Source organism: Lactuca serriola, chromosome 5 (genome assembly GCF_051521515.1).
Source record: "Lactuca serriola cultivar US96UC23 chromosome 5, Lser_US96UC23_V15, whole genome shotgun sequence".
NCBI lineage: Eukaryota > Viridiplantae > Streptophyta > Magnoliopsida > Asterales > Asteraceae > Lactuca > Lactuca serriola.
The window spans coordinates 223,557,988-223,630,076 of NC_136412.1; the positions used below are offsets into that span (position 1 = coordinate 223,557,988).

Consider the following 72,089-nt stretch of genomic DNA (forward strand, 5'->3'; position numbering starts at 1 on the left):
TCAGGTCTTAAGGGGAAGTCGGTTGCTATCACTCCTACTCAAAACTCTACTCCGGTTTTGGCAATCGGGAAAAGTCGAGGGAGGAAGAGAAAGAGCTCTTCTAAGGGTACCAAGGTTCGGACCCTTGATGGCTCTTCTTCAAGTGGAACCAAGAAAGGTTTCATTACTCCTTCTTCTGATCCAAAAGAGGCTGAATGCTTCTATTGCCATGAAAAATCTCATTGGAAGCGGAACTGCCCAAAATACCAGCAAGCTGTGAAGGATGGGAAAGTTAAACCCAACCATGCAGGTATTTACACTATCATTTCTAATAACTCACCCAATTCTAATTCTTGGGTCCTTGATACCGGTTGTGGTATTCATATTTGTTGTGACTTGCAGGGACTAAAAAGAAGTGAGGATGTGGAGCAAGGAAGAATAAACTTGATCATGTGGAATAGGAAAGCTTCACCTGTTACCAAGATTGGAGTTTATACTTTATCGCTAAGTAGTGGGTTTAATTTAGATTTGAATAAATGTTGTTACTCGCCAGGAATGGCAAGAAATATTATTTCCTTTCATGCTTTGTACAAACAAGGGTTTACCTTTTCATTTAATAATGAAGTTGGTTCTATAGATGTTTTCTATAATAATGTTTTTTATTTTAAAGCATTACCTTGTGATGGTGTGTATGAAGCTGTATCTGTTGTAGATAACTTAGGAAATAATGTTTTGTGTATTGATTCTACTAATCATAATAACTTGGATAAAGCATCATTATGGCATTGTTGTCTTGGACATATAAGCAAGAAACGCATAGGCCAACTCCAAAAGGATGGAGTCTTGGAGTCGTTTGACCTAAAGTCAGATGATAGTTGCGAATCATGCTTACTTGGAAAAATGACAAAGTCACCCTTCACAGGCTCGTGTGAGAGGGGTGAAGGTTTGTTGGACCTTGTACACACGGATGTGTGTGGACCATTCAAACATGCCACAAGAGATGCTAATCGTTATTATTTGACTTTTACTGATGATTACAGTAGATATGGATATGTCTACTTAATCAAGCATAAGTCAGAGACTTTCGAGGGGTTTAAGGAATTTAAACAGGAAGTCGAGAATCAATTGGGCGGGAACATTAAGATGCTTCGATCCGATCGAGGAGGTGAGTATCTTAGTTCAGAGTTCCTCGACTATCTTAGGGAATGTGGGATTGTCTCACAATTGACACCTCCCAGGACACCACAGTTGAATGGTGTGGCTGAGAGGCGTAATCGAACCTTGTTGGATATGGTTCGTTCCATGATGAGTCGAGCTACGCTACCAATCTCATTCTGGGGGTATGCCTTAGAGACTGCCGCCCATATTCTTAATCTTGTCCCTACAAAGAAAGTTGCCAAAACTCCTCACGAGATGTGGACTGGCAAAGTACCTAAGCTAGACCACATCAAGATTTGGGGTTGTGAGGCTTTCGTGAGACGCGAGACTCATGATAAGCTCGAACCTCGAAGCGAGAGGTGTATTTTCATCGGTTACCCACAGCGATCCTTTGGTTACCTCTTCTACAGACCTAGTGACAATGTGGTCTTTGTAGCAAGAAGAGGAGTCTTTCGAGAAAGAGAGTTTATAAGCCAAGGAGACAGTGGGAGGCAAATTGATCTTGAAGAAATTCAAGAATCAAGCGGTGAAGGAACTTCAAACTCTAGCCCTCAACTTGAGGAGGAAACTCCTGTTGAGTCAATTGACAAATCTGTACCTCTGAGACGTTCCACGAGAGTTAGGAGTACGCCTGAGCATTACTATGGATTCCATATTACTGCAGAAGGTGAGACACTTATTAGTGATGAAACACTAGTAAGTCAAGATGACCCTAACAGCTACGAGGAAGCCATGGCAGGCCCCGAGTCTGCTAAATGGAAAGAGGCTAGGGATAGCGAGATACAATCCATGTATGATAATCAAGTTTGGAACTTGGTTGAAAATGTACCAGGTCGTAAGACAGTAGGGTGAAAATGGGTCTTCAAGAAGAAGACCGACATGGATGGTAAAGTACACACTTATAAGGCTAGACTGGTTGCGAAGGGCTTCTCTCAAATTCCTGGAGTGGATTATGATGAGACCTTTTCTCCGGTAGCCAAGATTAAGTCTATTCGGGTTCTGTTAGCCATAGCTGCATTTCATGACTATGAAATATGGCAGATGGATGTCAAAACCGCTTTCCTTAATGGAAAGTTGGCTGAAGATGTCTACATGAGTCAGCCATAAGGTTTTGTCAGCAGCAAGTACCCTAATAGAGTGTGTAAGCTTGAGAAATCCATTTATGGATTGAAGCAAGCACCTCGCAGATGGAATCTTTGCTTTGATGAAAAGGTCAAGGAATTTGGCTTTTCTAGAAGTGAAGATGAATCTTGTGTGTATGTCAAGGCTAGTGGGAGTATAGTTAGCTTTTTGGTATTGTATGTGGATGACATACTACTCATAGGAAACGACATTCCAACCCTGCAGGAAGTAAAGTCCTGGCTTGGGAAGTGTTTCGCTATGAAGGACCTTGGTGAAGCTGCCTATATTTTAGGGATAAGGATCTTGAGAGATCGGAGTAAAAGACTAATTGGACTTAGTCAGAGTACCTACTTGGATAAGGTGCTGAAGAGATTCAGCATGCAGGATTCCAAGAAAGGAGAGTTACCCATCCAGAGTAACACCAGATTGAGTAAGACACAAAGCCCTAGCACTGAGGCTGAGATAGCAGAAATGAGTCGAACACCTTATGCTTCGGCCGTAGGATCGATCATGTATGCTATGACGTGTACTCGACCCGATGTAGCTTTTGCCTTGAGCATGGTTAGCAGGTATCAGGCGAACCCTGGCAAGGCACACTGGACTGCAGTAAAGAATATCCTCAAGTACCTACGGAGGACTAAGGACTGGGTTCTTACCCTCGGTGGGAGTGATGACTTGAGGTTGTAGGGTATAGTGATGCTAGCTTCCAGACTGATAGGGATAATATCCGCTCTCAGTCGGGCTGGGTCTTTACCCTAAACGGAGGAGCAATTTCTTGGAAGAGTTCCAAGCAAGAGACAGTGGCAGATTCTACTTGTGAATCAGAGTATATTGCAGCTAGCGAAGCGGCAAAGGAGGCGATATGGCTGAAGAACTTCATTGGAGACCTTGGAGTTGTACCAGCTATTAAAGAGCCAATGGAAATTTTCTGTGATAGTGAAAGTGCTGTTGCCTTAGCCAAGGAACCAAGGGATCATGGGAGATCCAGACACATCGACAGAAAATACCATTTCATTAGACATCGGATCGAAGAAGGACACCTCGTGGCAAAGAGGGTATCATCAGATGAGAATCCGGCAGATCCCCTCACAAAGGGACTGACTCGGGTTAAGCATCTTCAGCATGCTCGGAGCATAGGGCTGAAGGATGATATTAGATTTAGTAGTTAGATAACCTCGAAATTTGTAAAGTGTAATTGACATTAGATGATGAATAAAAGATGTTTTATTTATGAGTAAAAGTGTTGCTATCTCTTGTCGATCGTTTACTATATTTCTTTTGCATGTTTTTGACTTCCAGAATAATTTTGTTTGGTATAACATATTATTCAAACCTCCACAGTCGGTCATATGTTGGAAGTAGATATGAATCAAGACTGTCATGTTTGGTTGTAGAGGTCTTGGACAAGGCTACAACAATCATGAGTGCTCATAAGTTCTGAGTATTGGACTCAACCCACGCTCACTGGAATCACTTCATGGAATTCTATCTCGAGTGATCGTGAGACGGTAATATCATATGATTTGTTACTTACAAGTTGGTTATGCATTGACTGTACGAAACCGCATTGGTAACTCGATGTTATAAAACGTACTTTTGTGTGTAATTCAATGAGTGGTAGAACAAACATATGAGTCGAAGTTTATCTGTTCCTTCTTGGATTAGAAGCTGATATCTGGGCCCCTCGATGATTTTGTTTTGACCCATGTACCGGGCCTGGTCAGAACTAAGTTGATGTGTTCAATTAAGTTCTATGTCAAACAAATCGGAAATCGGGAAACAAATGCTAGACAATAAGCAAGACAATGTTCCATGTATTTGTCCGGTTGATATCTAGAACAGAGGATTATATGATTACTTATCTTAAATGGCGTATCATCATTTTCTCAGTTCCGAGAGACCTTGAAAGAGCTACGATTGCCGGTCGGTTCCTGAAGTACTAGAGATATAGTTATTAGACTTATCCAAGTGGGAGATTGTTGGATAAGGTGTCTAAGTCCATAACTATTTCGGGCTTGTACTTGACCCGACCCGGCATGGTCCATTTGGGTTGCATCGCACCATGCAATTGGATAGACTAAATGAGAGAAATAACACTTGGAGATTATTAATATATTATAAGTTCTAATATATTAATAATATTATTTAATTAGTTGATCAAAGAATTAATTTGGAATTAATTAAGTGATCAAAGGATAACTAATTAAATATATGGGTTGGTTATGTAAATCATCCATATCTTGTATAGTGGGCTAAGAGGCTCCATGGATTATCAAGTTGGGTTCTACCCATAGGATGCTCCATGGATGCTCCATGGGAGTTACAAACCCATGGGTCATGGAAATGAAGAGTCATGACACATTAGGGTTTACATGGTGTAACCCTAGATGTGCCAACACTATATAAGAGTCCCATTCTCCACAAAATTGGTGACACAAGTTGAACACTAATAAACTAGAGGGCTTGGCCGATTTTGAGAAGTGTGTGTTATCTCAAGAGTCTTTCCAAGAAGCATGGTGTTGTATGAAGCATTTGAGGCATCACAGTTGGGGTGCTAGGCTCACAAGGTTTCAAGGAACACAAGCAACAACAAGGTAAGTTATTCTATCTATGATTCAAGTTAAAATTGTTCCCCATGTATGCTAGATAGGAATATAACCTTGGAATTCAACTTTGCATGATAATTAGACAAACATAGATCCAAGGTTATTAGGGTTGCATGTACACTTAGGAAGTGTTAGAATGCTCAAAACCCATCAGAATGATGCTACAAAAGATTTCCACGCCTCCACTCCTACCTCAGATGATCCAAATCTTTATGAAGAAAAGGATCACTTTGAATAGATCATATTTGAAGAAGATAAAACAACTCTTGGTGTCATCCCAATTCCTTCTACCTTCAACATGCTGCAAAAGCCCTCCTCTTCCAAAGCTCTCATTTTGACTTAGGTCTCTCTTCGTCCTCGGAAGAAATGGAAGGAGAAGAAGATTCAGACAAAAACAAAGACACATCTCCGAGACAGAAACAAAAATAGGTGGTGATCAAGAAGATCCAGTTCAAGGTGATCAAAACGATGATACCAAGGGTCCTAAAGACTCTGGTGATTGATGAAGACAATGAAAAGAGATCCAAAAGCTCCACTTCGGAGACCTGATCCTCAGATAAAAACATAGTTGATCCATTTGCTCTCCTAGAACTCCAAGATAATGATTCCAAAGGTAATTCTAAAGTCGACACGGTCACTGAAAATGTTGCATCACTTGATTCAAAGCTCGATTTAGTGATCAAATTTCTCTCCGAGATCAAGGCTGCTGCTCCATCGGAACTTGACCGGGCCAAACATTTGGATCAACTGATATCTCTCCATCGGAAGCGCACCTTAGAAGAAGCCGAGGAACGTTACAAAGAAAATCTTAACCATCACCTCTCCACCACTTCTACAATATTACAGATCCATGACGACCTGATTTCTACTACCAATGATCTCATCAAGCAGACCCATGTTCTTCATGAGAAACAAATCTAACGATCGGAGAATAAGATCAATCACAAAGATAGCATGAATATGATTATGCAGGAAGTTCTTATCAAGGTCATCCGATCAACTCTATACTTTATGGATACTCCGAACCACAAGTTTTATGAATTTCTGTTAATCATGGAGGAAAACTTCGACTGTCTCAAAGCCCAAGCTCCAACTACAAATGCATATGATAATCTTTCAAATTAAATAAACATGAGCTTCCAACGAGTGTTTGAACGATTAGAAGACTTGAAAACATATGCTTTTCTTGCATCGGAGGTTGGGTCTTCCCATGCAAAATGGGGGGGGGGGGGGGAAGGAAAAGGCTAATTTAATGGAATTCAATCTTGGACTTTTAGCTTCGATATGAAACAACTAATGAATCAATTTTTGAAGCTAAAACCTTTGAAACCAAAGATAAATTTGACGAAAATGACCTTGTGAGCAATGAAATTATACGTCTTTAAGCCATCAAGGAACAACCTTCCATCACCAAAATCCTCTTAGAAGAAGAAAAGAAGAAATGGTCTTATGTCTGTTGGCCATCTAATCTAGCAGAAACTTTTAAACGGAGTCGAGAAATGGCTAAGATAAAGACTAAGCTGACAGTTGATGCTTTTCGAGCCACCCAATCTATGCCTCCTTCAATTCCTGGTCCGAGGATTGTTCCAATTGATGAAGGTTCTCCCATCAAGAAATCTGATGAGCTACCTGAAGAGCCTTTGATTCCTCCTATTTTGGAGTTGATCATCACTCAATGCGATCAACAAATCATCTCCTGCATCTATACTCCAATTGATCCTATTAAAGAAAAAGGCAAAGGAATCTCCTTAGGACAAGTCAGTCCGATGAAGAAGTTGAGCAAGAAATAAGGATGGACTTTGGACAAAATGAACTAAGCAATAGAGGAAAGCCTTGGAATTCATGAATTGAAGGATAATCCAAATCCCTTCACAGGCATTTCTTCATACTATCCTCAAGGGATGATTTACGATGATCACTTTGTACCTCATCAAAGCTATGCTCTTACTTCAAATGATTTTGAGCAAATATATCTTCCAATATCTCTTCATGGAAGATTCTATGTCAATTTTTCTCCTTTTCACCCCTCGGATGACAAGGAGACTCTAGTTCGAACTGAGAGAGAAAGACTCGACACGTTCTACACCACTAATGCTCTTCCACAAGACAAAACTTGGTCAAAGTTCAGAATCACCAAGTTTAGTGGCTTCGGAACAAAAATCCTTGGATATTTTGTCAAGATTACATTCTCTAATTCTACTATGTCTTTCGTAACTCTCAAGTGAAGATCAAGATCTCGAATGTTGATTTCACATCGATAAATCCCAATGACATTCTTGTCATTGCAACACATCTCAAAGAAAGACAACCCTCTTAGTTTAGCAATAGAGCATACAACTCGGCTCTCAATTATTTGAAAGATTATGTGGCTAAAATCAGAAGATCAGATATAGAGTTTGCTCACTTATTCAAAATAGAGAAGATTCTCGCATCTGTCTCTACTAATCTTGAAAAAGTTGATCTCCTTGATGAAGGCCCCATCAAAGAACATGAACTCAAATTTGTTTACCTAAAGAAAAGTGAAGGCAAGAAATAATTCTTCAAAGTCTAAGACAAACATCTGGTTCCTACAACGATTCTTCAAAAATTCATTTCTAAAACAAACTGGACTAAAGCTTCTAAAGAAATCAAGAAGGAGTTTGTTGAAAAAGTCATGTGGTACATTGAAGTTCGAAGTTGGATGCAAAAACTCTTATATGTTTGCTTTTGAAGAATCGAAGTAGTTTTGCTTAGAATTGCTAAGGACACGTAGGGGGAGATTGTTGGTACATGAAGTGCCCCTCAGTCAATTCGAGATTCTATTTCAATTTTAGATGTTATGTCAATCTGAGATCATGTGCAATTCTGAGATGTTCTGGAGTCCGAGATCGAATGAGTTTCGGAAGTAAAGACATACCAAAGAGAAGTCATTTCCGAGATCTTTTTGTATTTGGAAGTATTTAAGTTTGTAATGCATTTAAGGTATCAAGTACTATTTTGTATTCTTTAATGTGTCTTGTAGTATAGTACAAGAGACAAGATCAACAGTAAATGTTGTGTTAGACTGTTGATCTTCAGTCCTCTATCAGTGCATATGCACCTTTTATGTATTTTCCTTTTAGTAACTCCTTGACTATATAAGGAGTTATCAACCACTGTAATGAAAACAGGTGGTGCACCTTTTTATCATATGATCAAGTCAAAGAATCATTTAGTCCATCATTCTCTCTTATATTCTTCTTGTTCTTAGTTTCTTCACATTGTTCATACTTCATATTATTATATATTGAGCACTTTGTTGAGTTAATCATTGAGACTTAACTCGTTTACTAGACTTCACTAGAACTTTATTACAAGAAATCATTCATATTAAGCTAATTCAAGGTTTGATTTTTCAAACCTTGTTGGCACAAATCAGTTAACTCACATATTAAATTTTGTGAGGAAGTTTATATGTAAGCTATATGCTTATTGCTTAGATTACATATTAGAAATGTATTTGAGGATATACGATATGCAAACCAGATGTGATTCTATATATATATATATATATATATATATATATATATATACTATTAAATGATAATAATAATAGCAGTATTATTTGAGAGAAGAATAAAAGTATATTACTACCTAAACACTCTATGCTAAATATATACATTGTGACAGCATAATGGTATCTACACAAAGTTCGTATTGGGAGCATAGTAGTTATGCCCGTTAACGGGATAAGACTTATTGTAGATCCCTAGTACAACTAAGTATGATATTGGGTAGTCTCATTCGGAGTATGTGTATGTAAGTTAGGAACGGAGAGTAGAATTCTATTATGTGGAACTTTTAGGTGTCGATGATACAAAATACATACCAGAGTACAAATCGTATTCCTTCTTGGATGACCAGAAATGTTGGGTCTTGATCAGGTAACTGTAATGGTATTTCTGGTCATCTCCCAGATTAAGATGACAACACTTAATCATTCTAGATGGTCTTGTGAATTACGTTGCTAGTGTGGGTTCATAACCCACAGACGTAGATGGAACGGGATACCATATTCATCAGATACTTTGATGGCCCGGGTGCCTTTATGACTTTCACCAGCCAAGTAAGCCCTTAGCGGTGTAGTCAAGGCCTTTCCTTTAAATGATTGATCTTCTTAATAATCATGGAGTAGGATCTATGATGATCGATTTGGGTGGGTATAGGTATGTGCTTATATATATATATATATATATATCCAAGTCGGAAATATATCTATATATTGTTTGGTAACAGTTGGTTTTGTAGGATTAAGATATATATATATATATATATATATATATATATATATATATATATATATATAAAATAACATTGTGGGATTGAAATCCCTATGTACTCACCGGGTTTCCGAACCTGACCCACTGAGTTTATATGCATCACAGGTATTAAGACTTAAGCTATGGGAACTTGATTAGGATGTTGAGTTATTAAGAGAGAGAATGCAATGGTGTTCAAGACCATTAGCTCTTTACGCTGTAACTTATGTATTTTTATTAATTATGACATCCTTAGGATTTTTATTTAATGCAATCCTCTACTCAAAAGATTGTTATTTACTGGGATTTTCCAAAAATGAGGTATCATGATTTTTAAAGTGTAAAGAAAGTTCTTGTTGGTTCTGAAAATTTGAGGATTTCACGGTTGGTATCAGAGCATTGTTTTAAGCGAAATAGGAATTGTGAGGATTTCTAGACTTAAACTTAAAGCTTATGTGAGAATGTTGAGAGTTATGTCTAGAATATTTTAGCTAATATACCTAAATTGATAATAAAGACACAAGCACTAGAATATTTTTTGGGGGTACAAGCCTTAAATAAAAATTTTGTGCTAAATAAGAATTATCATATAGCATAACTTAGGTTAAATACCTTACTTTCTATGTAAAGCACTAGCTTAATTTAAGAAGATACCTAATCTGTTAATATGTGATAAATGATTTATAGCATGTCTTAGATTACCTACCCAAATTGCTACTATTAGAAAGGGTCTGAGGTCAGTTAGCAACCTTGATCTGGAAATTTATGTGCCAAGGATTCTAAACATTTAATTAATGTATTAGTATTGGCATGTAATTTTTTGGAGTGATAAGGAGAGTAATGTGTCTAAACATAACTAAAAAACCCTTTCTATCATACTATACTCGAGATTTTGGTACCCTAAACGATTGTTCTAGTGTATAGAACATCATGGTAAGATCTCATTGCGGGCGAGGAAATGGTAACGAGAAATGACATACTGAGCATGTTATTGTTCATGCACCGATTGTCGCACATGCACCTGAACCTATCATAATGATAGGAGTGTAAGCAATGATGTAAGCAACGCTAGCTGAACATATGGAGGAGGCCGAACAACTGCTCCAAGTGAGAAAGAGAAAATTCATGACACCGATTGTTGAACTAGTGTTGAATGAAGTTCAACCCGAAGAAGGAAGTTGTAGTAAAGCTATAAATCAAACTGAACCATGAAGGATTTGGAGAAACAACATAAAAGAGGAGGTTGACAGAAATGGATGCAAGTATGAGGACTTCATGGCATCCCAACCACCAAATCTTTATGGAGAATCAACATTATCGACAGTTATGGATTGGATCTATGAAATGAAAATGGTTTTTGAAAGTTGTGACTGTAGCAACAAATGAAAAACAATCTTCACAACCAGGCAACTAAAGATGGAGTATTGAGTTGGTGGAAACATATGGATAATAATATGCCAAAAAGAGAAGTAGGAAGATTTCATGTGAAGACGTCCTTGTACAGTTGAAAAGAGAATAATGCTTGAAGAGAGACCTTCTAGAGATAAGCAATGAATTCTAGAACCTGACCAAAGGAGAAATAAGCGTCATCCAGTATGCTACAACTTTTACTGGGAAGATGGAATAGTTCCTTACTTGGTTCCTACTGAACTCTACAAGATACAAAGATTTGCTAATGGATTATCAGCGAGTTTCGGACCAATGGTGAAATTAGCAACTACTTTGGAAGCAGTCATCCAAGTTCCCAAATCCCTTGAAGACATAGCCAAAAGGAAATTCATCGATCAAGTTGAAGTGGAAAAGAAGATGAAGAATGAAGAAACCTCAAAATCCAATAAAAAGAGTAGATTTTCAATTCCTAGACTCAATGACGCGAAGCCTAGGAGGAATAAGGAAGCAATGTGGTGTGAAAAATGCAGAAAGAAGCATTTTATACATTGCAATGAAGTGGTGACTTGCTACAAATATGGAAGGAATGGTCACTATTCCAAAGATTGTATGTTCAATAACAAGATATGTTATGAATGTGGAGGTAGTGGGCATATTTCAAATGATTACCCAAGGAAGGAAGAAGTTACACGAGCCTTGCAGGAAACCCTCAGGGCTGTAAAGGAGGAAACAATGTCGCTTTATGGAGTCAGTAAAAGGAAGTTACTTATCTAAGGGAGTTCAAGACATGAAGTGGTCACCCCATATAGATTGTCGTGTGGTATGTAGCCTAATATAAGAGGCGTAGAGTATAATAGACTTTGAATATGATTGTAATCATTTTCAGAAGTTACAAAATCTCAAATTATGTTATATGTGTTAAGTTGCTATGTGATTTTCTTGTATGGTGACTTGGGGACTGCGAGACAATTCATGGGACGAATATGAGCAGGTGTGAAAGGTAGTAAAGGCATATACTACCTGAAGCACATGACTCACACTTGGATTAAGGAAAGTCACAGGTTACTAAGGCACTAGTAATCGAGTTTGTTTTGTTTGTTTCCGTTATTACCTTTGTTCGGCGATGAAAAAGAAGACGAATGTGATTCTTACCATAGTGGTCATTGAGTCTGATTTGAGAATAAATCTACAAAGTAAGTTACTTCATTCTGAGAACCTTATTCGTTGTAGTGTCTGACCTTAGTCAAGAGATTGAAGGAAAAGATAACCAAAGTGATCAATAGAAATATCACGGACGTCGTTAAGACTAAGCAGCCTGTAGCTAGAAATGTTACCTGTTATGATGTGGTTGTACAACATTAGAACATGAAGCAAGGAATATTTTGTGCTACGTCTGACTCAAAGACACCTGAGTCTAGCCATTGCATCATGCAATAAAATATCATTAGAGTATGATCATTCGGTCTGTTACAATAGCCAAAGTAAAGACTCGAAGGTTATGACTGAAAGTCTGAAATAAAATGATGAGAAAAAGCGAGGTTGAGCGCCGCTAGCAGTTAAGAAATAAAAGAGTTTGATACTCATTGGGAAACACATAAGAGTTATGGTTATACCTTAGGATGAAAAAGTCACTCGCGGGATCATTACCTAGCCTTGTTTTGCTGGTGATTCCGGGACATAATCATCCTAAGGGAGGATAATTATAAAGCCTACAAATTCGGGCTAGGCAATTAAAATATAATAAGCAATAAAAATGAATTTTTGATTGAAGGTTATTTAGGATAAATAATCTTAGCCAAAGTTATAGTATATGTGACAAGAATTTCATACATACAAAATAATCTGAAATCTGACTTCGCATGAAGAAATTATGTTTCTTCAAATTTTCACAATTAAACCGAAACGGTTGTGCGCATCATAAAACGTGAATTTTAGATAGGTGGCTTCTTAGCCTAAGTAATCTAAACGAAAGTCGTTGTAATCATAAAACAGAGAGTGTGCATATAGAAAACATCCAAATTTGACTTCATATGAGGAAATTATGATTTTTTTAAAGTTTTAGTGCAGTAGTGCACGTCACGGAAACCAAAATAGAAATTCGTTGATTGTTAGCCAAAACAAGCTAAACGAGAATTGAAGATCTCATAGATACAATTTTGTCATTTTAAAGACATTCGAGAATGGATCGTATAGAAGAGTTATGATTTTTATACGGACTTTAACAGTCTAAGCCTATAAAAAATATAACTTTAAAAATAAAGTGAGAAGTAGCCGATGGATTATAAATAAAATTTGTAGGTCTCTCCGATAGCTACACATGGATATAAAGCATGGAAAAAACGGGACCCGTATGAAGAAGTAACGAAATTTACAAAATCTATATTTTTGCGCAGCGCACGCTTCTAGAAGGTAACAACGCAGACCAGGAGAAACGTAAGCCAAAGTGCACAGCGTAGATATCAAAAATTGCCTATAAAAGGGCAAAAGCCCCTCATTCATTCCTAACACCTCTGACTCTTTCTCTCTGAACTCTCTACAGCCAAAATATTGAAATTTCTTTAGATTTCAGGTTATTTAGCTAGGCTCTGAAGCATCTGAAATCCCGGAAATTAGAAGCTCCTTGGGTTGGAGCTCTGCCAATGCAATTTCCAGACTTTTGTCAGGAAAATCTCTATAAGTTAAGCTACATTTATTTTATTTCAAGTGTCAGTTATATTTATGTTCATAGTCGTTATTATGAACCTATAAATAAGATTTATCAGTGATTCTAAGTCATTATATTGATTGATCTACTTACGAGAATGATGTCTAGGTTGGATTTAGTAAGGTTTTTAAAGTGGGATTTCCAAAAAGAATAATTTGTATACCAAAAGGACCCTACCACCGATATGATTCTACCTAGTTGTTCCTTACTTGATAGATCTTAATGTAGACATTAGGATTAGCGAGGAATCTAGACTATCATTAGTCACCAATAATATTAGACTAAGACCCAATATAAATCGTGCTTAGCTTATGTCGAAGGCAAAGTCAAGGTATTAAGTGAAGCGCTACCCAACGTTCCAGTCATCCACTTTTAACAAGTGAGTGCATAGTCCCTTTCATGAACATGAATTTAATACAAGTATTAAATATCTGTGAGGAAGTTTATACGTAAGTTATATGCTTATTGCATGGATTACATGTTAGAAATGTATTTGAGGATATACGATATATTAACCATATATGATTCTATATATGTTAAAAGATATATATCTATTATTACATGATAATAATAATAATAATAGAATTATTATTATTAGAGAGAAGAATAAAAGTATATTAATACCTAAATACTCTGTACTATATATATATATATATATATATATATATATATATATATATATATATATACATTGAGATAGGATAGTGTTGTCTAAACATAGTTGGTATTGGGAACATAGTAGTTTTGTCCGTTAATGGGAAAAGGCTTATTATAGAGTCTAGTTCAATTAAGTTTGATATCGGGTAGTCTCATTCAGAGTATGTATAGGTAAATTAAGAAAGGAAAGTAGAATTTTTTATGTGGCACTTTCAGGTTCTGATGGTATGAAATACGTACTAGAGTACAAATCATATTCCTTCTTGGATGACCAGAAATGATGGCTCCAGATCAGGAAACTGTAATGGTATGTCTGGTCATCTCCCTAAGTAAGATAACAACACTTGATCATTCTAGACGGTCTTGTGAATTATGATGCTAGAGTGGGTTCATAACCCATAGACGTAAATGAAATGGGATACCATATTCATCAAATACTCTGATGGCTCGGCTGCCTTTATGACTTTCACCAGCCAAGGAGGCGCCTTGCTGTGTAATCAAGCCCGTTCCTTTAAAAGATTTATTTTCCTGATAATCGTGGACTAGGATCTGTGAGGATCGATTTGGGTGGGTATAGGTATGTGGGTTTATAGATATCTAAGTCGAAAATATATCTATACATTGTTTGGTAATAGTTGGTTTTGATTAAGATATATATATATATATATATATATATATATATATATATATATATATATATATATATATATAATAAGATTGTGGGAGTGAAATCCCTAAGTATTCACTAGGTTTCCCAACCTGATCTGTAGCATTCGTCTCTCGAGGTATTATTTAAATTATGAAAATTAATATTAGCTTTGGGCTATCACTTGGACAATGCACCATTTGGGGTGGACCTTAGCTATATGGGCCAAGAAGTTGGGCTCCCCATAAGCCGTATGTTGGGCGTAACCTGGGGTACGCGGGGCGTAGTGGCACATTGGATTCGAGGGACTCGGGGGCGTACATGCAACGTAACAAGAGGTACGCCCAGCGTACGCGGGCAAATGCCAAAACCTAATTTTTCGGGCTTAATACATATAAATACCCTATTATAGCCTCCCCTCTGACCTCCTCACCAATCCTCACCCTCAAAAAAACCCTAGTTCACCTCATACTCCATTGTTGTTTGTGCTTGACCTTTTTGAGCTCATTTTTGGTGAAGAAAGGGTTGGAAAAAGTAAAGAGAAGTTGGAGGAGAAGCACTTGAGTATCTTGAGCTATGGATCTGGAACTAGTTCATCTTTTGGCACTTAAAGGAAGTATAAAGCTCCTATATTTCCTCGTAGAAGCTTAGATCTAGGGTTTTAAAGCTTTGGACCTTTTTAGGTCCAAAGAATGCATCTTGTTCATGCAGCTTCGTTTTTCAGCTTAGGGTTGCCACCCTTGAAGCTCAAAGTGTTCCTTTAGCAGTAAAGTTACAAGCTTTGAGGCCTTTAGGTAGCCATGCATAAGATCTACCCATTTCCATGGAATTTTATTGTTATTTTTAGAGTTGGGTTCATTTGGTGGGTTCCAAGCCACCAAGTGATCGACTTTATGGGTTACGACGAGGTATTGGACTCAGATCTGTAGTTTGGACGTAGTGTCTTAAAGGATTAAGCAGTTTTGGAGAAAATGGCTTAACGGGAGAGTGTGTTGGGCATACACACCAGTACGCGCAATGTACAAACCAATCAAGCAGAACGTGCAGCGTACATAAGGGTACACTTAACGTATGCTCAGACAGTAGGCTTTATGTTATTGGGCCTCGGTTTGGGCCAAGCTTTGGACATAGCAGTAGTTGGGCCGTGATGGGCCTTCAGAAGTCAATCAAGGGCCCAAGGACTAGTTAGGCTTGAGAGGAAAGCCCATTTGAGGAGTTGGGTCTACTTTAGAAAATTGGGCCATTTGGGGACTTTCATGCGCTTTAATGAGTTTGGAATTACTAGAAAGGATTGGGACTAGGTCATGGCCCAAATTAGATCAAAAGGGGTAAACAGTCATTTTACCCATAGAAGGATTCTTAGTTTTTGACTAAGTGTTTATTTGGTCATAATAGTCAGATAGTAGTTAGAGCAGCGGACAGAGTTACCTTGCACGAGTTTTCAGCAGCCAGATTGAGAGGTGAGTTTTCCTCCAGTAGGAACGAGTCTAAGGCACCACTATTGGCCCGTTTATGTAGTTACAGTATGCCGGAATCCGATCCGATGTCGGGGTTAGCCCGATGCAGATTACATGTTTCTAGACTTCGGTCCGATACCGGGGTTAGCCTGATGTAGATTACATGTTTCTGAACTTCGGTCCTATGTCGGGGCGATCTTGAGAAGCAGTTATGTATGCTTGATGTCTTTGTGATTCATGCATGTTATTTGTTATTTGTTATGTCTTCCAGGCTTCGATCCGATGCTGGGGCAAGCCCGATGTATACTAGTTTATATGTTATATGTTATATGTTCCGGGCTCCGGTCTGATGTCGGGGTAAGCCTGATGCAGGTTATGTGATTATGTTATGTGTTATGATATATTTTATGTTGTGTATGTGTCGGGGTAAGCCCAATGCCAGATGTAGTCTGATGCCGGGGCGAGCCCGATGCCGGGTAGGAGTCTGATGTTGGATAAGCCGATGTCGAGTTCGTCCCGATGCAGTTGGGAGTAGTCCCAGAGTTATGCCATTTCTTATATGTTATGTGTATGATATGTGGTAGTTTGGGTGGGGGGAGCTCACTAAGCTTCGTGCTTACAGTTTTCGGTTTTGGTTAAAGGTACTTCAGCTAGCAAAGGGAAGGGCTCTGGTTGATAGCATGACACACACCACAATCTTTCTGCCTGGGAGATTACTCTAAAAATTTTATCATATGCTTTTGTCACAGTATTTGATATGATGTTTTCTGATACATGATACATGGTTTTCTTTATGATTATGGATGGTTTATGGTTTTATAATAATTTTTAAAACAAAGTTTTTAGACTGTATTTTCGGGATGTTTCAAGTTGGTATCAGTTCCTTTGTTTGAGGGATTTGGGCACACTTTCGGGGGTGTCTGACCTCAAACTAAGGAAATGGTATGAAATTTTCAAAAGAAAATCATTTTCACTAAAAGGATTTTGAAAATAGAAAAGAATTTTGAAAAGAGAAAAGGGTGTGGTGCATGCAATCAGTCGTGCCCAAGTAAGTACTCCCAAATTACCCATACAAGTTTATGTTATGATATGTTTTTTTTCCTGCTTATGAGAACAGCATGCTAGATTAGGACTAAGTATCTTGAACCGATGCCTTATATGCCTGTTATATGTGTATCAACTTTATGAACTGCATGCTTTTACAAATTAGACAGTATGATAGTTGAGTAGTATATGCTTGATTATGTGTCCTCAATGTCCGAATGCTTCTTGCTTTGTGCTTTTCAGGAGTTGTAGTTGTCTTTCACTAACTAGTAAATGAAAATGTTAAGTTACATATTGCAAGGACTAAATAGTTTTAGAAGGTTAGGTCTAGCTCTATTTTGCAGCTCTTGTTTGAGTCTAACCGTTGTAGGGTAGGATCTCTCATTCGAAGAATTATCTAGTCTGAGTAATATGTAATAGTATTCGCGAGCTACTTAGGGGAAGAAAGCAGGGACTTCTTGTGCAGCTGATGGCAAAGAGTGGGATGGTGATTACCCTAGGGCAAGCCTAGGATGAGAGTAGTAGAGAGCAGTAGCAGTAGAAGGGACTTGGTGGAGTCAAAGCAGTTCTTGAGGAAAGTACGGATAGATGTGGAAGGTAGTATGGGCACGTACTACTGAAAGCAGAGGATCCATACTCGAATCAAGGAAGGCTAAGATAAGACCAGGGAACTTGTAGTATATGTGATCCCTCGAGTTATGTTAGTATTCTGACGTTTGTTATGATGTGTTTTTCAAAATGGTGATTTTGCAACCTAGACCAACAGTTGGCAGTTCAGGTGCTGGAGAAGGATCGGGCTCAGGCTCTGCAGCCGAGCAATTAGATGAGCAGAACAGGGAGTTCATCTCCTCGGAGATTACACGTGGCATACTAGACTAGACTCCTGTGATCTTTTCACGATCAAGGAGGGCATTCTTGAGCTTTTGGATGAGAGGTTGAGTGCTTTTCGCACAGAGGTGGCAGCCATGATGGGGTCACGCACGCTGACTTTCACGGAGTTCAGGGCTTGTGGAGCTCCCGACTACCATGAGGCTCGGGACCCCATTGGGAGTACCAAATGGTTGGCAGATTTCTCTAACGCATTCCACACAAGTAGATGTCCCAAGGGGGACAAGGTTAGGCTTGTGTCCTGTCTTCTAAAGGACAGGTCACGTGACTAGTGGGAGGAGGTTGGGAGAGCCATTGGTGATGACACAGTGTTGGATGCGATGACCTGGGGTGATTTCACGACCAGGTTTAGGGCCGAGTTCGCACCTATTATTGAGGTGCATCAGCTTGATAGGGAGTTCCAGGATCTCCAACAGACGACGGAGACAGTGGCGGAGATTACCGCCAAGTTTAGAGAGAAAGCCCTACTTGTTCTGCAGTATGTGGTAGACGAGGAGATGAAGAAGGCCAGATACCATGAGATGCTGAGGAGTGACATTAGACAGTTTGTGAGTCGCTCCATCTCCAAGATGTTGGAGGACATGATTGATAGGGCTCGAGAGAAGGAGTTGGATTTAGAGATGGAGAGGAAGAGGAAACCAGAGGGGGTTCGGGCAAGAAACCCAAGGTATCATATCATAGATCTCGAAGCCAACAGAGCCACAACCATTGTGGCAAATGCGGCAGGATGCACGAGGGGACATGCAAGGCGAGGAGTTCGGGCTGTTACAAGTGCGACCGAACTAGTCATATGAGTCGGGATTGCATAGCCACTACCACCACCACGATAGCATTAGATCTGATTTGCTTTCATTGCAATTAGAGGGGACACAAGCGGTCCCAATGCCCAAGTTTAGCAGCAGCAGGGAAGGTGGCAGCACCTTCTCCTGCCACGTTAAAGATTACAGATGGCCGTCAGGGCCAGGCTGAGGCGCCTATGGCGCGGAGCAGGGCTTTTCAGCTTACTGCAGAGGAGGCACGAGCAGCTCCTGACGTGGTGATGGGTATGTATCTTTCTCTCATCTCTTTATTGTTATTGTTTGTTGCTTATGTTTGCATGTTTTATTATAAGATCGTTCCTAGTGAACGATATATCAACTTTAGTACTATTCGATTCGGGTGCCACCCGATCTTTTGTGTCGCTCGCGCTCAGCAGGCGGCTTGTAAGAGCTCCGGGGGAGCTGGGTTGTCCATTGGATGTAGAGACAGCATATGACAGGGCCGTAAGGGTCACGGGGGTTCACAGAGGATGTACACTTCAGTTATTTGATCAGCAGTTTTCAGTGGATTTGGTTCCTATTCCCCTGCATGGGAAAAAGGTTATAATGTGTATGGATTGGTTGAGCCCTAATGGGGCAATGATAGACTGTGAGCAACAGTTGGTGAGGGTTCGCACTCCTAGTGGGGGAGAGTTAGTGATCCAGGGCGAGAGGTCACAGTGCATACCGACTTTCTGTTCAGCAGCGAGGGCGAGGCGCCACATTCAGTAGGGTTGTGCAGGATACGTCACTTATGTCATGGATACCCGGGATAAGGGTAAGGCGAAGGTTGATGATGTACCGGTAGTGCGAGAGTACCCAGATGTATTCCCGGAGGATTTACCTGGGATACCTCCGGAGAGACAGGTTGAGTTCCGGATTGACCTGGTCCCTGGTGCGGCTCCGATAGCAAAGGCACCATATCGGTTGGCTCCTCCCGAGATGCAGGAGTTGTCTATGCAGCTGCAAGAGCTGCTAGACAAGGGTTTTATCAGGCCGAGTAGTTTACCATGGGAAGCCCCGATCCTATTTGTGAAGAAAAAGGACGGGTCACATCACATGTGCATAGATTACCGGGAGCTGGACAAGGTAATGGTGAAGAACCATTACCCACTCCCGAGGATAGATGATTTGTTTGACCAGCTTCAGGGAGCATCTTGGTTCTCCAAGATTGATCTACAGTCTGGATATGTAACAGTTGGTAAAAATCGGTCAAGGATCATTGGTCGAATGTTGTGAAATCCACTGTAAATAAATCGGTTAAAAGTTACAACTGTAAATTTTAATAAGAAAATGAGGTTGTGATATGCTTAATTGCTCGTGAATATATACATTCAGAACTCAGACTTATGTCTACGATCAATTTCATTTTAACTACATTTATATCCCGAAGTTAAACCGGTTTTGTGAAACCTATTGACTTGTAACCAATTGAACACGAAACACTTATTGTTGTTTAAAAATGAATTCGGTTATCGGAATTTCATCCCGGATACAACTTATACATGTTTGAAATATTTTGGAAAATCAAAATTGTTATTGTGAATTGAGACGACAAAAATAACATAGTCAATATAAAATATATGCATGTACATGTGTGTATAGGTATACGTCATACGTCATGTATATTATAAAATGGCTAAATACATGGCATATATTTTACAAATACCTAATATATACATATATAATATCAAGTATCTTACAAAGGACGTATGCATGTGTGAGTATCCAGCAAAATATCATCCACAGTAATTGCCCATGCGTATAACTTATGATATGCGTATAACTTATGATATCTTCCTATATCTTTCAATTATATCTCCTAAATCTACATAAGATTCATGCAAGTACTTTGAAATCGTGATTTAGATCAGCCATAGGTACTCCCAAAGTCTTCACCAACATTCATTCATTTTTCTACCTCACTCTCCTCTTGTACTCTCCCTCTTCTCTCTTGCTTCACCGGAAAAACCATGGCAGAAAAAGAGGGGCTACGACCCTCCGTTCCAGCCACCTTTGGCAGCCCCCTCCGCCTCTTTCTTTCTTCTTTGATTGTAGCTGTACAATGAATCATCAAAAACACAGCACCCATTTCCTTCATTATTCTTCTTGATTCCGGTCAAGAACATGGTGTTGTTCTTGACAAATCAGTCAAGCCAATGGGACATAAAACCTTCATTGCTTCTCCTTCATTTTCCCTGTCAAAACACCAAAGCTCAAACACCCATTTTAGCCTTCAAATTTTGCCAAACAACAAACCCAAACACCATCTAAACCTATTATTTCAAATTTGTGAATTTACAGTAAAAGAATAAGAAGAAAACATGCTATCAATCGGAGCAACACTCCTCTTCATCTTCGTGGGTTGTCCAGCACCACCGCAGGAGGGCTTTCCGATCAGCCAAGAGGCGGCCGGAAACAACTCATCGCCACCGACTGTCTTCACTCCATTCCTCGACTCCCTTCTTCGTGTTTTCTGTCAGATGGGAGAAAGACAACCAAAGGACCATCAGAGCCGCTCTGTTGCCTTCAATTTCCTCCATTCTTTTCTTGATCAAACACCCACGAGCATTCCCTGTCGCTTCCTCGTTCCCGATTCACTTTTGCGATCCACTTCCAGGGCAGCCCTCGTTGCCGAAAGCAATCAGCGACATCACTGATGTCGCTTCGTCCTCTTCTCATCTGAAATCGAAGCAGGAACCGGTGGTGCCCTCCTTGAGCATCGATTGATGATGTTGCTGCTTTGTTCCCTCTGTTCGAGGCTCTTAACGACGAGGGTGGAACCACACGCCATCGCCGGAGACCGGTGGCTACCTTCCTCATTGATTTAGGTCTTCTGCTGCTCTGATTCACCCGTTCCTGCTACCGATCTATTGAAGAAGACGCATCCCCTTTGTATACTTGATGAAGTTGTCGAAATTAGTCCCTGCAATTGTAGCCAAAAATTAAAATCAGCCATTTGATAAAAACCCTTACAAACCTAGTCCCATGTGATTTAGTCTTTTCAAAACATGGTCCCTTTGTGTAAAACAAATTACAAAACAACCTTTCCTTTTAAATATAAGATATTTGAAATGCAAGTCTCTTTAGTTTAAAACATTACCAAACAAACCCGGAAACATTTTATAGTCTAAGAAAGGTGACCTCGCGGTTATTCACGAAAAGTCTCACCAAAAAGCGAATCGGGATCAAAATCTCGCTTCAAATGTGTGTTTCTACGGCCCCTTTTTGACGGTTTTAATATTTGGGGGAAAATATATGTGTGTCTATTAATGTTTGATGATTTTTAAGTTTTATATACAAAATACATCTTACTTGGTTATTGGTCAAACGTTTATGAAATAGCAATCTAAAAATATAGTAAATCACTAGCAAATCTATTAAGTTAAAGTAGATTGTTATAAGTTGATATACTTATACTTTATGTGAAATATAAATATAATTATTAACAAAAATCACCAGATTATAAGTAGATTGCTATAGTTACACAAGTGGATATTATGAGTCACAAAAATGATGACTTTACATGTATAAGATAAAGTATTTCATGGAAGCATGGAATGATATAATAATGACCAAAACTATTATCCCTGTATAAAACGAAAGTATATTGTCATAATTGATGGAAGGTTAAATTCATGAAATTATATAATTATTAGTTAAAATTATAAAATTTAACTTTTAATATATATAAGATTATGTAAAAATTAGTTGAAAAGTTATTAATATATTTTTATATTAATTATAACAATATAACTTCATTATATTAGTTATTTATTCTTATCGTAATAAATAGCATGATCGACTTCAAGACTTAAGAGTCGTTATTTACGAAATAAATATTTGTCGAGTATTGTATTTAAAGACTTTATCTTTATCCCAAATTAAATGTATTAAAAGTATTCTCGTATAATTTATATAAAATATGGGGAATGTAGATTTACAGTCGATCCAAACTTGGATAAATTCAAAAATTAGCTTTTATGCTAACACGACATCGAAACTGTATCTAGTATGATAAGTTCTTGAAGTTATAAAAATTTCAGTTATCGTTTTTCTAAACGGTGAATAATGTTACATATTCAGTGAATTTAGAATGGATGATACATGTTTATCATACCTACTCCATATAGGTTTATCATACCTATTCCATACAGGTTTATCATACCTACTCCATATAGGTTTAGCATACCTATTCCAGATAGGTTTATCATACCTATTCCATACACGTTTATCATACCTACTCCAGATAGGTTTATCATACCTATTCCAGATAGGTTTATCATACCTATTCCATACAGGTTTATCATACCTACTCCATATAGGTTTATCATACCTATTCCAGATAGGTTCATCATACCTATTCCATATGTTCCATATAGGTTTATCATACCTATTCTGAATACAATATCCAATACGTTTGAGTTTCCATTATAAACTATTCCTGGTTTCTCGAAAGCTAAGATATCAATACTTAGTAGAAACCATCCAATTCATAACCGTTAATCCTCGAGGGAGCGACTAACGTCGGGTGTAAGTGTCATATTATTGATCTTATATGGTACGCCTGCCCGCCTGGAGTTGCTAGCTATAACTACATTTGACGAGATGAATTTTGGCGTTGACGTTAACATTATCGAACATTACCACGTGTTACAATGGGGTGAATGACTTTCGCACGCACGCCCTATTATGGTGTCGGTGCAATAATAAAGTAAAGTGTCACAAATTCGGTTATGATTTCATTATAAAATCCCAGTTTTGTTTCGTTACCGTATAGAATCGATATTGGATCTATATGGAGTTTATGTTCACTCATTCTAGTTGAAAGAAACTGTATTTAGTGGTATAGCTTGTGACTCAAAGTGATAAGTGTCAATACCAAAAATTAAGTGATATGTCACTTAATTAATATCATGACACGACTCGACAAGATTTATTAACTTACATAAAATAAGTTATTTATATAAATCATTTGTTTTTATAAGAAAACACAATGTTTATGTGGGAGGAGTTTGCCCCACCGGTGAAGTGTCGGTTTTCAAATTAAGTCAGATAATACTTAATTATTGTCACGACACGATTTTACAAAGTTCATAAATTCAAGACTTATGAGTTTTTCATATAAATGATACAAATTCTTGTATAAGGTTTCATGAGTAAAATTGGTTATTTTATGTTCTCACAAAGGGTACCATTTCTTATTTTTTATATAATTTGATATTCAAAATCTTTATATAAAAATGCATTTTGATACAAGTCTGAATTACTTATATATATTTTCCAACTCTTGTACATTTGGATTTGAACAAATGGTATTTGTGAATGAGTCGTAACACATTTTTATAACTCAATTATTTTATACTTTTAATAGAAAAGTAAATATTTATAAAAGCTGGTCAGCCAGCCAAATTTTACCAAACATTTTTGGGTTATAAAAGTACACTGTGTCAAAACCTGTAGAACTCACCAATAATTTTGTTGGCATATTTTAAATGCATGTATTCTCAGGTTATTTAACAGATCGGAAATATTTGTTCAGAAGACTCTCCATTAATTGTATCATATATTTGTAAACGTCGGATGGTTAGGCAACTGTCACAATCTAGTAATAGTCATTATCAATGTAATTTCTATTTTGGTCATAGTAGAAGATTATATTTGTACTGTTCAATGTATGTTTAATAACTGTGATTACTGATTTACGCCGCGCACTTCGGCGTTTCCGTCGGTGGCTGAGGGTGTGACAGGATATCAACAGATGCGGGTCATAGATGATGATGTGGAGAAGACTGCTTTTAGGACCTGCTATGGTCATTATGAGTTCGTGGTGATGCCGTTTGGGCTCACCAATGCTCCAGCCGCGTTCATGGACCTCATGAACCGTGTGTGCAGGCCGATGTTGGATAGGTCTGTAATAGTATTCATTGATGACGTCTTGGTTTACTCCAAGAATCAGGAGCAGCATGAGGAGCGCCTGAGAGAGGTGTTGGAGACACTGAGGAGGGATAGACTTTTTGCAAAGTTCTCTAAGTGTGAGTTTTGGTTGCGCGAGGTGCAGTTTCTTGGGCACCTCATCGAACATAAGGGTATTTTGGTAGATCCGGCCAAGATAGTGGTTTTGATGCAGTGGGAGATTCCGAGTTCTCCATCTGAGATTCAGAGTTTCCTGGGTCTGGCAGGGTATTACAGGAGATTTATCCATGACTTCTCCAAGATAGTAGTTTCGTTGACCCAACTGACCAAGAACTCAGTAGTTTTTCGTTGGGATCCTGAGCAGCAGACGGCCTTTGAGACGCTCAGGCAACAATTGTGTGAAGCGCCGATTCTCACCCTGCCGGAGGGTGTAGACGATTTCGTAGTCTACTATGATGCTTCGATCACAGGCATGGGAGTATGTTGATGCAGCAGGGTCATGTGATAGCTTATTCTTCGAGGCAACTGGAGCCTCGTACAGCTAACTATCCGACACACGATTTAGAGCTGGGGGCGGTGGTATTCACTCTCAATATTTGGCGACATTACCTCTATGGGGTCCGTTGTACCATTTACACGGATCACAAGAGATTGAGGTACCTCATGGATCAGCTGAATCTGAATATGTGGCAGCGTCGGTGGTTAGATATAGTGAAGGCTATAATTGTGAGATCCTTTACCAGCCGAGCAAGGCCAACGTAGTGTCTAATGCCCTCGGCCGCAAGGTGGTAGCGGCCCCGATCCGAGACATCTTTCTAAGGATGACAGTGATTACTCCATTGTTGGAGCAGATCCGAGAGTCGCAGGTCGAGTGCCTGAAGGAGGAGTGCCGGAAGTGCGAGCAGATCATAGGCCAGGTGGCCTCCTTTGATTACGACAGTCGTGGGTTGATGACCCTGCATGGAAGGTTCTCGGTGCCGTACTAGGGTGGAGTACAACAAATATTGATGGATGAGGCCTACAAGTCAAGGTTCTCCATCCATCTAGGGACGACGAAGATATACAAAGATCTTCGACCCGATTACTGGTGGCCCTGCATGAAGCGAGACGTAGCTTGGTACGTGGAAAGATGCCTGACCTGCAGGAAGGTCAAGGCGGAGCACCAGAGGCCGCATGGCAAGATGCAGCCATTAGACATCCCCGTGTGGAAGTGGGAGGACATTACTATGGACTTTATCACTAAGCTTCCCAGGACCGCACGTGGGGTCGATTCGATATGGGTCATCGTGGAATAGTTGACCAAGAGCGCCCACTTTATACTGATCCAGGAGAGCATCTCGGCTGAGAATTTGGCGGAGATTTACGTACGAGAGGTCATGGCACCGCATGGAATGCCTGTCTTAGTAGTGTCAGACCAAGATGTTCGTTTTACTTCCAGATTTTGGAAGCGGTTTCACGACGAGATGGGTACTCGTCCCCACTTCAGCACCACTATCCACCCTCAGACGGACGGATAGATCGAGAGGACGATTCAGACTCTCAAGGACATGCTTCGAGCATGCATGTTGGATTTCGGTGGAAGTTGGGATACGTACCTTCCGTTAGTGGAATTTTCATATAACAGTTACCACTCCCGTATAGACCAGCCTCCCTTCGAGATGCTTTACGGGAAGAAGTGTAGGACCCTAATATGTTAGGGTGAGGTCGGTCAGAGGGTCATGGGGAGTATGGAGGTAGTACTCAAGACCACAGAGTAGGTCCAGTAGGTCCGGAGCAGGCTCGAGACTACTCAGAGTCAGCAGAAGAGTTACACCAACAGACGACATTCGGAGTTGGAGTTTCAGGTGGGTGACATGGTCCTCCTGAAAGTGTCACCCTGGAAGGGTGTTATCCGGTTTCGGAGGCGGGTCAAGCTGGGCCCCAGGTACATCGGACCCTTTAGGGGTCATAGCCTGAGTGGGCAAAGTGGCATATCGATTGGATCTTCCATCCGAGCCCAGCCAGATCCACAACACTTTCCATGTTTCTTAGCTATGGAAGTGCCTAGTAGATGAGAGTGGTAGTACCCTTGTAGGACATTCAGGTTGATAACAGCCTGAATTACATTGAGAAGCCAGTGGCGATCCTGGATCACAAGACAAAGGAGCTGAGAAATAAGAGAGTCGAGTTAGTGAAGGTGCAATGGCAGCATCGGAAGGGTTCAGAGTGGACTTGGGAGTCCGAGGAGGAGATGAGGGAGCACTACCCGAAGTTGTTTCCGAATTCAGCAATAGCAGACTTCGAGAACGAAGTGTGATTCAAGTGGGGGTGAATTATAGCATCCTTCTCTCGAGTTATTATTTAAATTATGAAAATTAATATTAGCTTTGGGCTAACACTTAGACAATGGACCTTTTGGGGTGGACCTTAGCTAAATGGGCCAAGAAGTTGGGCTGCCCATAAGTCGTACGCTGGGCGTAACCTGGCATACACGAGCAGATGCCAAACCCTAATTTTTAGGGTTTAAGACATATAAATACCCCATTATAGCCTCCCCTCTGGCCTCCTCACCAATCCCTCACCCTTAGAAAACCCTAGTTCGCCTCACACCTCACAATCATCGCTTAGCATTCTAAGTTTAAGTCTAGAAATAAATCCATATTCCTAGTTCGCTTAAACTAATGCTCTGATACCAACTGTGACATCCCCATTTTCACAGCCAGAAAAGACCGATTTTGTTTATGTTTTATAAAAATCAGAGTACTTCTTTTAATAAAAATGTTGCGGAATTGGTTCCCAGAAAAACATGATAATCGCGTTATCAAAGCATTTCTAAAGAAATATATTTTTATTCACTTTTAAAAACATTTGGGATGTCATCGTCAATACAGAAACATAAGCATAAACAGAACTTAAATTTATTTACACTAGTGATCTACATCTCTTTTAAATCTCTCAGTGTAATGTGACTTCATATCGACACCTGTGATACAAATAAACAAAGTGGGTCAGGTTGGGAAACCTGGTGAGTACATAGGGTTTTCAACCCACAATAATATAATTATTATGTTTTAACAATCAAACAATCAACCAAATTACCCATCCCCATTATCTTCTTTATTCTTAAGGATCTACCCTAAGAACCAGCTATTTCTCATTCATTCATTCCTAAGGATCATCCTAAGGAAACAACATGAAGTCCATTGTTTCCAATGACACTTTGGTCAAGTGCAGCTGCTAATCTTGTCTCTTAGGTGCAGCTGCCAGAATTGGGACATTTCCTATGAGGCGCTTCTGTCGGTATTGACCTTTTAACGCCACTGTCATGGTCATAAGGCTCCCTATTAGGCGCAGCTGCCGATATTGTCCTTAGAGCGTAGCTGCTAGGACGTTTACCGTAGATCTAAAACATCTACGAGTTGTGGTGCAGCTGCCAGTGCCCATCTATAGGGTACTAGGTCCACTGCTGCCAATGTATACCTATAGGGCACTAGGTCCATACTACTAATGTTCCTATATTTCAGCTTTTATCCCTCATCATTCATCTACCCATGTTCTACCCAACATATTTTGTAGATATAAAATACATATACAGTTTAAATCATTGAAAACATGTATAAAACATTCATCCAGCATAGATAGCAAGTATTCAGATAATATGTACACATAGCACGTAATTTATATAAAATACTTCATATCTATGTGTAAGCTGAAAGTAACTATGCACTCACCTGAGAAGGTGGTGACTCGGTACTCGGACAGCGTTTCGTTTACTTTAAAATAATTTCCTTTGACGAAACCTAGTATTATCACCACTAGATTTTACTCTAATATTACCGTGACTAATTATTAGTCTTATTATTATTATTATTATTATTATTATTATTATTATTATTATTATTATTATTATTATTATATAAGCGTTTAAACAATACTTTCCAACTACTATGTACAGACAGGGGCCAGACATAAAACACCGGAGGGCGGGACCATTTTGGCGTATAGCATTTCTGAAATCCAACAACCCTATGCGGTCCTTTAAACCAGATTCCCCGTACCGCGAGTAGTTAAAAGATATTATAACGAGACTTATATAAGTCATAATAATAGCTCAAATATTTATTATAAATTTATAATAACAATACTAATTTTAAATATAAACTATATTTAAAATAGGGTAAGCATAACTTACTTTCAAGGGGATTTTAGCTAGGAGTCCGGCTCTGCAGGGGCAGAACTTCGTCGCTGAATCTTTCTAAGAAAGATTCGTGCAGCGCTTCAGCGCTCACCTTACTATACTAAAACTACAGAAAGAGAAGTCGAATCACGAGGGACCGAAATGCTCGGGGATAAGGAGAGAAAGACTCTTGAATCAAGAGAATGGTGCAAGAAATATGAGAGCCCAAGGCTCTTATTTATACTAATTGAATTTTCAAAAACTATCCTCCATAATTACTTAATGACCTTTTAGTTATATTAACAACTAAACACCCCTCTATAATACTATTTTAAATGGATTTAATGATATTTGTACTAAACTAATGTCGAAAGAACTCAACATTAGTCTTATAATGACCGCATCGTCGATACCTTTCTAATGATATATACATATGTATATATATGTGTACGTATACATGATTTATACTTTATTTTAATACGTAAATATGCTATTATAATTTGTAAAACGTTCATACGAACTCCGTTTTTGACGTTCTTTATATCCACGCGTAGGTGGAGACGTACTCTATAACTTTCGTTTAGACTCCGTCGGCTAATTTTGACTTTATTTTTAAAGTTATATTTTTAACAGGCCGGGACAGGATTGGTCCGTTAAAATCTCATAACTTCTTTATCCGATGTCCATTTTCGTCTGTCTTTTTATCGTTACGCTACTAATAACGAGATCTTCGATTCTCGTTTAGGTTGTGTCGGCTAAAAATCAATCGATCTAAAATTCGAATTTCGGGCTGTACACCGCTAATCCGAAACTTCGAAAATTCATAACTTCTTCATACGAAGTCAGATTTGGACGTTCTTTTATCGATGTTGTTAGTTTAACATATTCTACGACTTTCGTTTAGAGCGCTAAGGCTAAATCTCGCTCTATCATAAATTTACTATTTACGCTTCCCGGCGCCGTGCCGGTTCCGACGCGAAACTTCGACGGGTCATAACTTCTTCGTTATAACTCGGATTTCGGCGTTCTTTATATGTACGGAAACCTTGTGACATATTCTAAAACTTGGTTAAGATTATTTATTCTAAATAATCTTTTTGTCGAAAAGTCGTTTTCGACCCCTATTGCCTCTAAATTGACTAGCCCGGATCTGCGGGCGTTACACTTGAGCTCTAGGATCTAGAACTAGATCATCTTTTGGCATCCAAAGGAGGTATAAAGCTCTTATATTTCCTATTAGAAGCTTAGATCTAGGGTTTTGAAGCTTTGGACCTTTTTAGGTCCAAAGAATGGATCTTTTTCATTCAACTTCGTTTTTGAGCTTAGGGTTGCCACCCTTGAAGCTCAAAGTGTTCCTTTAGCAGTAAAGTTGCAAGCTTCGAGGCCTTTAGGTAGCCATGCATGAGATTTACCCATTTCCATGGAATTTTATTGCTATTTTTAGAGTTGGGTTCATTTGGTGGGTTGCAAGCCACCAAGTGATTGACTTTATGAGTTAGGACGAGGTATTGGACTCAGATATGTAGTTTGGACGTAGTGTCTTAAGGGATTAAGCAGTTTTGGAGAAAATGGATTAACAGGCGAGTGCGCTGGGCGTACACACCAGTACGTGCAGTGTACAAACCATTCAAGCAGAATGCGCAGCGTACATAAAGGTACGCTCAGCGTACGCTCAGACAGTGGGCTTTATATTATTGGGCCTCGGTTTGGGCCAAGCTTTGGACATAGTAGTAGTTGGGCCGTGATGGGCCTTCAGAAGTCAGTCAAGGGCCCAAGGACTAGTTAGGCTTGAGAGGAAAGCCCATTTGAGGAGTTGGGCCCAATTTAGAAAATTGGGCCATTTGGGGACTTTAATGGGCTTTAATGAGTTTTGAAGGACTAGAGAGGATCGGGTCTAGGTCATGGCCTAAATTAGATCAAAAAAGGGTAAAACAGTCATTTTACCTTAGAAGGATTCTCAGTTTTTGACTAAGTGTTTATTTGGTCATAATAGTCGGAGAGTAGTTGGAGCAGCGAACAGAGTTACCTTGCACGAGTTTTCAACAGCCAGATTGAGAAGTGAGTTTTCCTCCAGTAGGAACGGTTCTAAGGCACCAATGTCGGCCCGTTTATGTAGTTATAGTATGTCGGACTCCGGTCCGATGTCGGGGTTAGCCCGATGCAGATTACATGTTTCTGGACTTCGGTCCGATGCCGAGGTTAGCCCGATGCATATTACATGATTATGGACTTTGGTCCGATGTCGGGGCGGTGCCGAGAAGTAGTTATGTATGCTTAGAAGTAGTTATGTAAGCTTGATGTCTTTGTGATTCATGCATGTTATATGTTATTTGTTATGTGTTCCGGGCTTAGGTCCGATGTCGGGGCAAGCCTGATGTATGCTAGTTTATATGTTATATGTTATATGTTCCGAGCTTCGGTCTGATGTCGGGGTAAGCCTGATGCCAGACGTAGTCTAATGCCGGGCAGGAGTCCGATGTCGGGTAAGCCGATGGGTTCGTCCCGATGCAGTTGGGTGTAGTCCCAAAGTTATAATATTTGTTATATGTTATGTGTATGGTATGTGGTAGTTGGGGGGGGGGGGGGGGGGAAGCTCACTAATCTTCGTGCTTACAGTTTTCAGTTTTGGTTTCACGGGTTGACAGCATGGCACATACCACAGTCTTTCTGGCCTGGGAGATTACTCTGATATTTTTATCATATGTTTTTGTCACAGTATTTGATATGATGTTTTCTGATGCATAATACATGGTTTTCTTTATGATTATGGATGGTTTATGGTTTTATAATAATTTTTACAACAAAATTTTTGGACTATATTTTCGGGATGTTTCATGATCCACTCAGTTTATATGCGTCACAGGTATCAAGATTTAAGCTACGGGAACTTGATTAGGATGTTGAGTGATTAAGAGAGAGCATGCAATGGTGTTCAGGACCATTAGGTCTTTACGTTGTAACTTATGTATCTGTATTGATTATGACATCCTTAGGATTTTTATTTGTGACAATCTTATACTCAAAAGATTTTTATATACTGGGATTTTCCACAAATGGGGTATCATGATTTTTAGAACGTAAAGAAAGTTATTTTTTTCTAAAAATTAGAGGATGTCACATGTTCCATCAACTGCCTTCAACATTTTTGAATATCCTTTTGCAAATCCATTATTATTTGGTCGTTAAGTACAATTGGTGGTGGTGGTGGTGGTGGTAGTTCGGATGCATATGAACCTTTGTTTAGCATCTTGTCATGCATGCTTTTGTAGACTCTTATAATTAGGTGACTTACGAGATGATGGTGTAAGAGACGGTTTCATGTGAACGTGTGCAGTAGGTAAAGCATCGCGTTCAATCGATGCAGACCTAAAAGACCACCAGGTCGCACGACTCTCATCCATTGGTGGCTGCAACGCCTCTATAAGTTTATTATCCTACTAACTTAATTATACATCAATTGTTAACATAATTATGCATAGGGTTGAAAATAAAATATTTATATAAATAATCATACCCACTCAACATCAAGAAATGTATCACATTACAACTTCTTTAAACTCGTAAGCTTTGACCATCCAACAGCCCGAGGGATCACATTGGTTGTCGGATACCAAACAAATTGTTAAACTGAAAAACTTTTCAGAATCCATATCTTGAAAGAATAATGTATCAAAATATTAGCAAACATAATGTATTTTACCTTAAAAGTGTATAAAAATCTGCTTATGTTGTACATCAATTTTTGAGGTTGTGTTTCTTTCTTTGATGGGATGAATAAACGTATAAATCTTATCAAATATCATCCCTAACCGATAGTACAATTGATCCTAAATATGCGACATAAAAAAATGCATTGTTACTTCCGTAAAAAAATTCTTATTATGATTAATGATAATTATAAATTAACGACATGATACTTGTTGAAATTATCAAAGAAGGATACCAAACCAAAATACTCCTCTTTCACTGGCTGACTAGCCAACCGACCATTAAAAACCCTTCTCCAATAGATATAATAGATTGACATGGATCGCATCATCGTCTGATAACTAATGAAGCAATGTTTCAAACACATCAATAACATGTAATTTTACGAACTCAATCATCTTAACAACGGGAAAGAGTAAAGACACAAACCAGAATATGAGACTACAAAATATTCACCGAAGATATTGGTTGGTTTGATATTAGCATGGTATTCAAATTTTGGTTGTTTGATATTACCATGGTATTCAAATTTTTGTACCATGACTGTACTAATATTGTTTAATTAATACAGTACTACCAACCAAACATGTCGACTACAAACTTTTTTGGTTCGGTTAATAATAATATATTTGTTGGTTTTTCATAGTACAATTTTGACAACCCTAAAATTTGTATAAATTTATCAAATATATAATTTTAAATAAAAAGGGCTCAAATATTGTCAAAATAGTAAATAAGACCTGCAAAAATGATATTTTCTTATTAATTATTATCCCTGTTACATTTTATATCAAGGAGCTTGTGGAGTTGTGGTATAAAATTGATGCACCTAGCTCGTGGGACCGGTCCAACCCGCTAACTTACGCCAATGCTAATGTAAACCACAATCATGATTTCTACTAATTTACGCAACCTGCATCTGCCTGTGTCGCCTGAAAAACATCAGCGACTATTTCCACCTACTCCTCCATTTTCTCTTTCTATTATCATCCAATGAGCTGAGGATCTATTGATCTCTTCATTGAATCCGAGGTAAGTCAATGCTCTATAAACTCTACGAATCTATACACGCAGCTTGATTAAGTATTTGTTTGAGCTAATTCTTGCAGTTGAATTTGAATCTACACTGGCTGATGGTTAGAATTGAAAGTTTTTTACTAAATAATGTTGACCCGAAAGTTTGTTTGGTGAATTTAATTGAACGATTTTATTGCATTTGATGCCAATTGTGGATTTTGACTGGACAAATCATGAAGTATTGCTGTGACTTTATTTGCCTGAGCATCATCTATCGCACAATTAATGTTTGCATGTACTGTGATTGAATTACCATGGATTCGCTAGGATAAAACTCATAATCTGTCTGTGATAGATATGTACTTCTTGCAAATTGAGAATTTCACCAGATAAACAATGCGTTATTGTTGTGACTTCGTTGTTGGAATTTCATAAATCAAAATGGCTCGCAGGTATCGCGATAGGGATAAAGGAGAATCATAACTTGTTTAAGAATAAAACTCTAAAGCTATTTCAGAAACTTTCAGTTCTTTTTTCTTTCTTTTATAAAGTTAGAACTGTAGACTGATTATTCAAGTATGCACTTTATCAAATCAAATTCGATTGGCTATACCTAAAGTTGATGTCACTCAGTGTTTAGTTTGTAAAACATGTATTTATTTGCTTGAAACAGTGAACTTTATTAATGAACAGTTTTTGCTATTTGGTTCACCTGTAAATAGACGTCACCCAATGTTAGAACATGGAAAAAGGAACCCATAAGTTCAAATTTCTAGTCTAATTCTTTTCTATATAAGGAAAGTTCCAATATCATCATATAATAATCCAGAACTTTGTGTGCAGTTTATACTATTTGGGACTTGTAACTGATTGAACAATGAACAATTTAAAGGATAAGAAAATGGGATCTATGATACCTGAGTTTCTTCTTATTAGCTGTGTTCTCTTCTTCTTTCTGAACAATGTCTATGCTGGTGTCACAAGCACTTTCATCCGTTCAGAATGGCCATCAGTTGACATTCCTCTTGATAATGAAGTTTTTGTGAAACCCAATGGTCATAATGCACCTGAACAGGTATTATTGTCTACTTATATTTCTTCAACTCTTTTCATTCTTTCAGTTTACTTATTATTTCATGTTCTTATTCTTTAGGTACACATCACTCAAGGAGATTATGATGGAAAAGCCATGATCATAATATGGGTGACACCTGATGAACCAGGGTCAAACCAAGTCAAATATGGGACATCAGAGAATAAGTATGACTTTACTGCAGAAGGAACTGTGAAAACCTATACTTTTTACAACTACACATCCGGATACATTCATGTGTGCCATGTTGAAAATCTTGAGGTATTTGTTAATTAACTCAATGACAATAATAGTTCTTTTTTTTAAATGGTATGATTCTTGATAATGACTTGAAAGATCTTATCTTGTGTGTTTCTTGTTAGTATGACACCAAGTACTATTATGAGATTGGAGAAGGTGATTCTGCTCGACAATTTTGGTTTCAAACACCTCCAAAAATCGATCCAAATGCTTCTTACAAATTTGGAATCATAGGTGAGTGAGTGAGTCACTTCTTTGTTTTGTAAAATTACTTAAATACCCTTTTAACCGTATGTGTTTTTTTCAGGCGACCTAGGGCAAACATTCAATTCTCTATCCACTCTTGAACATTACATTCAAAGTGGAGCACAAACAGTGTTACATGTTGGAGATTTATCTTATGCTGATAGGTATAAATATGATGATATGGGTGTAAGATGGGATTCATATGGTCGTTTTGTTGAAAAAATTTCAGCATATCAACCATGGATATGGACCACAGGAAATCATGAGATAGAGTATATGCCATATATGGTAAGTCATGAAATATGAAAATAGATTTTTTTAATTCTTCAATTTTTTATTCATAATATTTTCTTGTTTTCATCAGAATGAAGTTGTCCCTTTCAAACAATATCTTTATAGATACCCGACTCCTTATACTGCTAGCAAAAGCAGTAATCCTCTTTGGTATGCAATCAGACGTGCATCCGCTCATATAATTGTGTTATCCAGTTATTCCCCATTTGGTAACCTTCTTTTTCTCATAAAATGACCATTTTACCCTTACATTCCAAAATAAAAAATCACAATTTTTTTACAGTGAAATACACACCTCAATGGGAGTGGCTGAAGGAAGAATTTACAAAAGTGGACAGAAAGCAAACACCATGGCTTATTGTCATCATGCATTCACCTATCTATAACAGTAACAGTGCTCACTACATGGAGGGAGAAAGCATGAGAGTTGCATTTGAATCTTGGTTTGTTCAATACAAAGTTGATGTGGTATTTGCTGGACATGTTCATGCTTATGAAAGATCGGTTCGTCTCTTATCTTACTTTTGTTGTTATTAAAGGGTATTTTAGACATTTGGTTAACTAACATTTTGTTTTTACTCAGTATCGTATCTCAAACATACACTACAACATAACGGGTGGTGTGAGTTATCCTGTGCCAGATAAATCAGCTCCTGTTTATATAACTGTTGGAGATGGAGGAAACCAAGAAGGTCTTGCATCAAGGTGATATTTTCTTTTCTTTCATTTAAGTATTTAACCTTCTTTCATATTTATGTAATTGTTCTTTTTTCAAATGATTATGTTTTCCTCAGGTTTAATGATCCTCAGCCTGATTATTCTGCATTTCGGGAGGCTAGCTATGGACATTCTACATTAGAAATAATGAACAAAACACATGCATTTTATCATTGGAATCGAAATGATGATGGGAAGAAAGTTGCAACCGATTCCTTTGTGTTACACAACCAGTACTGGTGAGTACCTAATTTGTACTGTATTTGGCGTGCATTGAACTGTGACTGATAGTCTGATACTCTGATACTGATGTCAATGGGATAAAAATTGTAATGGTGTAGGAACAAGAGTCTTCGAAGAAGGAAATTGAAGAAGAATTATCTACACAACATCGTCCCTACTCTTGAACTTAACCAATTATGAAGGAAAATATCCATGAAATGAAGGCATTGAGTATGTGTTATTGTCATTCAAAGATTCCATTAATTAGCTTCTATGTTGTAATAACAAGTTTGAAGGTAGAATTTATACAAATAATGAGTTTGAAGGGCATAGAACTTCTTTGTTGTATTCATGGACATACAAGTTGTAAATGTATTTAGCGTGCATTAAACTATGGTCAAAAACATAAAAGACGAAAAAAAGATTATTATTCATTGCAATATTTCTATAGATACAACCAAAATAAGATGATGCATCAAATTCTTGTACTATGTAACAATATGCATTGTATACTTGTACTCTTGGTAAAAAAAAACATTACAAGAAGCAAATCTAGAATAAGAGGAGAAATTTTAAGTTTTACAAAGCTAGAAATCTACAATACAAGAAACTTCAAATCTTTTGAATTACCCTCTTCTTCCTTGTCTAAGATAGTCCATACGAATGGCCCATAACTGCTCTCCAACTGTCTTCATGTCTGGCCGATCAGCTCGTGTGGGGGCCGCACATTGAAACGCCAAACTCAACATTTTCTCAAAAATCTCCTCGTCCACGGCTTCCCTCATTTGCGGGTCCACCAAGTCCATCGCTTCGCCTTTGTTGTATTTCCCAAACGCCTGCAAAATACAGATATCGTACAACTTTTAATGCACATAGTACAACATAAAGAAGAGTGCAAAACCCTTAACCCTAAACACTAAACCCTACTCACGATAGTGATATTGGTTTTACAAGATGAAGAATTGGATGCTTACCCATCTAATTGTGACCTTTTCCTCGGGTACCCGTTTTGACTCAACGGGTCGACGGCCCGTAAGAATTTCTATGAGCAAAACACCGAAAGAGTAGACATCGCTCTTTGGAGTGAGTTGATAAGTTCTCATATATTCCGGGTCAAGGTACCCGACTGTCCCTTTGACTTTAGTCATAACATGTGTTTTGCCCGATTCAGCTGCCCCAAGTCGGGCAAACCCGAAATCCGCCACTTTGGCCCGCATCCTCTCATTCAGAAGAATGTTCGATGATTTCACATCTCGGTGGATTATTTGTTTTTCTATCAAATATTAAGATCAAATACAAGTGTCAAGATAAAAGAGACCAAATTTGTAAAAAAGTTAGGACTTAATTGCATAATAGGAAGATATGAAAACTGTGATTCTATAACGAAAAAAATCAATAAAAGGCATCACCTGCGTATAAATGAAGGTAGGTTAAACCATGAGCAATATCAATTGAAATTTCAAGCCGTTGACTGAAATCCAAGCAACTTCCATGAACCGCTGTTAAAAAGAAAAATATAAATTAGAGTAAATTACAAATTTGGTCCCTATGGTTTCATTTTGTTTTGGATTGTTGAACTTTTTCCACATTATGAATTGGGAAATAAATTGGGTTATACTATTTGTTAAACTTACCATCTAAATGTTCTCTAAGTGTCCCATTAGACACGTATTCTGTAATAATAAGACGCTCATTCCCTTTATCAACATAACCAAGCAATTTTACAAGATTTCGATGCTCAATCTTTGCAAGTAACTCAATCTCACTTCTAAATTCACTTCTTAGAGCATCAAAATGTTCCTGCATGAAATGAATTTTGTTATGTTAACTATTTCCATTTTCATTTGTTGAGAAATAAAGATGTGATTGTATTTATATTATTATTATTACCTTGCTTGCTCTTTTTATGGCAACAAATTGACCATCTTGTAGTTGAGCTTTATAAACAGTTCCAAATCCCCCTTCACCTAATTTCAATGATGGTGAAAAATTTTGAGTAGCTCTTGCAACTTGACTCACTGTTAGATGAACCGATCCAATCCTATCAAGTTTTGGGGACATTGAAAATCTACCGGGGCTCGGTGGGACCCGCAATGGACTTGCGGGAATCTTTCCGGATACCGAATTCATTTCTACAGATGGAGCACTCTCCACTACAAAATCAAATATCCAATCCATTCTTTTAAGAACCAAATTTCCAATTTCTGTTGATGTGTAATAAAAGATTTGAGAAAATGATTGCAAGTTTAGAGATATTGAACGAAAAAATCAATGAGGGTGAAGTGAGAAATGACGTGTTTTACATAAACAAAGACCTTTTTTTTGGACTAAAGATAACATGAAAACATTCTAAAATGATTCAAAACATCACAACTTTTTACTCACGTGAATTTGAGTCCTTAACAAGAGCAGCATCATCTGTATCTTTTCTTTTAGATCGAAAAAAACAAGGGCAAATAAAACTGCAACAAAGAAACAACATTCCTGTTCCTCCCATGGCCATATATTTTGTTCTAAAAACCGATTTTTTAGTTTCTTTTATAACTAAATCACGCAAGACTCTCCTCCCAGCCTCCACAGGCAAATCATCTACAAAACAACACACAAATCAGCATAAAGATGTTATTTTTAAAAGGGGAAATACATAACTTGATACAAAGTTAGAAACTATAATTATATACCTGAAAAAAGATCCTCCTCAAAGCAGTGATTCACAAAGTTTTTACCGATGAAGCAGTGATTTGCATTGTGTAACTTGATGAACTTGCAAAACCAATCTTTATTTACTAATTCTCCGTTTAAGTAAAGACCAAAATCACTCGAATAGAGAATATTATATGTTTCACAAGGCTTTGTATGTGATAATTGAGAGGTAAATATGATCGGTAATTGCATCAATAGTAGAAAACTTGATACAAAAACTTGCATTCTCATTTCAAGAACATGAATATTCCATCTTTTTTGGAGGCCATTGCTAAAAAGATAGTCGCTTCTCCTTGTGGGTTTCTTTCTTTTTGGGAGTGGAAACTGATGATGAATCTTGATGGGGTAGTGATACTTTATACTAATATCTCAGATATTTTGGATCAAGAATCATGGAGTCAACAAAAAGTCTTGAAAATCTTATCACCAAATCGACAGACGTAATTTAGCCATGTGAGAAGCGAGTTGGAAGAGCAGAAGAATCTTTATGGAAATGACTTGGAAGCTTCAAAGAACTCAAATACAAAAACAGGACTTGATTTTCTTGAATCGAGAATAATTTTAAAACAGAGCATGTCAAGAACCCTAGAATCCGAAAGGACCAAAACCCTGTTTCTCAAAAAAAAAAAAAAAAAAAAAAAAAAACTTAAGTATCTGATACCCAACTCATCAAATAAAGAAAAGTTCCAAGATTTGCGTAAAAGAATCCAATTTCCCCCAAAATTATTACATGTGAAACAAACCCATGCGATGAAACAAGAAAGAAAGCAAAACCCTATTTGAAAACCTCTTAAACTGCCATTAACGAGACAAACTTTAACAAGCCACAGAATTTCACACTCCACAAAAGATGAAACCAAATTGATTCTTTGATACCCACGAAAGGAAAAAAAAACAGTAATAAAAAGTTCTAAATTGACACTACTCCTTTCAAGATTCGCATATTAAAAACCCAATTTTGGCCAAAAAAACAATAAATTCCATCAAACCCAATTGACAATTACCATAAATAACTCAAACCCACATCATAAAACAACCAAGATACCACATATATACAATCCCATGATTGGTCAAAATTTGTGAAGCAACTCAGGAAGGCACCAATTCAAATTTAAGTCAAGATAACTGTAAAGATAAAGGCCAAACCTTTGAAAAGGTGATTGAATGACAACAACAGTGACTTTTTTAATGTTTCCTCTGAAAGAAGATTCGTATGCAGCTTGCTGGAAGGACCTGCGAAGGCAGGAAGGAGAGAGAGAGAGAGAGAGAGAGAGAGAGAGAGAGAGAGAGAGAGTGGCGGGCTTAATGAAACTGCCAAAACGAGGAAGCTGCCAATAAATAATGTCATCATGCCCATGTAAACAAAATGAGCTTGTCTTGAAATTCGTATGATTTTGTGAGATGTTCACACGAGGTCATTCTCTCTAGAATTGTAGTAAGTTTTGGTCAAATTATATTTTCTACTTATGGTTTTTTATAAATATTTATTGGGAAGACATGGTGTGTTTTCTATAGCTAAAGTGAACATGGATTTATATAAGAATTGTAATGATTGGATTTTGTAATTTGAATAATCTGTTTTAATTTCTTGGATATGGACTGGAATATTATTGGCTATATGTAAGACTAGTTGTTAGTGTGAACAAAACATCGACCGGATTATTATATTATTATGAGTAAATAATGCAAAACTAATGTAGTTAGGTGAATAGAATACTTTGAATATAAGTAGATAATTGAATATGATATTATGTTTGATAATATTGATTATAGGTTTAATATAAAGTTTTGGGAAAGGGATAAAATATTGAATATAGGTTTGATTTAGAAATGTAGATGGAGAAGTGATAATAAGATAGAACATTATGTACGCCAATTAGTAAATAAAGTTTCAATTGCAATATCAACGTGTATATTGAGAAAAAAAGGGTAAGCTTTTGTTTTGATAATTCAAAGAAACCATGTTTAATAAATAAAAGTTTTGCGGCCGGTTTTGAAGTTAAAAAGGTTGATTGGTATCCGCTTTCCTGTCTAATTTAAGCCACACATACATAGATGCATCTAGCAAAAGGTAAAGCCACTAACACACCTCAATAATTTCCAATATCCAATATGCCACATACATATATGCATCTAGCAAAACGGTATAGCCACTAAGGCACTAACACCCCTACTACTTTCCAATACCGAGTATGTAATGGATAAAATCATAATATCAAAGTAAGGAAGGTTCACATGTATGGGATGATAATGAACAGTATAAAGTGACTAATCAACTTTTCGAATTTTTACAAATTTGACCATATGTTTCGAAAGGGTTTATCTTGGACCCAAATACGACGGATACCCATCCATTCCTACGGTCCTCCGTACATTAGGAGAACTCGAAATGTCGTGTTCATCACTTTCCGAAACCTCATATCAGATTTGTTTCCCCCTCGAAAGACATGTCTTTTATTTAATATCTAGGTTCGTAACATTTATGTATATAGTAGTTAAAATATACAAAAAAAAATACTACGAAACAAAAATGATTCTCTAAAATCCAATGAACTTCTTCAAAATGTTAGTATTTAATATTTTAAGCATATGTAATATTTATAAAACTAGAAAGTAGTTAACAATAACATTAAATACTAAAACAAGTTTCAAACTTAAGCTCTAAAACTTTAGTCTTTAACTTCATTTGGTCAGAAGAACTTAGAACGGAGGTAGCAAGGCGAAAGGCAAGGTCACATCATGTCGTCATAGCTAGATTGCATCACATTGCTTTGTAAGAGAGAGAGAGAGAGAGAGAGAGAGAGAGGTATAAAAAGAAAAATGTAAGGGTAAATCACACCATTGGTCCCTTGTGTACATGCCAGAAAGCATGGTTAGTCCTTATTTTCAAAAATTAACTCGAGCAGTCTCTGGTCATTATTTTTCTTGCACGGTTAGTCCCTATAGAAGTTAACCATTAATGCTTCCGTTTAAGCTCCCCACGTGCGTTGCACGCAGGGGCATTTTCGTCTTTTTAGGGTTTATATACATGAACCATTATGGCGCGACTTCCAGAACCGATCATTTCTCATTTCATCCTCCTTTCACCCTTTACATTGCACAAGAAAACCTTAGCTTTCTACGATGGTGAACTGGATGATTAGGCAATAATGGGAGGAATATGATCTCCAAAGCTCATACTGTAAAATGTTCTACATACTCAATTCATTATCCATTATACATTCCTAAAAGGTAAAAAAAATTTAATTTTTTTATTTTTATTTTTTGGGTTTTGCAGCTAACAATCCATCTATGTTCTCGATACGATTGAATTATGGTGGAGTTTTTACAAAGTTTCCAGACTGCAAATACATCAAGGGGAAGATGAAATATATTGATGGCATTGACAGTGACTTGTTCTCAGTGCATGATATGGATGAGATGATGGAATTGCTTGATTGCGTGGAACCAGGTAAAAGTATTTACTACCATTTCAAACGACCAACCTGGGATTTATATTTTGGGTTGTATGCTTTTGGTTGTGATGAATATATAAACCACTTTAGGTCATACGTTTATGAGCACAGGGTGATAGAAGTGTACACAGACTTTTGGGAAACCAATTTGCATACGTATCAAATGTCCCCAAACCCTAAAAAGATAAAGATACAAGAAATTCCTGAGTCCCTTTGTCGTAAAAGGTTGTTCTTGACATGGTCAAATTCAGGGGATGATCCTAGTGAAGAAGCCCCTGTTTTTTAGAATGTAGAAACTATGGACCAACCCCCTAATACATTACCTGAAACAACCTTGGAACAACCCCCTGTTACATTGATTGAAACAGTTGAGTCATCCCTTGCCTATATACCAAGAATTTAAAGCCCTTTGACTGAACCAATGATGGGGAGCACATGTCCTAACGTCGATGGATAGGATGATACATTTGAATGGTGTGAACCTTTTGGTGGGACTCCTATGGAACCAGATGAACCAAATAGTGAAAAAGCAGGTGAAGACAGTCAATCTAGTAAAGACAATCAAGATAGTGAAGACAAAGAAGATAATGAAGACAGTCAAGATAGTGATTACATAGTTGATAAAGATAATTTGTTAGAAGATCTAGAGGTTGATATGAAGAACTTTCACCTCAACATTGACAAAGAGGTGGAGTGGGTTGGAAGTTTGTCTGATGATCAAGATAAAGCAGTAGAAGGTGATGAGGAATTAAAGGTTATAAACACTGAAGAATTAGTATTTGCATCTTCATCGAATGAGGGTGAAGCTAGTAAAAAAAGGAACAAGATAAGAGATTTACAAAGAGCACACAAGAATGAAGCAACTGTTGTCAAAGATCCATTTTACATCCACCAGACTTTTAGCACAGCCAAGGAAGTTAAACAAAAAAAATTTATCTTCGTTCCATATAGAGTAGAAGGGAATTAGACATCATCAAGAATGATAAAAACAGGATTATAGTGGTTTGTAAAGGGACTATACAAAACCTTGGGATATTAGAAATAGGTGGGACCAGCAAAAGTAATGACAAAGTGGGACCAAGTCAAAAGAAAAAGAAAGTCAAAGATGGTTCTATTCATAAATGCCCATGGGTCCTACTAGTGAGTAAGTGGAAAAAAAGACATTAAATGGACTGTTAAGACATATTGAAGGCAACATACATGTATTCAAACAAGGAAAATTAGGGCATACAACTAGAAGTTTCTCTTTAAACAGATTATTGACACAATAGAGTCAAACCCAGAAATACCAATTAGAGCATTATGTGAGATGCTTGAGAAGAAATACCAAGTTGGATTGTCAGACATGAAAGTTCATAGGGTGAAAACGAAAGCCCTAGAATCAATTAAGGGAGATTTTGTTGCTCAAAACTCGTGCCTAAGAGACTACTTACAGGAGGTGCAGACTAGAAATCCAAACACCACAGTCAAACTTCAAGTGCAAAGTGAACCATGTTATGCATCTAAGAGCAGGGTATTTGAGTGGGTATACATTTGTCTTGGTCCACTGAAAAGTGGATTTGCGGCAAGGAAAAGAGATTTACTAGGGCCTGATGGTGCATTCATGAAGGGTCCATACCATGGTATGATCCTGACAGCAGTGGTATGTGTATAATCATATTTTCATAGTTCATTAATGTTTGAAAATAGTTAATTGTTTTCTTATTACTATGTTTGACATGATAATTCAGGGTTTAAATGAGAACAATTACACATACCCTTTGGCATGTGTAATTGTTGAAGAAGAGAAGTTTAATTCATGGGCCTAGTTTTTAACTAACTTAGGAGATGATCTTGGTTTGTATGCAAACTCTAACTTCACCTTCATATCAGATAGACAGAAGGTAAATCCAGTTCTCCATTCACTTTTACTTTCATGTTTTACAATTCAATAACAACTTGACTTTTATGTTGATTTAGGGGTTATTGCATGCACTTGAAAAACTTTTCCCAACAGCAGAGCATAGATATTGCCTAAGGCATCTTCATGAGAACATGAAACGTAAATGGAGGGGCAAGGAATTCAAGGATTGTCTTTGGGATTGTGCAACATGTACCACCATACCACAATTCAAAAGTGCCATGGAAAAACTAAAGAAACTTAACAGTGAAGCATATGACTTTCTTAATTCTATTCCACCTAAGCACTGGTCTAGATCCTACTTCTCATGTATATAATATTATGTTGATAAGTGTATAATTTTTAAATATAATCTAATACAGTTGTGTTTATCAGGGAGGGCACATTGTGATGTTTTGTTGAATAATATGTGTGAGAATTTGAATAACAAGATAGTGAAGAGTCGTGATAAGCCAATTATCAGTTGCTTGGAGATTATTAGGGAGTATATCATGAGAAAAATTGTCATGGTCCAAAACGAAATTGACAAAGCTAATGGCCCATTAACTCCTACAGCCACCAAGGCCCTTCAAAAAAAATTAAAGAAAATGTAGTACAGTGTACGCAATGTTTGTTAGTAATGGGAAGTACCAGGTTACAAGTGAAGGTAATAATCAGTGTGTGGTTAATATGGAACAATAAACTTGTTCACATAACAGGTGGGAGCTGACAGGCATACCCTATAAACATAGTATAGTAACTATATAGGATATCAGGCTCAACAATGAAAATGTTGGAATACCTGAGACATGGGTTCACCCAACATATTGGCCCAAGACCTGGAAAGAAATTTATGTCTTCAAAGTTGAACCTATTAATGGGAGGTTTTTGTGGGAAAAAAAGCACATGTCATACCAAGCTGATACCACCAAAGTATCGTGTCCCTATTGGCAGACCAAAAAAAAAAGATCTCCAACTGAAGATGATGGAGTGTCCACAAAATGAAAATTTGTAACATGCACAAAATATGAAAATGTGGGCCATAATTGAAGGACCTGCAAGGGACAATCACAGACTGGGAATGGAACACGACAAGGTACAACATGGAATACAACAGGACAAGGTGTAGAAGGTTGCAATGCAGGAGTTAACAAGAGTGCAAGAGAATATACAAGTCAAGGTGCAACAGGTAGCAGTGGTGGTGTAAAAAAGGAGTTGGGAAGAAGGGAAAAAGCCCCATATTTTGAGAACTTGTAGTTTGGTATCATGATCATGAAGGATAATTATGTTTTTGTTAGGCATTGATTACCTTATTACTTTGTTGTTATGCTTTGTATTTTGATACTTTGTTGCTATCTAGGATAACTATCTGTAAGCCATAACACTATGTTACTATTTTGGATGTCCCTTTTGTTAATAGTAAATTGTCATCTTTGATATTTTAAGTTTTTCCCTTTTTGTTGTTATATTGGACGCTACATGTATTGAATGGTATATTGCATATGTTGCAAATACCACATTTTCATTAAATTTGAACACCAACTAAGAACACCACATTATGATTACACAACATATTGTGATTGGAATTGAAGGTTTATTCATAATACAAATAGCAATACAAAATACACATAACAAAATACTAAGAACTTCATTATTAAACCTACACTTTATATATAAGGACCTAAACAAAAAAAACAGCTAATAACTAGGTAAAACTTCAATTTGCAATTTTGTTCTTCAAGTTTCATCCTAAACTCCATACAATCACAGTCCTGATCATAATCCTTCACCCATCCTATGAACTTGCATAATGGTCCCTGAACCAATTAAAGAAGATCAAGAATTAGGGCAAAATTAGAGAAGATGAAGAACGAAATTAAAATTATTACCCTTACCTTTACTGTACAAGCATAATAGAGTTTCCTAGGGTTTCTTTTGCTATAAGATGTGTGAATCACTGCAGTGGCTCAACAATTGCATTTAATATCAATCATTGTTATTAAGTTTGAAGAAATCAATCGAACGAGAGGACACGAAGGAGACGATAGAAGAGGAAAAAAGGGAGGGAGTGTTTTGTAAGCTTTTAAGGTGCAACAACATTAAGAAGGGACACAAAACCTGAAAAGACAAAAATGCCCCTGCGTGCAAGGCACGTGGGGAGCTTAAACGGAAACATTTAACGGTTAACGTCTATAGGGACTAACCGTGCAAGAAAAATAACAACCAGGGACTGCCCGAGTTAATTTTTGAAAATAGGGACTAAACACACTCTCTGGCGTGTGCATGAAGGACCAATGGTGTAATTTACCCAAAATGTAAATGGTTTCTGTAACATCCAAAATTTCAAAACAATTAAAACTTTTCAAAAGCCACTCATTTTAATAATGTTGTTACAAAAAGGTTTTCAATACATTATTTAGCAGAGTATTTCCCAGGTTCAATTCATAAAACACCAATGCGAGGAACGGTACGATCACGCCTTTGCCTTGTCACAGACTCTTGAGAACCTGAAACATAAAACCACAACTGTAAGCCCGAGAGCTTAGTGAGATACCCCCAGAATACCAAACACATATACGCCTTTCCAGGCCCTGACCTTCCGGTCCATCACACAACATAATCGCCTTCCGGCCCATAACATATTGCCTTCCGGTCCATAACATATATTGCCTTCCGGCCCATAAGCATAAAATGCGTATACAACATAACGAATAATCATATAGTAGTTCATAGACAACAATCGATCAACAGATTACATATCATAGCATTACTCTAACAAGATACCGGTCTAGCCGGTCACTATCATAACATTACCCTATGAATCAGTCAACATACTAAATGCATACATACGCCTTTCCAGGCCATGACCTTCCGGTCCACATAGTAATGCCTTCCGGCCTGTAACATATAATGACAACTTCCCGGATTTCCATCCGGTAAAAAGGGTCGGCCTTGGTGCCATAAACCCTAGCGATATAGTGAGGGTAACTCACCTCGAAACTGCCGACTGAACAGATAGCTCAAGCTGCTCCGATCACTGATACGATCTCCACCTCTGGACAGTCACCAATGCACTGAACTCAAACAATGACAACAATTACCAAAATACCCCTAGAACCACTGGTAAATCCTTGGTCAAAGACAAGGTCAAAGTCAACCCCTGACTGACCCTACTCGCCGAGTCAACCCATGACTCGCCGAGTCCCCATACTCAGAACTTCACTTAACCCGCGACCTAACTCGCCGAGTCACCCCAAGACTCGCCGAGTTCAACGCTTCTGAGTCCACTCGCCCTTGACTCACCGATTCCTTAAGATTCCCTTTCTACACGTCGAGTATCCCCTTTTTACGCGACGAGTTCCTTCTGGAAGAATCGCGGGGCCACCCCGACTCAACTCGCCGAGTCTGAAGAACAACTCGACGAGTCCCAGTAAATCTTCAAGCTACTCGCCGAGTCTGCTCATCGGACTCGGCGAGTCCATGCCATGCAACCGCTCAAACTGCTTTCTAAGGTCAGAACTGCTCCGACCATTCATAAGTCTGGCCTTCCTAGACTGATCCACCACGTAAGGTCCTCATTTCAGTGCTCACGATACACCCCATGATTCATAATTCACATTTTGACCTAAGGCATAAGGATTCCAATCCCAAGCCTTCATCAATTCCCGAAATGCACAGGCATGGGACATTCTGGACCTCCAAAGGTCCTAATACAGAGTCACAATCGTTTGGGGGACTAGGGTAGCATTCAATCTAATCACAAAAGGGTTCCACAAACCCTAATTCCATAAACACATCAACATAGTAGAGTATTCTCGAATTCTTACCTGGATGATGTATTCTCTGTGTCCCCAATCCTCAGAAGGTGACTCCCTTGCTGCTCCTTTAGCCAATCCCTTCTCTTCCTTGCACAACCACTCTTCTATAACCAACAATGGTCTATAATCCTTGCTCCAGATGCACACAATCGATTTAGGGTTCTTCTCAGAAGGCTAAAATGAACAATGACGGCCAATAAGTGCCTCTTATACGTCCCAAACCTGAACGGTTAGGGTTTTCGCTAAACAGCGCAGACTCGCCGAGTCCATATCTGGACTCGTCGAGTCCAGTCGCGAACCCGCGACCAGGTCTGCGATTCTACTCGGCGAGTCTAGGCTCCAACTCGCCGAGTCCCCTCTTAAAACACCCCAAAAACATAATTATTACAATACTTGAAATTCCGGGCTGTTACAACTCTCCCCCACTAGAACTAGACTTCGCCCTCGAAGTCTCACTCTGAAAATAGCTCCGGATGCTACTCCCGCATCTCACGTTCCAGCTCACAGGTCATTTCCGATCCCCTCCGGTGCTGCCACCGAACTAACACTAGAGGTATCTCCTTATACCTCATAGCCTCGATCTTTCGATTTCTGATGACCACGGGTCTCTCAGCATAATTCAGGCCCGCATCCACCTGAATGTCTTCTAATGGGACCACTGCCGACTCATCGGCTAAGCACTTCCTCAATTGCGACACATGAAAGGTGTCGTGGATCTGTCCCCACTCCGCTGGCAACTCCAATCGATAGGCTACCCGGCCTATCCTTGCAATCACCCGAAATGGCCCAATGAACTGGGGACCCAACTTGCCCCTCTTCTTGAATCGAATCACTCCTCTCCAAAGAAAGGCCTTTAGGAGTACGAACTCGCCGACCTGAAACTCAAGCTCGGATCGGTGGCTGTCTGCATAACTTTTCCTGTCGGCTCTGGGCGGTCAATAACCTCTGTCTCATCTTCTGAATCTGCTCTGTCGACTGAAGCCCGATCTCTGTACTGTCCATCGCTCTCTGTAACCGAAAATTACCCAAGATGCAACTCTGCTCTAAATCTCAACGATCACTCGACCCATAAGGGTTAGGAAACCATGAACCACCGGATCCCCGATCCAAAGCCCACTTTGTCCATTCCGGACCGACTGAGAGATCCATTCTCACTCTCAGAGCAACTCTCACAAGTTCTCCTCTTGCCATCACATACACATACTGAACTAGTCCCAACACCCGCAGGTTGGAAAACCCGATACACTGATGATATCCTCGAACATCTCCCAAGATGAACCACTACATCCATCCTACACTTTGATCAGAATCACACGGAGAATTTAAGATTCTCTCTCCCCCTGCATCCCTTCTGAGCCTCAACAGACATCACCAAACCGGATGGGTTCCTACTTCGCTGCTGCGAACACGATGCTCGAAGGCATACTCGAAATACTCTAACCATAACTCTGCTCTGCAGCTTTCATTCTCGTGAACTTGCACTCCCTTTCGGAGTTACACCCTTTTCTCTTTTCCTTCCAAGGGACCCTCTTGGCCATAATGCCACTCCAACCGGTGCTACGGTGCTTGCCCCAATCGACACCACCCTTTTTGCGTAACTTCTATTCACATACTTTGGTTCTCATTGCAGGGGCTCTCAATCCCATGCACTCTCTCCACTCATCAAAATCACTGCCTCAGCTAAACAAGATCACTACCCGGGGCCAGACCTTCCAATGCAATCACACTGCAACATACACGATCCGCAATCTCAAACTGATCCAGCAATACCAACAGAGTCTCCAGCATGACTGGACCGACTCTCATAACACATACTAGCCACTCGAGGCTATATCTCTGTGGGTTCGTACACCCAAACTCTGCGAACCCTCAGGTTCTAACTCTGGGAACCTTCCGGTTCCAGCTCTAGAAACATGCACAACATAATCCCGTGGGATTAATGCAGTACAACCCATCATGTACCTCCAACATACCAATGCTCTGATCGCATAATCCCGGTTACTTACTCAAGCTTGATCCCGGCCTTCTCTCAGGTCTCCATAATCAAATGCCCTAGGTCTGTATCCCGCCCCGCGTACTCGACAATCGCTCTTGTCAGCCTATACTCTGAGCTGATAGAACACTGCTGAATCCCAACAGCTAAGCACCCTCACATACTCAACGATCTCCCGGAGAATTCTCCAATTCTCCCCCACTAAAGCACTGACTAACTGCCACCGATCGTCATTAACGACCTTTCAGAACAATCCTGCACAAAGAGAACATTTACACACTGACTGCTTCCCACAAGCATAAGCAACCCTCAGCCAAGTACATCTCCTCCCTGATCAATCCGCTCAAAAGAATCTGGTCTTTCAATTATACACCCCACGACTGCAGATGCTACCCCAGTGCCGCATTACCACTATCAACTCTCACGAACGATAACCAACGGAATTCCCAAACAATAACCCGTAACCAAAACCCACAACCTGTAAGGGATAAATACCGCATCGAAAACCGCACAGGGCTACCGGCACCAAAACACCAAACTATAACCATACCAAACCATCAGGGAACAACGAATGCCAAAGCGAAAACCTGAAATACCAATCCATAACCATGCCAAACCTGCGAAACAACGACTACCGCATCGAAATCCACACTACTAGCACAAACAATACACCACAATCAACGCCAGCTAATCAAGACATCAAGAAAGCATCATACCCGCAGCTGCCTCCGGCACTGCTCCGTCTCCCTCTGCCGCAAGCTAATAAGCACGACCCTGAGCCCTTGGGGCTCCGCTCCATCCTGTCCTCCTCCTGAACTCCTCAAGGTGGCCGGTGCTAGAGCCTGCACCGGTCCTGCAGGAAGCTGTGGACAGTTGACCCTCAAATGTCCAACCTGCTGTCAATGATAGCAAATCCTCGAATCCCGAATCTGCACTGACTGCCGACAGTCCCGCGCATAGTGCCCCTCTTTTCCGCACTTGCGGCATGCACCACCGGACCGGCAACTCTGGTGTGACCCCTCCCACACTTCCCACAAGTGTGGCGGCTCCGATCCCCCACTCTAACATCAACGGTACTGGACCGTTTCGGCGTTGGCTGCGACTGCATCGGAGCCTGCCTCAGCTCACGCAACTGTAACTCAACCTCTAACTCACGCCGCATGGCGGCCTCCTGCAACACCAACAAGGTCTCGCACCTCTGCGCAGACACGAACTGTCTGATATCCCTCTTGAGCATACTCAGATATCAGGACATCTGAGCCTGCTCCGAAGCGAATTCAGGGCAAAACATCGCCCTCTCAATAAACATCCCGGTGCTCTCAGTCACCGACTCCAAATCCTGCTTCAGCTCAAGGAACTCCCAAGCCAATCTCTCCCTCTCATCTCGTGGAACATAGCGGGTACTGAACATCTCTCTGAACTGATCCCCTGAAACCGCAGCCCTCTGCGCGTCGAAAAATGACCTCGTAGTCAATCTTCATCAATCCTTCGCTCCTAGCCTTAACAGGTTCAGAGCACACCTTACCCTCTGATCAGCAGGGCATAAACTCGTGGAGAAATACCCCTCCACGTCTGATAACCATCTCATAGCAACAATCGGGTCCTGAACCCTATCGAATGTGAGAGGCTTCGTGTAATAGAAGTCCCGATACTGAAAACCCCGACTAGCTCCTCCCCTTGCCGCTGCTACAGCCGTTGTAGCCGCCGCGGCAACCGTCTCTACGAGAGCCGCATATCGCTCATCGAAATACTCAATCATGGCGGTCTTGATCGACCCAAACAACTCCGGCAACTCAGCCCGGAACAATGCAGCAACCCCATCACGCAGGATCTCACGAATCCTCGCATCCCGCTCGCTCGTGCTCGTCCGATCGATAACCTTCGACGGCACTGATCCACCCGGAACTCGCTCTCCAGCTCCCGATCCTGATCCGGATCCACTATCATCATGCCTCGAGATCTCCATAATGAAGACACCCTACTAATCTCAGACACTTCCCAAAATCCTGGGATCCAACTCTCGCAACCCTACCCTAGAGACCATGGTTTCCCTGATACGTGTATGGGTCCTGTGCTTTCAGTAGTACGGGCCCATACTACCTTCCACACCTACCCATATTTGTATGAAGTACTACCACAATACCCTAGGGAACATGCATAACAACTATCAACCCTCACCACTAGAGGAACACTGAGAACATCCTATAAGGGACCCTAGGCTATAGGCATCACATATCAGGCAACATTATCATGAATTCCTGAAGATCCCTAGCCTAACTCTAGCATGCTGTTCTATCAAGCTCAAATAAACAAATATCATGTATGGTATCTTGGGGTTACTTACTGGCTCCGGCTGATCGTACCTCCGCGTCCTCCTTTTACCAAATTTGAAAACCATTTTAATTTCTCATTTTAAAATCCTCCTCGATTTGAGACTGGAGTCACACGAATGTTTCCCCAATTCACTCAAACCAAGGCTCTGATACCAACTTGTAACATCCAAAATTTCAAAACAATTAAAACTTTTCAAAAGCCACTCATTTTAATAATGTTGTTACAAAAAGGTTTTCAATACATTATTTAGCAGAGTATTTCCCAGGTTCAATTCATAAAACACCAACGCGAGGAACGGTACGATCACGCCTTTGCCTTGTCACAGACTCTTGAGAACCTGAAACATAAAACCACAACTGTAAGCCCGAGAGCTTAGTGAGATACCCCCAGAATACCAAACACATATACGCCTTTCCAGGCCCTGACCTTCCGGTCCATCACACAACATAATCGCCTTCCGGCCCATAACATATTGCCTTCCGGTCCATAACATATATTGCCTTCCGGCCCATAAGCATAAAATGCGTATACAACATAACGAATAATCATATAGTAGTTCATAGACAACAATCGATCAACAGATTACATATCATAGCATTACTCTAACAAGATACCGGTCTAGCCGGTCACTATCATAACATTACCCTATGAATCAGTCAACATACTAAATGCATACATACGCCTTTCCAGGCCATGACCTTCCGATCCACATAGTAATGCCTTCCGGCCTGTAACATATAATGACAACTTCCCGGATTTCCATCCGGTAAAAAGGGTCGGCCTTGGTGCCATAAACCCTAGCGATATAGTGAGGGTAACTCACCTCGAAACTGCCGACTGAACAGATAGCTCAAGCTGCTCCGATCACTGATACGATCTCCACCTCTGGACAGTCACCAATGCACTAAACTCAAACAATGACAACAATTACCAAAATACCCCTGCAACCACTGGTAAATCCTTGGTCAAAGACAAGGTCAAAGTCAACCCCTGACTGACCCTACTCGCCGAGTCAACCCATGACTCGCCGAGTCCCCATACTCAGAACTTCACTTAACCCGCGACCTAACTCGCCGAGTCACCCCAAGACTCGCCGAGTTCAACGACTCTGAGTCCACTCGCCCTTGACTCACCGATTCCTTAAGATTCCCTTTCTACACGTCGAGTATCCCCTTTTTACGCGACGAGTTCCTTCTGGAAGAATCGCGGGGCCACCCCGACTCAACTCGCCGAGTCTGAAGAACAACTCGACGAGTCCCAGTAAATCTTCAAGCTACTCGCCGAGTCTGCTCATCGGACTCCGACCATTCATAAGTATGGCCTTCCTAGACTGATCCACCACGTAAGGTCCTCATTTCAGTGCTCACGATACACCCCATGATTCATAATTCACATTTTGACCTAAGGCATAAGGATTCCAATCCCAAGCCTTCATCAATTCCCGAAATGCACAGGCATGGGACATTCTGGACCTCCAAAGGTCCTAATACAGAGTCACAATCGTTTGGGGGACTAGGGTAGCATTCAATCTAATCACAAAAGGGTTCCACAAACCCTAATTCCATAAACACATCAACATAGTAGAGTATTCTCGAATTCTTACCTGGATGATGTATTCTCTGTGTCCCCAATCCTCAGAAGGTGACTCCCTTGCTGCTCCTTTACCCAATCCCTTCTCTTCCTTGCACAACCACTCTTCTATAACCAACAATGGTCTATAATCCTTGCTCCAGATGCACACAATCGATTTAGGGTTCTTCTTAGAAGGCTAAAATGAACAATGACGGCCAATAAGTGCCTCTTATACGTCCCAAACCTGAACGGTTAGGGTTTTCGCTAAACAGCGCAGACTCGCCGAGTCCATATATGGACTCGTCGAGTCCAGTCGCGAACCCGCGACCAGGTCTGCGATTCTACTCGGCGAGTCTAGGCTCCAACTCGCCGAGTCCCCTCTTAAAACACCCCAAAAACATAATTATTACAATACTTGAAATTCCGGGCTGTTACAGTTTCCCTTTCATATAGGTGTTCCAAAAAGAATATTGGATTCAACAAGAGTTTTAGTGAGAATAAGCGGTGTTAGCATGTAGCACATCATCATACAGACAATCATTCAAACAAATGTAAATGATAAAATTGTTTTATATTGGAATTATATTAAATGAAATTAAAACAATATAATTAAAATAAATATTATTAAATCTAGAGTCCATATTTCATTTTTATCTTGTCACACATCATTTGATGATATACAAGGTGAGAAGGTGAGTATTTTCATACAAAAAAACTATTCTGTTGATTCTATTTGAAGACTTGATTGGTTTGTTTAACATACTTATTTGTTTTTTCACTTCACTTATCTCATAAATACGTATATAGTTAGATTCGTTAATCAAAATTTTCATACAGCTTACTTCACGACGTGTTTTCTTGCTGGTTCATTGATGCTTGTTTCTTTTCATGAGATGGACTTTAGTTTCATCATCCTAATTGTTGACTTTTGTTTTTTTTTTCATTTGATGATGTTGTGTGACTAGACAAGCTAGTCTTTCTTCTCTTCGTGTGAAAATCATTTGTGTTTCCCGTATTCCATTTGGGTTCATCTTTAAAGATCTCACATTCATGCTCACATTTGAATGCCTTATTCAACATCCTTTAACTGGCCACCAGACCATCCATTGTGATATTTTCTATGTTAATGAATATCTGACTAAACTCATTAATAAAAGGAATTACCTTGTACCAATGCCTTTTCATTTTTTCTTGCGTCATTTTTATTTTTTCATCCATCAATGGACCAAATATTTTCTAAACTCATTGTAACGTCCCAAAATTCAAGACTAAAAATTTCTTTTAATAAAACATCACTTAAGGCAAAATCATCGATTCAAAACATGATTAGAGTAATAGTTTCCAAAACACATGTTCGTTATCAGAGTAAAACGTTCCCAGGCTGACTAATCTATGGTGTGTGCCATGCGATCATCCTGAGCTCCATCATCCGCTACCGGAAGCACCTGAAACCAAAACTGAAAACCGTAAGCATGAAGCTTAGTGAGTCCCCCCATCATACCACATACCATACAATCATATGATGAACAGCTAGGAGATACGGGCCTCACCCTCACTTATGGAGATATGGGCCTTACCCACACTCCGCTAGCTGGGAGATACGGGCCTCGCCCACACTCAACTATCTCTGAGATACGGGCCTCGCCCACACTCAGATACTAAACCATAACATACAAGTATATATATAATCATATAACGGACAACTAGGAGATACGAGCCTCACCCACACTTATGGAGATACGGGCCTTGCCCACACTCCGCTAGCTGGGAGATATGGGCCTCGCCCACACTCAACTATCGCTGAGATACGGGCCTCGCCCACACTCAGCAACTAAACCATATATCATAACATATCATGCAAGCAAATAAACATATCATCACATACTGTCAGACGTTTTTGGGGCGTCTGACTACCCTCCGGTCCTAACAACCGAACTCTACTGATGAGTCATGGAACCCCATCCATGCTCCTACTGATAGTGAGATACGGGCCCAGCCCACACTCACTCTTTCCCTAACTTGGGCCTCACCCCTGATCTGATGATGATGAGATGTGGAACACCATCCACACTCTGCAATTGGTGAGACACGGGACCTCGCCCACACTCACCTCCCTACCAGGCACGTATAAGTATCACACAGAAAACAAGTGTAAACTATCACATAAATCGATCCTTGGGCACCTGCCCGCTATCATTGGACCTCGTCCTGAATATCATACTAGCATACTGTGCCTAGGGCTAACCCCCGGGTCTTCTACTCATAACTACATGGGCCGACATTGTGGCCGTAGACCCATTCATACAAAGGGAAACTCACCTGCACTGGCTGAACTGGCTGATGAACCCACTAGCTGCTACCCGGCAACTCTCTGAACTCCTGCTCCACTCGCTCCCCGAGCTACTAAAATCAATGCAACACTGATTCTAACTAACCCCCGACAGACAACCAAGTCAACTCTGGTCTAAGTCAAAGTCCTGGTCAAAGTCAACCTCCCAGGTCAACCCTACTCGCCGAGTCTACCTTCTGACTTGCCGAGTTCATGCGCTCAAAGTCCTTCCAATCGCGACTTGACTCGCCGAGTCCAACGATTACCGAGTCCTGACCTGTCCAACTCACCGAGTCTCCATTCGATTCACTGATTCGAGTCTCAACTCGAAGGGTTTGGGGTTTCGCGACCTGACTCGCCGAGTCCAAGGCAATCTTCAACCAACTCGCCGAGTTGCTCTTCAAACTCGCCGAGTTCCTGCCCAACTTCATCCGACTCGACGAGCTGTTCATCCCACTCGTTGAGTTCCTCCAAATCTTCATGCTACTCGCCGAGTCCACTCAAAGGACTCGCCGAGTCCATTCAGATCCCAAACATGCAGAGGACTTTTGAGTCATGCATGGACTCCAAACTGTAGATCTACCCTTCCCAAGCCCATTCCTCACGTAAAGTTGCAAACTTTACGTGTAGAGAAGGAGATCTATGAAAAATACACCATAAACTAGGGTTTAAGGCAAGGAGGCTCCATAATCAACTCATGGGCTGGAACTTTATGCTTCCCAAGACCAAAATCGGCTTAGATCTGAAGTAGCAACTCCAGATTCGGCTTCTAACTCGAATGGGCAACTAATCATGGTTAGAAAGCCCCAAAACTCACAACCAAAATAGATCTAAGGGAAGGAAATGACTTAATACCTTCAATACCTCAGAAAGGCTCCACAAACTCCATATCTGAAGCCAATCCTTGAAGCTTCACTGATTCCCCTCTTTCTTCTTCCTTCAAATCACCCCAAAAATGGCTTGGAAGCTTGAATGCACAACAATGGAGACTTAGGGTTCGCTTTCTGAATGAGGGAGGCTCTAAGGAACCCTAATGGAGAGAATAAGGAGCTTAAATAGCGCCCAAAGTCCCGGATTTAGGGTTTTCCTCACACAGACCAGACTCGCCGAGTCCACTTGGCCGACTCGCTGATTTGGTTACTTACACCTCGACCCGGATCCCGCTCGGACTCGCCGAGTTCCTCCTTGGACTCGCTGATTCGCCCCTAAAAATTAGGGTTTTCTTTCCTTTCTTGGCCTTCAAAACTTTGGGTGTTACAACTCTCCCCCACTTAAACTAAACTTCGTCCTTGAAGTTTGCCATGGTCCACCGCCTGCGATCTGCTTCCAAAACCCACCAATTATCCCAACACCAGCTGCCTACCTTCGCTGGTCTTCCCCTGGTGATTCTGACTAACACAAACCTCGCGGATAAAACCTCGGGTCAAACCTGACCCTGAACAACTTAGAAACACAACTTACTCCACCGACAATCCTTCTGGTATTCTTCGAGTACTGCACTCGAACTCATAGGGGTTGACCCCTTCTTTCCTTACGCGATTCCCTCGCCTTCCTAGGGCGATGCTCCATATCCTACTATTTCCTCTGTCATTGTGAAGGTCCTATCCTTCACCAACTCCATCACCCCCAGTATTTCCAGTACGGGTCATCCCCGTCAGTAACCACTGACACTCTTCTTTGTCAAAATTTGGTGCCGAGCACCCCTCGATTCAACTAACTGAATTCCACCATACACTGCTTACCCGCAGTACTACTGACTGAAAATCCTACTATTCCTTGCCTGCCTTCCGTATGAACTGAGACCACACTGGTCCCTACCAACCTATCAATGTCTGGATTACCGGCTCCCACCGGTAGCTAGTCCCGACTCCACCACTAGTCACTCCCAGCGACTTCCGAAGAAACTTCGACCACCTATAACTGCTTAATCTATTCTGCCATTCAGGAACTACAATCCTGGGATCCCCGATCCCCTAACTTGACACTAAGGTCCCCACCAGGTCCCACCTGCGCTGCTAAAACTCACGGGCCTCGCCCACGGGTCCCACCCGCCTCTATCCTTCTAGTCCCACTAGTCTAATCACTCTCGCTCGGGACTCGCCCACGGGTCTCACCCAACCATAACCTGGAGCGGCCTCTCCCAAGGTCTCACCTCTCTAGGGCTAAATAGGAAAACTCCCTATCATTCTCATCCACTACCCATTCTTGATCCCTGACCGATCACTAGGAGGTAAGGGCCTCGCCCCAACTCCGCTATCGAAGCTACTAAGGAATGTTATGGCTTACCCGTAGTCTTACATCACCATCCATTGCTGACTGCTAGTGAATGCTACGGCTGCCCCGTAGTCTTACATCACTTTCTACCACTGACTACTAGTGAATGCTACGACTGCCCCGTAGTCTTACATCACTTTCTACCACTGACTGCTACTACGAAAACACCCATGTGCCATTAGCTCTCAAGATCCTCATTCCAACTCCCTCGAGTCCTACGGGCGATCCACAACCTGTATTCCCAACCACGTACTAACCATTACCATCACACGCACTAGCTGATGGGGAGTTTCTCAAACTCCCAACCCTGAATCCTCAATTCATCAAACGTTGAACCACTTCTTTTCCTTCTCGGAGGTCACGTACTCATTTTGGGTCTGCTTGCTCCTACCTGGGCACAATTGGAGGATTCTCCCCCACTTCGATCCTGCTTACCCCTTGTTGCTCAATACTCAAAAGAAATCCTTGCTACCATTCCATAATTGATCTGCTGAGGAACTCAAGCTTACTATAGCTAGGGATCTAACCAATCCATTTCTAACACTATACAACTCCAATCTAGCAAGACATACCAAGTCCTTCCCAAGCATGCTATAGTTACTGCATCCTTTGTATCCTCCTTCTATAGAGCACATCCCCCTAACTACCATACAAATATCCAAGGTATGCAGATGGCATATAGCATAATCACAAGCAAGCCACACCATAATACAATACTCATACCAAAATTGATGCAGAACCATAACAATGTAATCATGCACAAATAAAAGAACTGAAAACAGAAATCACATACCTGCAACGTCCGGTGCTGATCGCGCCTCTACGGTAGTCATCTGAAGAGCTCTGCCTCCTACCGCAGGCGCCTCTGCATGGCCCTGATGGCCGTCTGAGATCCTCAAAGTTGCAGGGGCAGGTGCCATCACCCGTCCTGCCGAAAGCAAACTGGGACACTGGGCCTTCTTGTGGCCTCTCTGGTTGCAGTGAAAACATAACAGGTTTGATCCCTGTGAGGTGGTAACAGTACAATCCCTGCTAAAATGACCAGTCTGACCGCACTTGAAACAGCCAGACTCACCACCGCTACCACCCCTGCACGCGCCCCCGTGCGCCCTGCCACACTTCCCGCACCGGCTGCGGTCCTGATAATCCCTCGACCTCGAATCCGATCCCTTGGGCCTTTTACCCGAACCTGTAGCTACCTGAACCTCATCCGGCTTCCTCTTCCGGATCTGCTCCAAATCAATTTCCCTCTCTCTAGCCCGAGAAATCATATCTTCCAACGTTTTACAGCTGGATCTGCTCACGAACTCCCTGATGTCATCCCTCCACATCTCATGGTATCGGGCCTTCTTCATCTCCTCATCTGCGACATACTGCGATACAAGAAGAGCCCTCTCCCTGAACTTGGCGGTGATCTCCGCCACAGTCTCAGTGGTCTGCGTCAAATCCTGAAACTCCCATGCCAACTGCTGCACCTCAATAATCGGCGAAAACTCCGCCCTGAACCTGGCTGAGAAATCGCTCCAAGTCATCGTGTCCAACGTGGCATCATCCCCCAAAGCATGACCAATCTCCTCCCACCAATCCCTCGCTCTGTCCTTCAGAAGACAGGAAGCGAGTCTGACCTTTTCCTCCTCAGGGCACTGGCTCGTACGGAATGCGTTGGCAACATCAGCCAACCATCTGCTGCTAGCGATGGGGTCCCTAGCCCCATGATAATCTGGTGCCCCGCAAGCCCTGAACTCCCGAAATGTCAAGGTACGCGCTCCCATCAAATCCATCATCTCAGTACGGAAGGCTCCCAGCCTCTCATCCAAAATCTCCAATATACCCGCCTTGATCGTGCCAAAGATCACAGGAGTCTGATTCAAAATACTGCACGTAACCTCGGCGGATATCAACTCCCTCATTCGCTCCTCGAGTTGCTCAGCCCCTGAACCCGAGCCTGGTCCTTCTCCGGCGCCTGATCCACCCGCTGGTCTCTCTCGCAACGTTACCATGCTGAAAATATACTACAACCACTATCAGAATACTCATCACTACTGCGAGACCAAACACACGCACTACCAGGTTCCCAGTCTTGTCTCGGCCTTTCCCGAATCGAGTACGGATCCTCTGCTTTCAGTAGTACGGGCCCATACTACCTTCCACATCTATCCGTACTTTCGTCAAGAACTGCCTTGACTCCACCAGGTCCCTTTCTACTACCTCTGCTCCCAGCACTACCTCATCCTAGGCTGACCCTAGGGAAACCTTTGACTCAACTCAAACCATTCCTCAGCTGCTGAAGGCCTCCTCGTGATGCCAATTAGTCATCACCTGGATACCATCACATGTGACGAGGCTCGGATAATCCTTCGAGTAAAAGACTCGTCCCTACAACGGTTAGACTAAAACGAGAGCTACGCAATAGAGCCAAATCCAACACTCTGAGATTATTCAACCATGATCACATGTGACGTGGCGTATCCACTTAATGGCTAACTCCCATCACTCAAAATCCCACAATGCACAAAGCAAGCAGCATTCAGACAAGGGAAAAATCTAACCACAACATACTCAAGCAATCATACACACATAGCAAAAATCTGAACTAGCATGCAACACAAACTCATAACTCAGGCATAACCTAAACAAGCTATCCTACTATTGTCTAATCAGCACTATCATGCAGCTCAAAGCACATATAATAGGCACATAAGGCATCATCCCTAGATCCTTAGTCCTAATCTAGCATGTTGTTCTATAAACTGATAATCATAACATAAACTTGTATGGGTATTTTGGGGTACTTACTTGAGCTCGGTTGATTGCATGCACCACACCCTTTTTCTCTTTTCAAAGTTCTTTCCTTTCTGAATTATATTTTGCTTTTCTAAAACTGTTTTCTTTCCCAAAACTCTCTTTTACAAAACTGTCTTTTCGTTTTGAAAACTTCTATACCAATCCCTCAGTTTGAGTTCAGACACGCTCGAGAGCATGTCCGAATCCCTCAAACCAAGGCTCTGATACCAACTTGTAATGTACCAAAATTCAAGACTACAAATATATTTTAACAAAACATCACTTAAGGCAAAATCATCGATTCAAAACATGATTAGAGTAATAGTTTCCAAAACATATGTTCGTTATCAGAGTAAAACGTTCCTAGGCTGACTAATCTATGGTGTGTGCCATGCGATCATCCCGAGCTCCATTATCCGCTACCGGAAGCACCTGAAACCAAAACTGAAAACCGTAAGCACGAAGCTTAGTGAGTCCCCCCATCATACCACATACCATACAATCATATGATGAACAGCTAGGAGATACGGGCCTCACCCACACTCATGGAGATACGGGCCTTGCCTACACTCCGCTAGCTGGGAGATACGGGCCTCGCCCACACTCAACTATCTCTGAGATACGAGCCTCGCCCACACTCAGCTACTAAACCATAACATACAAGTATATATAATCATATAACGGACAACTAGGAGATACGGGCCTCACCCACACTCATGGAGATACGAGCCTTGCCCACACTCCGCTAGCTGGGAGATACGGGCCTCGCCCACACTCAACTATCTCTGAGATACGGGCCTCGCCCACACTCAGCAACTAAACCATATATCATAACATATCATGCAAGCAAATAAACATATCATCACATACTGTCAGATGTTTTTGGGGCGTCTGACTACCCTCCGGTCCTAACAACCGAACTCTACTGATGAGTCATGGAACCCCATCCATGCTCCTACTGATAGTGAGATACGGGCCCAGCCCACACTCACTCTTTCCCTAACTTGGGCCTCGCCCCTGATCTGATGCTGATGAGATGTGGAACACCATCCACACTCTGTAATTGGTGAGACACGGTACCTCGCCCACACTCACCTCCCTACCAGGCACGTACAAGTATCACACAGAAAACAAGTGTAAACTATCACATAAATCGATCCTTGGGCACCTGCCCGCTATCATTGGACCTCGTCCTGAATATCATACTAGCATACTGTGCCTAGGGCTAACCCCCGGGTCTTCTACTCATAACTACATGGGCCGACATTGTGGCCGTAGACCCATTCATACAAAGGGAAACTCACCTGCACTGGCTGAACTGGCTGATGAACCCACTAGCTGCTACCCGACAACTCTCTGAACTCCTGCTCCACTCGCTCCCCGAGCTACTAAAATCAATGCAACACTGAGTCTAACTGACCCCCGACAGACAACCAAGTCAACTCTGGTCTAAGTCAAAGTCCTAGTCAAAGTCAACCTCCCAGATCAACCCTACTCGCTGAGTCTACCTACTGACGTGCCGAGTTCATGCGCTCAAAGTCCTTCCAATCGCGACCTGACTCGCCGAGTCAGTCCATGACTCGCCAAGTCCAATGATTACCGAGTCCTGACCTGTCCAACTCACCGAGTCTCCATTCGACTCACTGATTCGAGTCTTAACTCGAAGGGTTTGGGGTTTCGCGACTTGACTCACCGAGTCCAAGGCAATCTTCAACCAACTTGCCGAGTTGTTCTTCAAACTCGCCGATTTCTTGCCCAACTTCATCCGACTCGACGATTTGTTCATCCCACTCGTCGAGTTCCTCCAAATCTTCATGCTACTCGCCGAGTCGACTCAAAGGACTCGCCGAGTCCATTCAGATCCCAAACATGCAGAGGACTTTTGAGTCATGCATGGACTCCAAACTGTAGATCTACCCTTCGCAAGCCCATTCCTCACGTAAAGTTGCAAACTTTACGTGTAGAGAAGGAGATCTAGGAAAAATACACCATAAACTAGGGTTTATGGCAAGGAGGCTCCATAATCAACTCATGGGCTGGAACTTTATGCTTCCCAAGACCAAAATCGGCTTAGATCTGAGGTAGCAACTCCAGATCTTGCTTCTAGCTCGAATGGGCAACTAATCATGGCTTGAAAGCCCTAAAACTCACAACCAAAATAGATCTAAGGGAAGGAAATGACTTAATACCTTCAATACCTCAGAAAGGCTCCACAAACTCCAGATCTGAAGCCAATCCTTGAAGCTTCACTGATTCCCCTCTTTCTTCTTCCTTCAAATCACCCCAAAAATGGCTTGGAAGCTTGAATGCACAACAATGGAGGCTTAGGGTTCGCTTTCTGAATGAGGGAGGCTCTAAGGAACCCTAATGGAGAGAATAAGGAGCTTAAATAGTGCCCAAAGTCCCGGATTTAGAGTTTTCCTCGCACAGACCAGACTCGCCGAGTCCACTTGGCCGACTCGCCGAGTTGGTCACTTACACCTCGACCCGGATCCCGCTCGAACTCGCCGAGTTCCTCCTTGGACTCGCCGAGTTGCCCCTAAAAATTAGGGTTTTCTTTCCTTTCTTGGCCTTCAAAACTTTGGGTGTTACACTCATTATAATATTCAATAATCCTAACCAACGCTTTTCAATGCTCTCCATTATCGATGGTGTTGATGGCATTGTCTATTAAAATAGTTACACAAGCACTCACTAGTAATTCCTCTTCATAATTAGAATTTTGATAGCATGTATAAAACATGTTACGTAATCCTTTAGAATTCCTTTTATGCATTGGTTGAATGTTTGAATAGATTTGTTCTAACATTTGTTGGATGATCCCTATTAAGTTTTGTTTTTAAAATAAAAGATATGTTTAAATTATGATATATTAGAGAGATAATATTGATTTGGTTTCCTTTCTTAGATATTTGGTTTCCTTTCTTTCAGGAATTGATTTCACATCGTTCTCTTATAAATATTGTATTTCCTTTGAGGTTTAATATAATGAAAATGAAGCTTTGAGATGGTATCAGAGCAGGCTTACACTCTAAAGCCTATAATTCCATAAAAACCCTATATTCTTCAAGCCACCATTCTTATCTCTTAGCGTCTCTCCCAAATATCCAAACGTTGACAGAAGAAAATTTTGGATAGTCAACAGGAATAGGAGAAAACATACCTGTTATTATTCAGTCAGAAGGTTTATTCAATGCAGGAATCATCCTCACCGAATCAAACCCTGATGTTTGGTCTCAACTATTGGAGATGCACCTTGCAGAAAGAGAGAAGCTTTCTTACATCAGTGGAAAAACCCCTCCTCCCAATGAAACTGTTGAAGGGTACTGTAACACCCTGTTTCGAATCATTTCATAATTCAGGGCAGTGACCCGATAACCGGTTATCATAAGGCTTAGGGCCTTTGGTAAAGATACTTAGTTCCCTTTGAGTGTGTATAGGGAGATTAGATGATCAGGGAGTTCGGTTTGTGTCTTGGAGTCTAAGGGTATATTGGTAAAATGGTAGTTTAGGCCTTTTATGATTTTGGATTTTAGTTCGGAAATTTTTATGGCAATGGGGGGTTGATAGAAGTGTGGAGCTTCTCATTACCTTCCCATGGATATAAAGATCGTCGAAATTAGAGTTGAAACGAAGAAGTTATGGTTGTTCGAAGTTAGAAAGGATTTGGGGGAAAACTGATCTCACGACATGAGCAGTCGGAGCTCACGACTTGAGAAATGATTAAATGGAAATGCCGATTTAAACTGTGATGACGACGTGAGAACAGTGGGACTTATAACATGAGAACTAGGCAGCCCAAGCCCATGAGTTTTTAGGGTTTTCAATATATAAAGGCTACTTATGTGTTTTTGGGGCATTTTATAAGCCTCCATCATATCTAGATCATATTGTGAGAAACCCTAGCCCCCTTTCACCATTTTGAGACTCCTTTCTCCTCTTTCATCTATTTATGAAGATTTTGGTGCTTTGAATAACAAGAAGATTGTAACACTCCAACCCAGGTATTCCATTGTCTACCTTTAAGTATTTTCATTTTGGCAAAAGGGGCCTTCCGTACCATGGGCGTACATTTGATATGCTTAGTGTACGTGAGAGTTGCACATCGGGTGGCCGAGGCTCATATGTTGGGCATACGAGCATGTATGCGGGGAGTACATGGCAGGTGGTTAAAACCCTAATTTCTTGATTTGTACCATATTTAAACAACCTTATTGATGGGTTTTGAGCATTACGTCAATCCTATGGTGCACATGCAACCCTAAAGCTTTGGATCTAGGTTTTCTCTAATTGTACATGCAATAATCATCTAAAGCTATAAACCCTAATCTAGCATGCATAAACCGAAATTTACATCTAGAACAAGGTTAGAATCTTACCTTTCAATTGTAGCTGACTTGATCTTCAACCTTTAAGAACTTAGCAGCTCAAATGTGATGTCTCTAATAGACCACAAACACCATAAGCAATGGAAGAATATTAGAGAGAGGCAAGGGATCACAAAAATCTGGCTGGTACTCTCCTTAGGGTTCAAGTGGCGGAATTCTAGAGTTCCATGGAGTCTTTATATACTTAAGCAACTAGGGTTTCAGTCAAAACCTTAATCTAGTTGCTTAGTCCTTAAGCAGCCTATAGGATCCTTCCAAAAGGCCCCTTGGATGAATTCTATGTGGAATCCCACATAGATTTCGTCCATCCCTTCCTTATGGATCCTAAGCCCAACTTTTTAACTATCTTATAATTACAGTACCAGTCCCCTTAATTCAATTAATCTCTTTTGACCGCAAAATTAATTCTAAATTAATTCTTGACCAATATTAATTAAATAATATAATTTCTCTTTTAATATATTATTCCTATAACATATTAATAAATCATAATTAATCTCTTTCTCCATAATTCATCCAGTCAAGTTGCTATGGTGAAGGCAACCCAAAAGGACCATGCTACTATCGAGTCAAGTACATACCAAATATAGTTATGGGCTAAGACACCTAATTCAATTGGATAAGTCTAATAACTATAAATGTAAGTACGACTTCAAAATCCGATTAGCAATCGTAGCTCTCAAAAGTTGTTGTCGAACTCTGACACGTCCTTTAGATAAGGGATCATGTAGTCCTCCATTCTCAAGATATCATGCAGACAAATACATGGAACATAGTCATACTTATTGTCCAGCAGTTTGTTTCCCGATTTCTGATTTGTCTGACATAGAACTTAATTGAACACATCAATTCGGTCATGACCGGGCTCGACACATAAGTCAACACAAAATCACCGAGGGGCCCAAGATATCGCTTTTAATCCTCTTAGGGTAAAAGGAATAGATAAACTTTGACGTATATGCTTGTACTGTTTACTTATTAAATCATACACAACATTACATTTTATAACATCAATTTACTGATGCGTTTATGCACTATCAATGCACAACTAACTTGTAAAAAACAGCTCATATATCTTGGTTTAAAGACTATACGATATTATCGTTTCACAAACACTCGTGATAAATTCCATGAAGTGATTCATATTACCGTGGGTTTAATCCAATACTCAAATCTTATTTCAGGAGCACTCATGAACGTTGCGAAACCTTTTGCTATGTCTAAATTCTTAGACAATGTACAAGCCAATTCATGACAGTCTTGCCTCAAAAGCTACTTCCAAAGTATGATCGACTGTGGATAGTTTGAATAATCATATTATTCTGGAAGTCAAAACATGCAAAATGAAACAATAGTAAATAATTGACACAAGACAGTAACATCACTTACAAATAAAACTACTTTATTTAATCATCAAATGTCAATTACATTTTATCTATTACAAGTTTCTAAAAGCTATCTAATCACTAAAACTAATATCGTCCTTCATCCCAATACTTCTAGCATGCTACAAGTGCTTAACCCTACTCAGTCCCTTCATAAGGGGATCTGTTGGGTTCTCTTTTGACGATACCCTCTTCACTATGAGTCCTTTTACTCGATTTCTGATGAAGTGATATTTTCTGTTGATGTACCTGGATCTACCATGATCCCTCGGTTCCTTGGTTAAGGCGACCGCACGCTCGTTGTCACAGAAAATTTCCATAGGCTCTTTTATGGCCGGTACAACTCTAAGGTCTCCAATGAAGTTCTTTAGCCATATTGCCTCCTTTGACGCTTCAATCGCTGCTATGTACTCTAATTCCCACGTCGAATCTGTTGGATTAGGTGTCTAAGTCCATAACTATATTTGTTATGTACTTGACCCGATAGTAGCATGGTCCTTTTAGGTTGCCTTCACCAAAGCAGCTTGACTGGATGAATTATGGAGAAAAAGGTTGATTATGATTTATTAATATATTATGTGAATAATATATTAAAAGAGAAATAATATTGTTTAATTAATATTGGTCAAGAATTAATTTACAATTAGTTTTGTGGTCAAAAGACATTAATTGAATTTAGAGGACTGATATTGTAATTATGCGATAATTGCTAAATGGGTTGTGGATCCCTAAGTTAAGGGATGGACGAAATTATTGTGGAAGCCCACATAGAATTCGTCCATAGGGTTTTCTAGAGGGATCTTATGGGCTGCTTAGAGCCTAAGCAACCGGATTAGGTCTTTGACTGAAACCCTAATTCTTCAGCTATATAAGGAACCCCTTGGGCACCTCAAATCGGCTACTAGAAACTCTAGAAGGATCTTAGAGCCGATTTTGACCCTCCTCCTCTCTCTTATATTCTCCAACTTGCTTCTTGGTGTTTGTAATCGATTAGAGGTATTACACTTGTGATACTAAAGCTCTCAAAGGTTAAAGATCAAGCTACAATTGAAAGGTAACATCCTAACTTTGTTTTAGTTATGATTTTCGATTTTTTGTATGCTAGTTTAGGGTTTACAAGCTTTGGATGATTATTGCATGTACAATTAGAAAAACATGGATCCAAAGCTTTAGGGTTTGCATGTTGTGACATCCCCAAAATCACGGCCAGAAAAGACTGGTTTAATTTATGCTTTTAAAATGATTTCAGAGTAATCCTTTGGTTAAAAGAGTTGCGGAATTTGTTCCCAAAACAAAATATGATAAAAATAAGATTTACCAAAGCATTTCTTAAAGAAATGCATTTTTCATTATATTACAATACTTAATATGTCATGTTCCGATAAACAGACCAAAAGCATAAACATTTCAATATAGACCTTAGAACAGTTATTTACAACAACAGGTCTATAATCCAAAATATCCTGACAAATCATCCAACTTATGCTCTGGCGCCACTACCTATAATACAAAGAAGCTGAGTGGGCCAGGCTTGGGAGCCTGGTGAGCATATAGGGTTTTCAACCCACAATAAATAATTATATTTAATTCCTCCAACCAACAATAACCCAATTACCCATTCCCGTTATTCTCACTTTACGTCCCTAAGACAACTAACATAAGGGACCTAGTCTAAGAATATTTCATCGGGGCAACAACACATGCTTCGGGGGTTCCTTAGCAATATAAGTCAAATAAGGCAACCATGAGGGGGATGGAGTACAGTGAATGAACACCCAAGTTCATTAACACCTACAGGTTGCGAACCTGCTAGCATTCCACAGGACTGTCTAGAAAAGTCTATGGTCGTCATCTAAACTCCGTTAGATGACTGAATCAAAAACAACATCGAGGCCTCTTATCTGTTTATCACACAACTATCTACCCATGTTCTACCCAACATATTAGTAGATAAAAATATATATTTTTATACATAGTTTAAAACCTGTATAACATTCTCATTCATTACATATTCCAAACAACAGAAGAGACACATACACATAACACGTATTTCATAGTGAATAAATCATATCTATGAGATAGAAGAAAGTGAATATACATTCACACATATAACAACAAAATATACACATAACACGTATTTCGTATAAAATACTTCATAATTATGTGCTAGAAGAAAATAACTACACACTCACTTGATTAGAAGATGATCGGACAGCACTATGGCTTGTAGAAGCAGTATTCCTCAGTAGATCTGGAAGATCTTCACAAAAACCGGGCTCCTCGCGGGCAGAGCTTCGGCTCGGGAATTTTACTTCTCGAGATCTTTGGGGCTTCGAGACTTGCTTCGGGTCTCGGGAATGATACCAGGGATTTGGGATAATTTGGGCACGAAAAACGATGTAAAACGGGAGAAAGATAAGAGAAAAAGAGCAAAAATATCGGCTGCCCTCGCAAGCCTTTTATAGGAGGCTGAGGCCTCGCATTACGTTGGGCATAATGCTCTACGCGGGGCGTAATGCCTCGGATCGTCATTGCATGCGTCATCAGAGCACTTGAGTCCGAGGCGGTGCATGCATCGGGTTACGTCGGTCGTACTCAACTACGCTGGGCATAGTTCGGATCGGATCGATGACTCCCCCCCCCTCGTTCGGATAATATCGGGATTTAATAATTAAATTTAAATTTTAATTATTTAATAAACTTTGAAAATTCATATCTTCTTCATATGAACTCTGTTTTTGACGTTCTTTATATCTCCGCGTAGGTGAGACTATACTCTACAACTTTCATTTAGACTCCGTCGGCTAATTTTGATTTTATTTTTATTATTTATTTTTAGTAGGCCGGGACAGGAAAACTCCGTTATAAATTCATAACTTCTTCATCCGACGTCCGTTTTCGCCTATCTTTTTATTGTTTGACTACTATTAACGAGATCTTCGATTCTCGTTTAGATTGTTTCGGCTAAAAACCACTCGATCTCAAATCGAGTATTCGGGCTGCATACTGCATAGTCGAAACTTCGAAAAATCATAACTTTCTCATACGAAGTCAGATTTGGGCGTTCTTTTCATGCACGCTCTCGGTTTAATGAACTCAACGACTATTGTTTAGATCACTAAGGCTAAATATCGCTCTAACATAAATTTCACTTTTTACGTCATTCAGCATTGCTGGTTCTGTCGCGAAACTTCGACAGGTCATAACTTCTTCGTTATAACTCGGATTTCGGCATTCTTTATATATTCGGAATCCTTGTTTCGACCATTACATCTTTATGCAAAGATATCTGGCTTATCTCACACTTTAAATTTGACGCTTATTTTATTTTTAATTCATTAAATTATAATAATTAAGAAAATAAACACATAATTCACATAATACTCAAATATTTCATCATTAATACTTCAAAAAGAGTTACAAGGTTTAACCTAGACTATTACATTAATGATAATTCCTAGCCTGGAAACGCGGGCGTTACAATGCTCTCCCCCTTAGGATGATTTCGTCCCCGGAATCACACATCAACAAACAAATGCGGATAGCGACTCAACATGTCACTCTCTGCTTCCCAAGTGAGATTTGGCCCATTCGAATGTTTTCAACGGACAAGCACTAATTCGACCATCTTGCGTCGAAGCTTGTTAGTCTTTTGGTCAACAATTGCCTCTGGTTCTTCAATTAACCTCTTGTTTTCATCAATTCTCAATTCAGAAATTGGAATTATATCGGGAACTTCTCCCATGAACTTCCTCAAATAACACACATGAAAAGTGTTGTGAATACCATCTAGTTCTTCTGGTAGTTCGAGCTTGTAAGCTTGGTTCCCAATTTTCTGAAGAACTTTAAACGGTCCAATAAACCTTGGACTCAACTTTCCCCTTTTACCAAATCTTATAAGTCCCTTCCACAGTGAGACTTTAAGTAAAACCGAATCCCAAACTTCAAAAGTCATCGGTCTTCGCTTCTTGTCAGCATAGCTCTTTTGACGATCTTGAGCTGCTAACATTCTTTCCCTAATCACTTTCAACTTCTCAGCAGTCTGATGGACCATCTCGGGTCCCATAAACTGCTTTTCTCCAGCCTCAAGCCAACAAGACGGCGTACAACACTTCTGTCTGTACAAAGCTTGATAAGGTGCCATCTTTATGCTCGATTGGAAACTATTATTGTAGGAAAATTCTACCAAAGGTAAATGTTCATCCCAATTACCTAGGAATTCCAGGATACATGCTCTCAGCATATCTTCAAGTGTTTTTATTGTTCGTTCGCTCTGACCATCAGTCTGTGGATGGTAAGCTGTACTTAAACACAACTTGGTACCCAATTCCTCTTGTAGACTTTTCCAAAATCGTGAAGTGAAACGACTTTCAAGATCTGACACAATCGTTAACAGAACACCGTGAAGCCTCACAATTTCCTTCACGTAAGAATTCACAAGCTTTTCCATAGACCATTTCTCATTGGCTGCTATGAAATGCGCACTCTTAGTGAATCGATCAACGACCACCCAAATCATGTCCTGACCATTCTTTGTTCAGGGCAGTTTAGTGACAAAATCCATCGCAATATCTTCCCATTTACCTATAGGCACAGGCAAAGGTTCTAAACTCCCGTATGGTTTCTGATGTTGTGTCTTGACTCTCGCACAAGTCATACACTCGACCACATATTTTGCAACATCAAGCTTCATCGTTGGCCACCAGTAGTAGGGTTTCAGGTCCCTATACATTTTAGTGCTGCCAGGATGAATTGAGTACATGGTTTTGTGAGCTTCTTCCATCAGAATATCTCTAATTCCTCCGGACTTAGGTACCCAAATCCGATCTTGGAACACCTTCA

General features: G+C 40.0%; 3 protein-coding genes across 4 annotated transcripts; 2 read left to right on the forward strand and 1 right to left on the reverse strand.

The window, feature by feature from the left end:
- The first annotated feature begins 33,381 nt into the window (after positions 1 to 33,381).
- On the forward strand, positions 33,382 to 36,767 carry PAP26 (purple acid phosphatase 26). The gene is made up of 10 exons (XM_079001718.1): positions 33,382 to 33,536; positions 34,365 to 34,596; positions 34,675 to 34,875; positions 34,977 to 35,088; positions 35,162 to 35,388; positions 35,465 to 35,603; positions 35,678 to 35,898; positions 35,978 to 36,099; positions 36,189 to 36,350; positions 36,453 to 36,767. Exons 2-10 carry the CDS (start codon positions 34,399 to 34,401, stop codon positions 36,532 to 36,534), a joined length of 1,464 nt encoding a protein of 487 aa, XP_078857844.1. The 5' UTR covers positions 33,382 to 33,536; positions 34,365 to 34,398; the 3' UTR covers positions 36,535 to 36,767.
- An 18-nt stretch (positions 36,768 to 36,785) lies between these two features.
- LOC145053644 (calmodulin-binding receptor-like cytoplasmic kinase 3) lies at positions 36,786 to 40,336 on the reverse strand. 2 transcript variants are annotated; one of them, XM_079001717.1, is made up of 8 exons: positions 40,183 to 40,336; positions 39,015 to 39,645; positions 38,719 to 38,922; positions 38,224 to 38,486; positions 37,968 to 38,133; positions 37,743 to 37,832; positions 37,308 to 37,606; positions 36,786 to 37,169 (listed from the first exon to the last, which is right to left on the reverse strand). In XM_079001717.1, exons 2-8 carry the CDS (start codon positions 39,265 to 39,267, stop codon positions 36,960 to 36,962), a joined length of 1,485 nt encoding a protein of 494 aa, XP_078857843.1. In that variant the 5' UTR covers positions 39,268 to 39,645; positions 40,183 to 40,336; the 3' UTR covers positions 36,786 to 36,959. The 2 variants fall into 2 exon arrangements, with proteins under 2 accessions (XP_078857843.1, XP_078857842.1); XM_079001716.1 differs by having other exon boundaries at positions 38,224 to 38,537.
- A 2,654-nt stretch (positions 40,337 to 42,990) lies between these two features.
- Positions 42,991 to 44,984, forward strand: LOC145050213 (uncharacterized). Its single transcript, XM_078998501.1, has 6 exons — positions 42,991 to 43,356; positions 43,443 to 43,631; positions 43,747 to 44,133; positions 44,222 to 44,260; positions 44,451 to 44,700; positions 44,767 to 44,984. Exons 1-6 carry the CDS (start codon positions 42,991 to 42,993, stop codon positions 44,982 to 44,984), a joined length of 1,449 nt encoding a protein of 482 aa, XP_078854627.1.
- Positions 44,985 to 72,089: the final 27,105 nt, after the last annotated feature.

What these genes read in the sequence shown, in the direction of transcription:
- PAP26 (XM_079001718.1), top strand. Translation starts at nt 34,399, where the DNA reads ATGAACAATTTAAAGGATAAGAAAATGGGATCTATGATACCTGAGTTT. An exon ending in GCCATGTTGAAAATCTTGAG is followed by an intron (nt 34,876 to 34,976) that starts GTATTTGTTAAT and finishes GTTTCTTGTTAG; the next exon opens with TATGACACCAAGTACTATTA. An exon ending in ATCCAGTTATTCCCCATTTG is followed by an intron (nt 35,604 to 35,677) that starts GTAACCTTCTTT and finishes ATTTTTTTACAG; the next exon opens with TGAAATACACACCTCAATGG.
- LOC145053644 (XM_079001716.1), bottom strand. Translation starts at nt 39,267, where the DNA reads ATGAGAATGCAAGTTTTTGTATCAAGTTTTCTACTATTGATGCAATTA. An exon ending in TGAGGAGGATCTTTTTTCAG is followed by an intron (nt 38,923 to 39,014) that starts GTATATAATTAT and finishes GTTGTTTTGTAG; the next exon opens with ATGATTTGCCTGTGGAGGCT. An exon ending in CTACCTTCATTTATACGCAG is followed by an intron (nt 37,607 to 37,742) that starts GTGATGCCTTTT and finishes AATATTTGATAG; the next exon opens with AAAAACAAATAATCCACCGA.
- LOC145050213 (XM_078998501.1), top strand. Translation starts at nt 42,991, where the DNA reads ATGGAACCAGATGAACCAAATAGTGAAAAAGCAGGTGAAGACAGTCAA. An exon ending in CACACAAGAATGAAGCAACT is followed by an intron (nt 43,357 to 43,442) that starts GTTGTCAAAGAT and finishes CGTTCCATATAG; the next exon opens with AGTAGAAGGGAATTAGACAT. An exon ending in GTATGATCCTGACAGCAGTG is followed by an intron (nt 44,134 to 44,221) that starts GTATGTGTATAA and finishes ATGATAATTCAG; the next exon opens with GGTTTAAATGAGAACAATTA.